This window comes from Erythranthe guttata, chromosome 11, assembly GCF_056151865.1.
Source record: "Erythranthe guttata isolate IM_541 chromosome 11, IM_541, whole genome shotgun sequence".
NCBI lineage: Eukaryota > Viridiplantae > Streptophyta > Magnoliopsida > Lamiales > Phrymaceae > Erythranthe > Erythranthe guttata.
In genome coordinates, this window is record NC_142543.1 from 6,919,927 (window position 1) to 6,992,015 (window position 72,089).

General features: G+C 32.9%; 1 protein-coding gene and 2 long non-coding RNA genes across 3 annotated transcripts; 2 read left to right on the forward strand and 1 right to left on the reverse strand.

The window, feature by feature from the left end:
• Positions 1 to 25,580: 25,580 nt before the first annotated feature.
• Positions 25,581 to 27,671, reverse strand: LOC148766891 (uncharacterized). Its single transcript, XR_016034247.1, has 2 exons — positions 26,346 to 27,671; positions 25,581 to 25,988 (listed from the first exon to the last, which is right to left on the reverse strand). It is a non-coding gene; the product is annotated as an uncharacterized LOC148766891 (long non-coding RNA).
• A 516-nt stretch (positions 27,672 to 28,187) lies between these two features.
• LOC148766892 (uncharacterized) lies at positions 28,188 to 29,794 on the forward strand. Its single transcript, XR_016034273.1, has 2 exons — positions 28,188 to 28,520; positions 29,580 to 29,794. It is a non-coding gene; the product is annotated as an uncharacterized LOC148766892 (long non-coding RNA).
• A 4,056-nt stretch (positions 29,795 to 33,850) lies between these two features.
• Positions 33,851 to 35,426, forward strand: LOC105958649 (uncharacterized). Its single transcript, XM_012982664.2, has one exon. The coding sequence runs from the start codon at positions 33,971 to 33,973 to the stop codon at positions 35,276 to 35,278; it is 1,308 nt and encodes a 435-aa protein (XP_012838118.1). The 5' UTR covers positions 33,851 to 33,970; the 3' UTR covers positions 35,279 to 35,426.
• Positions 35,427 to 72,089: the final 36,663 nt, after the last annotated feature.

Here is a 72,089-nt window from a genome sequence, read left to right on the forward strand (position 1 = left end):
TAAAATAATTTCAGAAATTAGAATTTGGATCAGTTAGGAGTTCTAGGATTTAATTTGGGAATTTTTGGAATTAGTTTGCTATTATTTCGAAATTAGGACAATTTGCATGTCATTTATTATGTTTTGTACCTATGAATGATCAGAGTTGAGACTTTATACCTTAAATGGCTGCATGGATGTGTTTATTACTGCTGGAATTTATTATTACCTAGATGTGGTAATAAGTTCATTTAATGAAAGGTGAAAAAGGGGTGCTTGCTTTGCAAGCATGGTTTAATATATATTAAATGGTGATGTTTAATGTGTTGGCTGCATGTGTGTGTGCTGAATATGTGTGAGTGTGTGTGTGCTGATTGTGCATGTGGTGTGTGCCGTGTGTGGTTGTGTGTTTATGTGTGTGAATTTGGGAATTTTTGCCCAAATTATAAATATGTGGTAAATTGTGATATTTGTGTGATTTTGTGGCACTTGATTGATATTTGTGATGTTATGTGTATAAGCATGATTTCGAAAAGTTGCATTAAATGGTTTGGAAATTGAAAGATTAATGGAATACCGGGTAATAAACAACTCGGATATAGAGGGCCGGTATCCAACTAGGATGATGTGTGTTGTGGTTTGATTCCACTTAGTGAAAACGGGCTCGTAACAGGTTTATTGCTCAGGTACAGAAATTAATCTTTCACGGATCCGATAAAACGAAAAATGTGTTTTTCATGATTTTCATAAAAAGGGCATTTTAGTCATTTTGCATAAGTACGTGATTATGTGCGAATGATGTGTGTTCGTGAGTTATGTGATTTTACCGATTGTCTCGTGTTGTTGAAATGTGGGTAAGAATGGGTATATAATATTATATATTAGGTAAAACGTATTTTCAAAGTTCGATATCTACTCGGATTTCTTACTGAGCTTTATAGCTCATATAGGTGTCTTTTAATTGCAGTTAGTAGTGTTAGTAATTCTCAACTGGGATGGGTCGAGTAGCGGATCGAGATCTTGCCCGGGTTTTTGGTTGGAAGTCGTTGTACGAGGACCTATGAACGATGCTAAAGTCTTTTGGTTATTTTCTTTTGGTGATGTAATATTGAACCTAAATACTTTCTTTCCGTACCTTTTAAACTCATTACCGCTATGAATCGTACTTAACCCCTATTATAATATCGTAAGTTTCGTAATTTTGCTATTTTCATGTCTCCATTAGTGATTTCCGAATTTTTCACCAAAATAACCTTTCCAAACTCTGATTTCTTCTCGAACCGAAAACCGATAGTGATACTGTAGCACTCGAACGAAAAACCTCCCCTTGAAACTTATTTCCAAACGGATCCTTTATTCGGCTAAAGTCCCCTAAGAAAGTTTTCGGAAAAAAAAAATGCAAAGTTTTAATAATTGCATTTTGGCCCCATTTTCAAAGTTTTAAAAATTACAAAGTGATCCTTTGATTCCGCTAGTTTAATGAATATTCCGATAAACCGGTTCGATTTATCGCCCGTCTTGAAGGGGGGTGCTAGAGTGAATTTTAATGAATATTTGAATATTTTAACAGTTAATTCTCTTTTAGTATTCTACATAAATTTTGGGATTTTAAAAGTGGATTCTTGTATTTTTCATAGGGTCATAATATTGGTTTCTAGCTCTTTATAGTTATGGGGTCATAATTCCTTGCTTCCACCAACCTGAATCCTTTGTTATGAACATTTCGTGTTTTTACTTACGCATAAGGTATTAGGTCTCGTTACAGATTTACGAGGTTCGTATCAGTTGGTAACAAATCTAATATCCAAAAGAGGAGAAATGATGTATCAAATTAGGATGTCATTGGGGAAACGCTTCGAGTCCCTATATATGGGGGTTGAGAGACTCCTGGATCAAATAAATGAACTACGCAGAGGTTGACTTATTCCTGAGTCACACGTACGACGTGCTGTTCACGGACTTCTTTTACCTAAAAGTGATAAGGAGGTATATGATGATGGAAGATATGGTGTGACAGTTTCAACCACAAGAGAAGTTAATATGCGGGGAGGGGCTCAGTTCAATCGACCAAGACGAGGTCATTTCAAGTATTACGAGCGAGAGTTGGTTTATCATCCTAGATCAACTAAGTCCTCATTTCATTCATCCCATGCTATAGAGTTAAACGAAAGGAGATCGCCAAGTTGAAAATCACGGTAGACCTCTTCATGAAGTCGAGATATGGAATCAGTACCAAGAGACACCACGTTCGTTTTGGGAATCAATCCCGTAAATGCAACGGAAAATATTTTATTATATTTATACAAACTAATTTATATAAATAAACACGTACACATCAATTACAATTAAGGGTAAATTACAAACACCCCCCTGAGGTATGGTCAAATTACAGAAAACCCCCTCTTGTTTGGATAATTACATCTACCCCCCTCAACTATGATTTTTTCTTACACATCCACCCTTATGGTGCCAAATTCAACATAATCATCTAGATTCCGTGAAATGTGCTCTAGTTTGTACTCTTTTTGTGTAAAAATACAGTTTCCGATGCACCACAAACTGATATATACAAGCTAAAAATCGCATATTATGATCATCTTGCTTCATAATGTAGAGTTTGAATGCGATAAAACGGGTACAAAAGTGATAATATTCCATATAATCTCGAAGATTCCACTAAATTTGAGGAGTTGAGGGGGTGGCTGTAATTATCCAAACAAGAGGGGTGTTTTTGTCATTTGACCATACCTCAGGAGGGTGTTTGTAATTTACCCTACAATTAATTGCGTACCTTTTCGCTTCCAATCACCGACAAACATGCTCGCATATATAATTAATTTCAATAACATAAATTAAATCATCATAGCATGCTCACAAGATTAAATCAAATAATAAACATGCTCAACGAACGATTCACTAAACACATAATCAAACATATAAATTCATGTGATTTGATAATTAATTAACATACATTAATCTCAATTAATATAAATTAATTAATTTATATTAATTAGGGAAAATGAGCTCTTACCCTTGAAGCGTGAATCGAACGAAGACTCGAGAAGATGGATAGCTGCTCTTCCCACTCCTACGGATGCAACAAAAAGCGGTGGTGCAGCGGATCAAAACAGTATTCTGATCTGAAATTTCAGACCTGCTCCATTAACTATTTACTAGATGGGTAATTTGTTTTGAGAGATTGTAGATCCATGAGTCGTGAAGCTTCAGCCAACATTTCTCATCCATCCGATCACTAGTGATTTATGGCGAATTTTCTCGCTAGACTGCGCAGAAAACCGAGAGCAGATTTTAAGGATTGCTTTCTCTCAGCACCAGCTTGTGGCGGCGCATTGAATGACCCTGGCGGCACCGATGGCGGCATAAGACTCTTCCTCATCTTAGGTTTCATATCGTATATTCAATCAACTATCCACGCAGCACTAGATACGTGATAGGCTAAGTACAGTGAAGAAAAACGAGGGGAAAAAGAAGATATCGATGCGATGGCGACTGGTGGCGGCGTGGCGGCTGGTGGCGGAGGTAGGATTTCAGCTGCAAGGTGGATAGCTTATTGAGGGAGAGAGAGGCTCCCTCTGCAAACTTCTCGTCGATACGAGTACCACTCTGCAATTTTCCAATTTCCGAAATTGGAAACCCTAATTTAGGACCTACCAAATGGGGAAACTTCCCAATTTAGAAAGCTCACTAAATTTCCGTTGAATTCTTTTCCTCTACTTATTCTCATCCGTAATTAACAATAACGAATGTTGGACTCAATCATATTGACTTCTAATTATACTAAGATTAACTAATTAATTTTACTTCCAGATTACTTCAAGATTCTCATTGAGTCCTGAAATACACATATAGGTGTTGTATATTTGTAGGTATGCCCGATTTGGAGAGTGAGGTTGGAATCGATTATGGGAATCGGGAAGAGTTCATATGGATGGGATTTGGATTGTGTTGGCTCTTAACCTAGCTATGTGGTTCTATTTGTATAATATGCTTGTAAATACTTTTGATACGGTACTAGGTATTTACTATCGATCGCTTCATCCTATCCATGGGAATATAAAGACAATATATGTAATAGTAAGATAGGATTACCGGTTTTTTAACATACTAGAAAGGTGCGCTTGCATTGCACGTGTCCTATTAACTTATTTTTATTTTATCTATTTTTGTTTATTTATTGTACTTATATTGTACTTATTAGAGTAATATTTGGTGACATTGATAATTATTTTGAATTAAATATAATAAAAAAGTATTTACTAATTAATAGTAAAATAGATAAATCATTGCATATATTTTTCCAATCTTGACCATGTTATTTTTTTATCTTTTCCTTTCTATAATTACAATTTTGAATCATCATCATTATCAAATTTTTAGATGATATTTACTTGCTTCTTAGTTATTTTTTGGCATTTGTTATATTGGAACTCACTATATTTTATCACCTTATAGCCCAGTGAATTGCGCTTTGCACCTAAAATCGACACTATTGACTTTTGCACCATATTATTTTAAAATTAGCAAGGTGCACTCACAAATTATATATATCATGACAAAATGCAACCCACATAAATTCTTGTGAGATTTTAATCAAAAAATCAATATAGCACAATATTTTATCCTTTGGAAGAAAATATCGTTCTTGTTTGTAATTTACTAGTACTTCACCCGTGCGTTGCACGGGTATTCATCATAAAAAATAAAAAAGTTCTTAGAATGGTAAGATCAATGGTTGATGTGCAATACGATGTAAAAAAACTCTAGTCCATTTAAGTAACGAATTAAGCCAAAATAGGTGAAAAAAGCTAAATACCGAAGGTTTAATTTCCGTATACAAAAGGCGAATACATCGTTACCATTACTGTTACCATTACAATTACTATCGCCATTATCGTTACCATTACCATTACCGATACCAACTGATATAAATACCGACACAAATACCGACACCAATACCAATACCAATCATTACTGTTGTCGTTATCATTACCATTACCATTACCATTACAGTTACCATTACCACTATCATTACCACTACCATTACCGTTACCATTACCATTATCATTACCGTTATCATTACAATTTCCATTCCTAATGTTGTTAATTTTAAATGTAATACTAATCATAATCATAATCCTAATCGTAATCATAATAATAATCATAATCATAATCCTAATCCAAATCCTAGTAGAAATAATCATAATACTAATAGTAATATTATACCATATGTAAACATTTATACCATACCATTTAAACATTTAAACATCACCTTTTATTTAATTTATTTAATTTTGGTGAGAACCATAAACAAATATTTTGAAGACTGTACATGGATGTTTTTACAGAGTTAAAAACTGTCAAGGGATTTAGTTCTTTAACCAGTCATGGAGGCATGCCCAAAAAAACGCCGAAAATATGGCAATAAGGTGGGCGAATCCAGACTTCGGTGTTAAACCTAATCCCTGCCTGTTTTTAATCCAAACCATACCAGACATCATTATTTTTGTCTATGGAACTCTTATTTTATTTTATTTTTAAAATATGCCATGCTATGAGATCTTAGTATCATAATATTATTCTACAAAAACTTAGCCGGCCATATAGGCGGCGATACGGGAAATAAAACTTAAAATACAAAGCAAGAATTTTAAAGAAGAGTAAGAACTTACTTAGGAGCCCACAAGTATGATACTGAAAACTTTAAAATTGCCGGAAATTTACAAAGAAAATTTATTAGAGAATTCTGAATTACTAAACTTATGCATGCTCTGAACAAGAAAAAAGCTCCCTTAAATAGAGGAGGGAGGTATAAAAAAAAATGAAAACAACAAACAAAAGAAGACAAAATTCTACATTGCTTTATAAAAGCATTTGCTTTATTAAAGTGTCGTTTTTTGAAAAAGAAGATTCCGTAAACCATTATCAAATGTGGAACTTTGAATTTGTTCCGTGATGGATTGTTTCATATTATTGAGGATATCATCAATTGAAATATCTGCTTCTTTTCCATATGGATCTTGTGATTCACCAGGATTGCAATATTCTTCATCATCATGTGAAGAGTTGGTCATGGAAATGTCAGAATGATATTCAATTCCAAAATTTCTTACCAAGTCTTTTTTGACTTCTTCCATGTCAGAAGCAATTAATTCTTTGTCAGTCATCTGTCCTTTGTGGAAATTTAATTTCCTTGAGAGATGTTGAAACGGGCTGGGGGCTTCCCTTTGTTGCTTCAACTGGATTTGTTCTTGATATTGTTGGATATGATCCTCGATCTTATCACTAGTCTCTTGTCCTTCAATGACACCATGCTCATTTTTCGTGAGCATTCTTTTCCAAAATTTGGTGTAAGTTGCCCTTTTTATACAGGGTATATTTTTTGGGGTATGACCCAACTCTGGTTCCCATTTCCAGATCCATGGAATACCAAACTCAATAAAGAAGTGTAAAAAGGGCATTCCCTCAATCCACTTATTAGTGTGTTCAGCTTCAATAAGAGTTGGTGAAATTTTCACCCATTCTGCATAAAGACCTTTATAAGGTTCTGGTAATTTTTTTACAGTCGGGCCAAAAGATAGCCACCATTGGTATAACCAATTTGGAATATCTTTCTTATAAACATTTGGACAAATTTTGAAGAACCATGTATGTTTTCTTACTGGGTTCTCATATAAAAATATTTATTAAATGCTTCGATATAATCCCAATAATTGTACTTAACCTGGATCTTTTGGTAAGGTCTGAAATATTCTTTTTCTCCTAGGGTACTTAACCCCCATTCTTCTGCAGATATTATCTGCTTAATGATTACTTTGCTGAAGCTATAAGCTTGTGTATTTTTCACTGGATAAAAGTGTGAAAATTCACAGGAGCTAGTAGCTTTTAGAATATTTTCATAATGAGTTCGCTGTTTTTATGAACCACCAGTAAATGATGCCGTATTAAGATATCTATTCATAAGGTGCCATATTTCACCTTTCCATCGAAGATCTTTATCTTCTAGGAGTAATATTACCTCCTTGCATGTATTCTGCTCATAGGGTAAATCATCAGATTCTACCTCATCCTCCAGGACAACATTAGCATAAGAAGGGTTGTTTTGACTGGTATTACTATGCTTTGCTTTGAATTCCATAAATTCTTTAAATAAAAGATCATCTCCTCCTTTTAAAGTACTACTTGAAGAGGATGATGTAATATTGACAATATTCTCGGCTATGAGCCTTTGATTCCCGTGTTGGGCAATTGTTCTACATCCTCTTCCCCTATAAGAGGAATTTCCTCGTCCGCGGTGGCTCATCCTGGAAATATAAAATGATCAAGCTATTAGCTGTTTATTAAGAAGTAATATCTGGACTATAGTCCATTTGCCAATCAAGCCTTTCGAGAATATTATCTCGCTCCCTCTAAATAGACATTCCATAAGAATGCATTTTGGTTACCCATCTTTGATCAAAGTCATTCATCATTGTAAATATTCACGGGTTTAAAAGTCAGGAAGATTATTTTCAGTTATTTTTTTATAAATTATATCAAAGTCAAAACGGGCTAATTGGGCTTGCCACCTTGTAAACATTTGTTTGGAACATCATGTTTAAAGTCTTTTTTAAACATGTATTTTGCTGCTTGACAATCAGTGTTAATTATAAATTTCTGATTATATAAATCATCTTGAAACTTTAAAACACATTTAAGAATAGCTAAAATTTCCTTAGCTATAGTAGCATAATTCTTTTGACTATTATTCCATTCACCTGAATGGAATCTAACAAGATATTCTTGTTTATCAATATTTTTTTCCCAATTTTGGTTAGCTAACATGAGGCAACGAAGATTAGTGACTTTGTTCTTAATTTTTTGAACAACATGGGTATGACTCTCAGTCCAAGGCTTTGGATTTTTCTTAAGTCTGTCATATAGGATATCAGTATCCTGAGCAAGATTTTTAATATAGGGGGATATAAAATTTAAACTTCCTAAGAATCTTTGAAGCTGAGTTTTATCTGTCAGTTGGTCAGGGAATTTAGAGGCAAATTCAATACTTCTATTAATAGGGATAATTTTCCCTTTTTCAATATTATGACCAAGAAATCTAACTTTTGTTTGAAAAAATTGCATTTTAGGTTTAGATATAAATAATCATTTTGAGTAACAATGTTTTTGAAAATATCCAAGTGTTTAAAATGGGTTTCAATATTTTTAGAAAACACTAAAATATCATCAATATAAACAATGATAAAATCACTATAAGGATTAAAAATATCATTCATAATATTTTGAAATTCTGAAGGAGCATTCTTCACACCAAAAGGCATAACTTTCCATTCATATTGACCAAATGGAACATTAAAAGCTGTTTTATATACATCTTTTTCATGAATTTGGATTTGCCAATATCCAGATTTTAAATCAAATTTCGAAAATACCAATGCATCATGAACCCTATCAAGTAAATCCTTCTTATTAGGGGTCGGATATCGAATCCATTTTAAAGCAATATTCAAAGGTTTATACTTAATAACTAACTTGGGAACACCTCTTTCTTGCTCAGCATGTTTATTAACATAGAAAGTTGTGCAAGACCATGGAGATTTAGAGGGTCTTATTAACCCTTTATTTTGCAAAGTATCAATCTCTTTTTTGCATAGCTCAAGATAATCCTTATTCATTTGACAAGGTCTGACTTTAGTCGGTATTTTTTTCTCATCAAAATTATCCTCATAAGGAAGTGAGACAATATGTTTTTTTCCTATCCCATAAAGCATTTGGATGATCATTACAGATTTGTAAAGAAAACTGATTATTAAGAAGTTTTATCTTATCCTGTAATTTAGGATTTTGAAGAGTTTCATCAATATTTAAAACACTTATCTCTTGTTTAAGAAAATTAATTTGTTTTCTTTATTCTTTATAAAAGAATCTTTTATTTGATTAAGAATTCTAGTAAATGGTTCAGTAATGAAATGAAAATTAATTGATTTGCCATCAAAGGTTCCTATAAAACCTTGTTCATCAATTCTTTTAATTGGAAAGATTTTCTTTAAAAAAGGGGTTCCAAGTATAACTTGGTTAGTGATATTTTTTACAAGTAAAAAACTAGTGGGGATGCAAACTTTATTCTTGCAAATAAATGCTTTTGGAATCTTAAAATTAATTTCCATTTTCTGACCATTTGCCGAACTTAATGAGTTGTTTTATGAAAGTATTTTGTAGGAATGATTCCTTCTTGTATGAAATTTAAATCTGCACCACTATCAACAAGTGCTATGAAATCTTTTTTATAATTATGGTCAATAAGAAGAGAGATTTTTATAAACCATTTATGAGAAGTTACCATTTCTAAAGTTCCTAAGAAACTATCATCCTCAGGAAGAGTATTTTGGTAATCAAAATTAATAGGTGGTTGTTTTCCTTTATTAAAACTTTCCAATTTAAAAACTCTTTCTTCACGGTTTTCATTAAAACTTTTCAAACTTTTGATCTCATTTTATAGATTAGAAATCTCAATTACTAAATCATTAGCATTAGTTGGGGTTTTATCAACTTGCTTTTGTTTTAACCAATGTTGTCAAAACCGGACCGGACCGGCCGGTCCGACCGGTCCGACCGCGACCCGCCATAAAACCAGTCCGGTTTGACCATCAAAACCGGAGAAATCAAAACCCGGGTTCAAATGGCCGAAACCCGGTCGAACCGGGGAAAACCCGGGACCCGGCGAACCGGCCACTGACCCCGGTTTTGCTCCAAAACGCGTTATTTTTTTTTTCTCTCTTTTCCTCAAAACGTCGTCGTTTCATTGCTAGGTTTAAGAAAAAAAAAAGAAAAAAGTCTGAAGCAGACGTCTTTTAGTCTTTTCAATTCCCTGCAACAAAACCCATGCACTAGAATTGATTGATTACGCCGCCACCTGCAATTTGCCAGCCACAAAATCAAACGATTGATTGACGTAAAGGTTAAAGGTATATGATTTCTCTTGCTTTTAACTTTTGTTTGTAAGGAATTATGATTTTTATTTCAATACTCGTGCAAGTTGGATGTTTACCAACATATATAAAATAAATAGCAAATTCAAAATAAAAACAAGTTGCACAATTGTTTTCATGAAATTGAAAGTAATACAGTTATTATTTTTTTCGCTTGAAATTGAAAGTATGACAATCAAGAAGTTAATTCAATAATCATGCAAGTTGAACAATTCGTTTATTATATTTCTTTATTCGTTTATTATATTTCTTTATTTTTTTTGATTAACTTAGAGTATTTGATATGTTGTTTAATGAGATAAATGTTTGTTTGGACGTGTATATATATATATATATATATATATATATATATATATATATATATATATATATATATATATATATATATATATATATATATATATATATATAATTAAATTAAATAAAAAATAAAAAACCGGGTCGAACCCGGTTGAACCGGTCCAACCGTGACCCGAATGTCCATCCGGTTTTATGTCCGGTCCGGTTCTGACAACATTGGTTTTAACATTATTTTTACTTCAGCCATAGTATATGGATCTGAAGATTTTTGAATAAAATCATCAGGTTTGCTTCGAGGATCTTTTTCTTCTAAAAGATCAAGGATTTTTGATCGAATTTCAGGATCTTTAACAGATCTTAAAATCTCTATGAGATTATTATTAATAAGAACATTAATTTCTTGAAATTTGTGAAATAATTTGATAAAGGTTATTACCTTCTTCTGGGTCGGAGCTATCGTCCTTTTCGCAGGTTAAACAATTTTTACAAGGCTCACAGTTTTCACTATCACAAGAGCTATTCTCATTTTCCAGGGTTTCAAGCCCTTTCATAGGCACTCCTTCTTCTTCAGAATCAGAATGGAGAAGTATCTTACTAAGAGTTTCTTTGAGATCATTATCAATATTTAAATTGTTGAGTTTTTTCTTAACCCAACATTTATTAGCATAATGCCCAAATTTTCCACATTTTCTACAAACAACAGGGGGCGCATTGGCTCTCTTTTGTTCCTTTCTAAATTCTCTTTTCTCTCATCTTTTCCTTTGTTTACTTTTAGAAAACTCATGAGATTTATCGCTTTTCTTTTGCTTCTTAGCCTTGCTATTATCTTGGCTAGTAGATGGATTTTCTATTCCAAACTGACCACAAAATTGACCTAGCTGTATCTTCTCATTAAGATTATGCTTCTTAATTTGCTGGCTTAGTTTTATCTCATTATACAAAGCCATGCCTTTCTGAATGCAAGTTCCTATTAACTTACCATAAGTATAAACATCATAATTTATATTAACCTCTCATTTTCTAAGGTTTTTTCTAACCCTTTCAGCATATAAGAGACGTAATCCATCAACAAGTTTGGATTTCCAGTGAGGAATATTAGACTCAGGGAGTTCCATAACCCTACTAAGAAAAGTGTCTTTGTACCACCTAAAAGATGTAAGGGTACGACATCGTAAATTCTGGAGTAAAGTCCTAAGATTATCACTATAATCAGACCATATTGTAAATCTGTCTTGCAGTAAAACCATCAATATTCCATTCGTAAATATTTTTACCACTATAAGACTTCTTAACAATATACTCTTGTTCTTCAAAAAGGACATCATGGGGAGTAGGCCTAGGATAATAATACATCATTTGGGTAGGCTTATCAGCATATTTTGAGAGTTTATTAATCTCTTCTCGAACAGTATTTTGATAATTATCATTATCACTCATATCGCTTTCAAATTCATTATTAAGAGTTTTAATAGAAAGATTCTTGAATTTGTCATCAAGCTTTTTTTCTTAAAAGATCTGACATTGATTTTAATTTAAAATCCTTAACATTTGGAGGAGATTGGATACTAGGAGTAGCAATGCTTTCCTGATTAAAAGTCTTATCGATATGAAATGAACTTTTGAGTTCATTTATGCTAGAAATAATTTTTTCTACCCTATCATTTAAATACACAATTTGTTCTCCAAGAACAATTAAATAAATATTACTAATTTTTTTTTTGTTTTATTAAACCATTAATATGAGCAGTAGTAATGGGTAAGACTTCACTATCAAGAAGTTTTTGGAAAGCAGTATAATACCTAGTTTCAGTGTCTTTTTCAATTTGAAACGATTGAGAAGGAGGGAAAATTGTTTTTAAAACTCTTCCATTTTGAGAATACTTATATTCTCTCTCAATAAGAGAAATATAATTTTCAGCATAGTTGGTTTTAAACCATGGGACAAAAGATATTTTAATATTTTTTCTCGAAAGATCATTATAAAATTCTTCTTGAAATATTTTTCTATCTTCTTTGTAAAATTTTCGAAAAACCATTTTTTAAATGGTTCCCATCTGGGAAGATTGAATTCTTGCTGAATAAGTTTTCTTGCCGGTGATCCCGGGCTAAAATCAATTTTTGATTTAAAATCCATTAAACAGAAAAATTCATTTCGGATGCAGTCATGTCTGCTTCAACTCTATAAACACCCCTAACAATATTGTTAGCATTAGTTCTTAATTCTTCAACTGTATCAGGAAGAGCATCATCAGAAGATTTTCCTGTTTCTCTGATTTGAGAGGTGGAGCACCTAGAAGGGGACTTAAGCTCATAATCGAGAAGAGATATATGATAATAAGAAGAACTGGATCTAGAAAGATGTGATCTAGATTTTTTCCCTACAGAATATCTAGATTTATCAAAATTGATGACAACATTTCCCTCAGGAGTTTGCACTATATTTGTAGCTTTATCTTGAGTATTAGGAAGAGCAGGAACAACTTTTTCTATGATCCAATTTTCTGGGAATGTTATTTCATTCCATTTGATAGATCTTCTAGTAGTGATTTCAGATCTACTAAAATTCGTCTCTATAAGAATGGTTTCATTTAATGGTTTATGAACCATTTGACAGTGGGGATTTAAGTATGAAGAGGTTTGTAATATATTCTATAACAAACACATATAACTTGAGATCCTGGAGCATAATTATAACCATGAGTTTTAATATTTAATGTTAAAGTATCCAAGATATTAATATCAGTTAAAGATAACTGTAAATTAGGGTAAACATTGAAATAAACTGGGCCATGGGCCAAACTGGACTGTATAATACCCATCAACGATTGTTTCCAATCTAAATTTCTACCGTCTCTTAGAGCGGCTATAAAGCTTTCTGGTAACCCTTCTAAAGTTAGAGGTTTAAAAGTAACCTGAACTAATCCAATATGGATGAATTTATACAATTTTTTATATTTATTCAGATCTCTATTAGTAAGTAGTCGAATTATCATCTCCTCCTTATTAAGGGATATTGTTTCTTCAGTGGTCTTAACCACCTGTTTTAAACCGATTCTCTCAAAGGTACCGAATTTATAAATAATTTTTGGATCGATTTTTGGAATAGTCCACTTACTAAGCAAATCAAGATTTTGAGGAATATCATACTCCTCTTCACTACTGTTTTTAACAGTATCATAATTTCTTATGATATTCATTAAAAGAAAAAAGTGTTGAATAATATCATAATTTGTTATGATATTCTAGGTGTTCCACCTCTTAAATCAGAGAAACAGAAAAATCTTATGATGATGCTCTTCCTGATACAGTTGAAGAATTAAGAATTCATCCTGACAATATTGTTAGGGGTGTTTATAGAGTTGAAGCACACATGACTGCATCCGAAATAAATTTTTCTGTTTAATGGATTTTAAATCAAAAATTGATTTTGGCCCGGGATCACCGGCAAGAAAACTTATTCAGCAAGAATTCAATCTTCCCAGATGGGAACCATTTAAAAAATGGTTTTTTGAAATTTTTACAAAAGAAGATAGAAAAATATTTCAAGAAGAATTTTATAATGATCTTTCGAGAAAAAATATTAAAATATCTTTTGTCCCATGGTTTATAACCAACTATGCTGAAAATTATATTTCTATTATTGAGTGAGAATATAAGTATTCTCAAAATGGAAGAGTTTTAAAAACAATTTTCCCTCCTTCTCAATCGTTTCAAATTGAAAAAGACACTGAAACTAGGTATTATACTGCTTTCCAAAAACTTCTTGATAGTGAAGTCTTACCCATTACTACTGCTCATATTAATGGTTTAATAAGACAAAAAAAAATTAGTAATATTTATTTAATTGTTCTCGGAGAACAAAGTGTGTCTTTACATGATAGAGTAGAAAAAATTATTTCTAGCATAAATGAACTCAAAAGTTCATTTCATATCGATCAGACTTTTAATCAGGAAAGAATTGCTACTCATAGTATCCAACCTCCTCCTGATGTTAAGGATTTTAAAATAAAATCAATGTCTGAGCTTGAAAAAATGTTTGATGAAAAATTCAAGAATCTTTCTATTAAAACTCTTAATAGTGAGTTTGAAAGCGATATGAATGATAATGATAATTATCAAAATACTGTTCGAGAAGAGATTAATAAACTCTCAAAATATGCTGATAAGCCTACCCAAAGGATGTATTATTATCCTAGGCCTACTCCCCAGGATGTTATTTTTGAAGAACAAGAGTATATTGTTAATAATTCTTATAGTGGTAAAAATATTTACGAATGGAATATTGATGGTTTTACTGAAAGACAGATTTACAATGTTGTCCATAGGATGCTCATGTATAGCACTATATGAAAGAATAATGGTAATTTTGATAAAGCTATAGCTAATATGATTATAGGAGGTTTCACCGGACAACTTAAAGGTTGGTGGGATAATTATCTTACCTTGAGTATTAAAAGTGATATCTTAAATATGGTTAAAGATGAAAATGGTAGACAGGTTGAAAATTCCGTCTATACTTTAATCATTAATATTATTGAACATTTTACTGGAAGATGGTCTGATAATAGTGATAATCTTAGGACTTTACTCCAGAATTTACGATGTCGTACCCTTACATCTTTTAGGTGGTACAAAGACACTTTTCTTAGTAGGGTTATGGAACTTCCTGAGTCTAATAGTCCTCACTGGAAATCCAAATTTATTGATGGATTACCTTCCTTATATGCTGAAAGGGTTAGAAAAAACCTTAGAAAAGGAGATGTTAATATAAATTATGATGTTTATACTTATGGTAAGTTAACAGGATCTTGCATTCAGGAAGGCTTGGCTTTGTGTAATGAGATAAAATTAAGCCAGTAAATTAAGAAGCAGAGTCTTAATGAGAAGATACAGCTAGGTCAATTTTGTGGTCAGTTTGGAATAGAAAATCCATCTACTAGCCAGGATAATAGCAAGCCTAAGAAGCAAAAGAAAAGCGATAAATCTCTTTAGTTTTCTAAAAGGAAACATAGGAAAAGACGAGAGAAAAGAGAATTTAGAAAGGAACAAAGGAGAGCCAATGCGCCCCCTATTGTTTGTAGAAAATGTGGAAAAATTGGGCATTATGTTAATAAATGTTGGGTTAAGAAAAAAATCAGCAATTTAAATATTGATAATGATCTCAAAGAAACTCTTAGTAAGATACTTCTCCATTCGGATTCTGAAGAAGAAGGAGTGCCTATGGAAGGGCTTGAAGCCCTGGAAAATGAGAATAACTCTTCTGATAGTGAAGACTGTGAGCCTTGTAAAAATGTTTTAACCTGCGAAAATGAGGATAGCTCCGACCCAGAAGAAGATAATAATCTTTATCAAATTATTTCACAATTTCAAGAAATTAATGTTCTTAATAATAATACTCTCATAGAGATTTAAGATCCGTTAAAGATCCTGAAATTCGATCAAAAATCCTTGATCTTTTAGAAGAAAAAGATCCTCCAAGCAAACCTGATGATTTTATTCAAAAATCTTCAGATCCATATTCTATGGCTGAAGTAAAAAGAATGCTAAAACAAAAGCAAGTTGATAAAACCCCAACTAATGCTAATGATTTAGTAATTGAGATTTCTAATCTAAAAAATGAGATCAAAAGTTTGAAAAGTTTTAATGAAAACCTTGAAGAAAGAGTTTTTAAATTGGAAAGTTTTAATAAAGGAAAACAACCTTTTATTAATTTTGATTACCAAAATACTCTTCCTTAGGATGATAGTTTCTTAGGAACTTTAGAAATGGGTACTTCTCAGAAATGGTTTATAAAAATCACTCTTCTTATTGATCATAATTATAAAAAAGATTTTATAGCACTTGTTGATAGTGGTGCAGATTTAAATTTCATACAGGAAGGAATCATTCCTACAAAATACTTTCATAAAACAACTCATTCTTTAAGTTCGGCTAATGGTCAGGAAATGGAATTAAATTAATTTTAAGATTCCAAAAGCGTTTATTTGCAAGAATAAAGTTTGCATCCCCACTAGTTTTTTACTAGTAAAAAATATCACTAACCAAGTTATACTTGGAACCCCTTTTTTACAGAAAATCTTTCCAATTAAAAGAATTCACGAAAAAGGTTTTATTGGAACCTTTGATGGTAAAGAAATTAATTTTCATTTCATTATGAACCATTTACTAGAATTCTTAATCAAATAAAATATTCTTTTATAAAGAATAAAGAAAACCAAATTAATTTTCTTAAACAAGAGATAAGTGTTTTAAATATTGATGAAACTCTTTAAAATCCTAAATTACACGATAAGATAAAACTTCTTAATAATCGGTTTTCTTTACAAATCTGTAATGATCATCCAAATGCTTTCTGGGATAGGAAAAAACATATTGTTTCACTTCCTTATGAGGATAACTTTGATGAGAAAAAAATACCGACTAAAGCCAGACCTTGTGAAATGAATAAGGATTATCTTGAGCTATGCAAAAAAGAGATTGAAACTTTGCAAAATAAAGGGTTAATAAGACCCTCTAAATCTCCATGGTCTTGCACAGCTTTCTATGTTAATAAACAAGCTGAGCAAGAAAGAGGTGTTCCCAGGTTAGTTATTAACTATAAACCTTTGAATACTGCTTTAAAATGGATTAGATATCCGATCCCTAATAAGAAGGATTTACTTGACAGGCTTCATGATGCATTGGTATTTTCGAAATTTGATTTAAAATCTGGATATTGGCAAATCCAAATTCATGAAAATATGTTTATAAAACAGCTTTTCATGTTCCATTTGGACAATATGAATGGAAATTTATGCCTTTTGGTCTGAAGAATGCTCCTTCAGAATTTCAAAATATTATGAATGATATTTTTAATCCTTATTGTGATTTTATCATTGTTTATATTGATGATATTTTAGTGTTTTCTAAAAATATTGAAACTCATTTTAAACACTTGGATATTTTCAAAAACATATTTACTCAAAATGGTTTAGTTATATCTAAACCTAAAATGCAACTTTTTCAAACAAAAGTTATATTTTGGTCATAATATTGAAAAAGGAAAAATTATCCCTATTAATAGAAGTATTGAATTTGCCTCTAAATTCCCTGACCAGCTGACAGATAAAACTCAGCTTCAAAGATTCTTAGGAAGTTTAAATTATATATCCCCGTATATTAAAAATCTTGCTCAGGATACTGCTATCCTATATGACAGACTTAAGAAAAATCCAAAGCCTTGGACTGAGAGTCATACCCATGTTGTTTAGAAAATTAAGAACAAAGTCACTAATCTTCCTTGCCTCATGTTAGCTAACCCAAATTAGGAAAAAATTATTGAGGTTGATGCCTCAGAAATAGGTTACAGAGGTATGCTTAAACAGGTTTCTCCAAATGATAAACAAGAATATCCTGTTAGATTCCATTCAGGTAAATGGAATAATAGTCAAAAGAATTATGCTACTATAGCTAAGGAAATTTTAGCTATTCTTAAGTGTGTTTTAAAATTTCAAGATGATTTATATAATTAGAAATTTATAATTAAGACCGATTGTCAAGCAACAAAATACATGTTTAAAAAAGACTTTAAACATGATGTTTCCAAACAAATGTTTGCAAGGTGGCAAACCCAATTAGCCCCTTTTGATTTTGATATAATTTATAAAAAAAGGAACTGAAAATAATCTTCCTGACCTTTTAACTCGTGAATATTTACAATGATGAATGACTTTGATCAAAGATGGGTAACCATAATGCATTCTTATGGAATGTCTATTTACAGGGAGCGAGATAATATTCTCGAAAGGCTTGATTGGCAAATGGACTATAGTCCAGATATTACTTCTTAATAAACAGCTAATAGCTCGATCCTTTTTTATTTCCAGGATGAGCCACCGCGGACAAAAAAATTCCTCTTATAGGGGAAGAGGAGGAAGAACAATTGCCCAACATGGGAATCAAAGGCTCCTAGCCGAGAATATTGTCAATATTACATCATCCTCTTCAAGTAATACTTTAAAAGGAGGAGATGAACTTTTATTTAAAGAATTTATGGAATTCAAAGCAAAGCATAGTAATACCAGTCAAAACAGCCTTCTTTGTCCTGGAGGATGAGGTAGAATCTGATGATTTGCCCTATGAGCACAATACATGCAAGGAGGTAATATTACTCCTAGAAGATAAAGATCTTCGATGGAAAGGTGAAATATGGCACCTTATGAATAGATATCTTAATACGGCATCATTTACTGCTGGTTCATACAAACAACGAACTCATTATGAAAATATTCTAAAAGCTACTAGCTCCTGTGAATTTTCACACTTTTATCCAGTGAAAAATACACAAGCTTATAGCTTCAGCAAAGTAATCATTAAGCAGATAATATCTGCAGAAGAATGGGGATTAAGTACCCTAGGAGAAAAAGAATATTTCAGACCTTACCAAAAGATCCAGGTTAAGTACAATTATTGGGATTATATCGAAGCATTTTATAAAGATTTTTTATATGAGAACCCAGTAAGAAAACATACTTGGTTCTTCAAAATTTGTCCTAATATTTATAAGAAGGATATTCCATATCGGTTATACCAATGGTGGCTATCTTTTGGCCCGACTGTAAAATTTTTACCACAACCTTATAAAGGTCTTTATGCAGAATGGGTGAAAAAATTTCACCAACTCTTGCTGAAGATGAACACACTAATAAGTGGATTGAGGGAGTGCCCTTTTTTACACTTTTTTATTGAGTTTGGTATTCCATGGATCTAGAAATGGAAACCAGAGTTGGGTCATACCCCACAAAATATACTCTGTATAAAAAGGGCAACTTACACCAAATTTTGGAAATGAATGCTCAGGAAAAATGAGCATGGTGTCATTGAAGGACAAGAGACTATTGGTAAGATCCAGGATTATATCCAATAATATAAAGAACAAATCCAGTTGAAGCAACAAAGGGAAGCCCCCAGCCCGTTTCAACATCTCTCAAGGAAATTAAATTTCCACAAAGGACAGATGATTGACAAAGAATTAATTGCTTCTTACATGGAGGAAGTCAAAAAAGACTTGGTAAGAAATTTTGGAATTGAATATCACTCTGACATTTCCATGGCCACCTCTTCACATGATGATGAAGAATATTGCAATCCTGGTGAATCACAAGATCCATATGGAAACGAAGCTGATATTTCAATTGATGATATCATCAATAATGTGAAACAATCCAATACGGAACAAATTCAAAGTTCCACTATTAATGCTACTCTTAATTATAATACTAATGTTAATACCAATTTTAATTCTAATGCTAATACGAAACTAATCATAATCCTAAGACTAAACAGAATCCTAATATTAATACTAATTCTAATCCTTATCATAATCTTATTCATAAAACGAATTCTAAAATGATAAGCTAATACTAATGCTAATGTGTTGTTGATGCTGATGTTGCTGCTAATGCTAATACTAATGTATGGTAATGCTATTGATAATCTTAATTCTAATACAAATGCTAATACTAATATTAATACTAATTCTAATATTAATCGTGATTTATTAATGCTAATGCTAATCGTTATATGCTAATGCTAATTTGAATGCTAATACTAATACTAATATTAATCCTTATATGATAATGCTAATCCTAATATATGAACCATAATCCTAATGGAAATGTTGATTTGTTAATGCTAATAATGCTAATCTGAATACTATCTTAATGCTAATGTTAATCATAATTATAATCATAATGAGAATATTAATATTAATCATAATCCTAATGTTAATACTAATTTTAATCTGCCATCATAACGTTAATGCGAATTCCAACCTTAATACTAATTATAATCTCAATCTGTATCTTAATCGTTATCATAATCCTAATACTAATATTAATAATAATCATAATCATAATCTTAATTTTTAACACTAATATATTCTAATGGTAAGACTAATATGCTAATGCCAATGCTAATACTAATCTTGATATACTAAACTTATATGTTAATGCTAATGTTAATCCTAATCATAATCCTACTAAAATCATAATTCTAAACTTAATCTTAATCATGATCATGATCTTGATCCTAATCCTAATGTTGATCCTAGTTAGAATCATAATCCTAATCTCAATGGTAAACCTAATCATAATTCTAATCTAATCGTAATCCTGATACTAATACTAATTATAATCCTAATGTTAACCCTATTATTAATACTAATATTAATCCTAATACTAATCTTGATCCTCATCATGATCCTAATCCTAATCCTAATACTAATACTAATGCTAATAGATTGATGGTTATTTAATGTTCATCCTTATATGCTAATTTTTATTATAACTATAATATGCTAATGCTAATACTAATACTAATATATGTTAATGCCATTGCTAATACAAATCCTAATATACTAATACTTATACTAATATGCTAGTGCTAATAGTAATATGATAATGCTAATACTAATGCTAATCATAAAATGCTAATGACAATACTAATCACAATCATAATCCTAATCCTAATCGCAATCCTAATCATAATCATGGTAACGATCCTAATCTTGATCCTGATTTTAATCATTATCACGATCTTAATCTAGATCATAATCTTAATGTTAATCCTAATACTAATACAGTAATACTAATACTAATATGATAATGGTAATTTAATGTTAAACCTAATATACTAATGTTAATTCTAATACTATTATAGTAATGGTAATACCAATATCCTAATGCCAATGTTAATACTAATCTTACTATACTAATGTTAACACTAATATGCTAATCGTAATACTGATTGACTAATGTTAATGCTAATGTTAATCCTAAAATGTAATGCAAATCCTAATATTAATCACATATACTAATTTTAATCTAAATCATGATCATGATCCTGATCCGAAGTCTTATCATGATCATTTTCTTTTCTGAACTTAATCCTAACGTTGAATGACTTTGATCCTAATCAGAATCCTAGTATGCTAATCATAATCTTAATCGTAATACTAATACTGATTTTAGTATTTATATTTATAGTAATACTAATAGTAATAGTAATATTAATAATATAAGTTCAATATGAAATTATTTAAAAACTCTTACGTTATAACAATCTAGTTCGAATGGATAACTACATTTAATTTAATATGTCCTATTATACGATTTCTGGTACCAAAAAAAATGGTTTGATACGATGATTTAAAAAAATGTAAGATGAAATTTAATATGTCCTTCATATTCTTTTAATTATTTTATTTGTATTAAGAATTTAAAAAAAAAATTGTTGATTTATTTAATGTGTTTCATAGTGCATGGAAAAATATATAATTTTAAAAACTTCTTATTTTGATTCAATTGTAATGTACGACATTATTCAAGAAATCAGGAATTTTCATAAAGTTATATAATATATTAGAAAAAATAAAATAAAAATACCTGGAACTATTATGTTATAATGGACTTCCAGTACTATTACTTGTCGAGGTGTAAGACACAGTATAGGAGAAAAAACTTTAAGTGACAAGTGTAGAGATAAGTGTCATTTGCTTTACCTTGTATTGACAAGTGTCTCTATGTAATTGGGAAAAATGCCTATAAATAACAATGTCTGCACAACAATAAAAAAACACCACTTTTTGCTAGTATTTTCTCTCTCTACACTCTCTCTCTTCTTACACGCATTCTCTCTCTTTACAAATATATTTATATTATAGGGGTTTTTGTGATAAATTCTCCAACCAAACATGTTTATTATTCTAGGTTTAGGGGCTATATATCTTTCACCAATTAGCCCATCCCTTTAATATTTATTATAAATAAAGGAAACACTCATGTATATCCCAATATTACCCTCAACCATTTATACCAAATTCTTAATTGTAACACCAATTTAATCAATTTTGTCCACAAAAATCCAATTTTGACCACAAAAATTCAATTTTGACTTTTTTTTTAGCATACTTTAATATGCTCCAATTTCATCATTTAACTTAATTTAATCTCAATTTGACCCCAAATTTCACAAATTATTCAATTTTGACCCAAAACTTTTTTTTTTTCACAAACATTTTTTTTTTCAAAAAACATTTTTTTGCCGCCGGATTCCGGCGTTGACATTTCATTTTTTTTTTTCCCAGATTTTTTCGCCGGTTTCCGGCGTTGACCGCCGGTCAACGCCGTTGACTTTTTTTTTTTTCTTTTCTTTTCTTCCGGATTTTTTCGCCGGTCTCCGGCATTGAATATTTTTAGTGTTTTTTTAAGATTTTTTTTTTTGGTTTGTTTTTTTTTTTTACGTCCGACGCTAAACGTTGACCGTAATTGTGCTGTCACTGACAATAAATTAACGTAATTATACTGTCAATGACAGTAAATTAACGTAATTGTACTGCCATTGACAATACATTTATGTAATTGTGCTGCCGGTGACAGTAAATTAATGTAATATTATTATTTTTTATTTTTTGTTGTTTTTTTTTTTTATGTTGCTTGATTTGTTGACAAGTCAACGTTATTATATTACTGTCGTTGACAGTAAAATAACTATAAACACATGGTTCGTTATAGCTATTGCTGGGAAGTGTGAGATAATTCCGAAGAGGCATTATTTCCTGCCTGGTGCACTTAGCATAAATAAACGTGATTTTGCCACCGAAAGAATTTGTTAAAACTACATCCACCGTAATGCATTGATTCTTGACGTCCACTGCCTGTAAAACCACATCATCTCTCCACAACACCCAAATATAAGGGTTTAGTGGCTACCCATGAGTGTACTTACTAAAGCCAAGACGGTGAGCAAAGCTATCCAGTTTTGATTGTTGTTGTTGTGGTCCTACAAGAACTATTCTTTTTGGTTTATGTTGTGAAATTAAATTAATTAAATACATAAGGGATTTGGTTTCCTAACACCTCAATTATTCCATAATAGCAACGACATTACGAAACTACAGGAGTGGGAGCCTCGACGACATTCTTTCTTGGGCGACTTACAGGATTGGGGCCCGCTACTTCTATCTTTTTTAGTTGACCTGGTTTGCGCTTTGTTTTGGTCGCCGATGATTTTTTAGCACGTTTGGCACTGCCCTCTGCGGCTAAATCACACGTATCCTTGTTATCTTCATTCATATACGTAATATCCTTGACTTGACGTTTCTCCATTTTGTCCTCGTCGTCAGTGTCGGAATCTTCCTTTTTATTGCCCTTCGATCGAGATCCTTTACCAACAAATTGAGGCTCCATATTAAGAAAAAGATCCGTGTCCGATCCGACAAACCTTTGCCCTTATTTATTATGGAATTAATCTTCTCCATTGTATTTGAATCCGTTGCAAGAGATTGTGTGTTTATGTTCTCGGAGGGGTGGTTACAGTAGTAATTTGGAAATCGTCACTTTCCATCACCGGTGGAGAAGAATTCTGCTTCTCATGTTCTTCCTCTTCAAGAATGTGAAAATGATTATGCCTAGGAATAGGTTACCCAGTTTTTTCCTTACTAGTCTCCTTGATCGTGTCTCTCCAGAAATAGTGGTTGAGTTCCCCTTATAGGCACTCCTATTCGCATGGCGTGAGATATCCTGCAAATTAGGGTGTTGCATTAGGGTTGTCTTCCCCGCTCTTTCAGAGGAATTTCCTTGTTCTTCCACTTTGAATATTATCCTTGGAATTTTGACGGTTTTCCTTAGGTTGCCATTCTTGACGAACTCCCCTCGAGTTCGTTCAGGGGGAGGTGGGGGTAGATTACGACATATCGTTTTTCGACAAACTTGTTGGGTGTGACCCAACAAACCACAGTGCAAGCCAAAGGCAATATTGCCTTGATACTCAATTTGTTGCCAAAATCCTTTATCTTTTGATTCACCAATCCAAATTCGTTGTGGGAGGTATTCCGAGACATCCACCTCGACACACATGCGAGCGTGGAGTAAATTCTGAAAATTGATACTCCGTTCATCGGCATTTTTAAATTATGATTCAAGTGAACAATTCAAAATATGTTTAACTGAGCATTGCATAACAGAGAACAATACCCGCAAAATATAATTCCAGATTTCCTCGAGGGCAGAACTGGCATTACTCTCCGGTTTGTAAACGACTCCATCTATCGATTGAATCCAATGGAAGGTCGTAAACCTTTTGCGTAAAAGATCCATCTTCTTAGTGAGGTGTTTGTGGGAAAAAAATGTACCAAACTTGCTTTGAATTGCTTCTTGTGCACTGAAAAGTGCTAGTGTGTTCTTCCCTTCACGTTCAAAGTTGCCGAGGGTAGATTCCAAGCACAATAACTCAATGAAATAATCATCGATCTTGTCGCTCCAATCCAACTCATAAAGGAAATCTTCTTGACGAAAGATATGTTTTTTTTAGGAGCCATGAAGAATGATTTATAAGAGATGGATGAGTTATAAAATTAGCTTAACGTAAAGGGTTTATATAACTTGAACCGTAACTTAGGATGATGTGTTGGGTGGAGAATAAGTCGTAAATCAGTGATAACAAAAAAAGTTTAAAAAATACATCATTTAATATTCTACAAGTTTTAATAACAACACAAATAGTGCAATAATCAATATATAAGAAATACTGGAAGAAAGGGCAGGTAGAAATTAAGTTTCTCTCATTTAATTGTGTGATATAATTATTCAATAGGGTAGGTTTTATTTTTAATATTTTGACTTCAAGCAAGATAGATTGATGGATATGTATGCGAATGACTATTTTGTGCAGGTGTAGTAATGAATATTTGGTGTATTAAATATGATTTGCATTAATTATCATATATTATATGCTATTTATTTAATAATGTGAGCAGTTAGAGAGGTATTTGTTGGGGTATTGGGAAGATGGATGTTTTGTTGCGTGTAAATATAATTATAATCATTGGTAAATGCTACCATAAAATTGAATGCATTGAAGGAAACAAATATGCTGAAGAATTTTTAGGATTCGGATGAATATTGGGAGAAACTTAAACATTTGAGACCTTGTTTATAAACAACTCACTAATTTGAAGGCCTTCCACGGCTGGTTTCTCTGCGATTTAATAAGTTTAATGAATCAAATTTAAATCCACTTTTATGTTTTGTATGATATATTTACATATTTAAAAGTATAATTAAGTTTTTTCTTTTTTGTAACCGAATGGTTTCCAATTGTTCAGTCGACAACATATATGTTCGCAGCGATCTCGATATAATGAAATGTGCTCATATTTGTAATAAATATACAAGGGGAAAATTTAATTCGATAACAATATATAGGTACATATGCCACAACATGTCCAAAAAATTCAATTTAAATTATAGTACAATAACATGGACAAATTTATATTATGCATTCATGATGTAATAACGTCCTAATAAGAACCACAAGTTGCCAGTATAGATTACAAAAAAAATGTAACATCGGTATACATTATAATGTCGGCAATACAAATGATAGACCATTTGAATTGTAATACACAATACAAAAAAAACGCGGAAATTAAAAGGAGTCGTTGCATCAGCATAACACCAAACATAATACCATTGCTTATGCTAGCAAAATACACCCAACACAAACACCAATAACCGAAGCAATCACGTAACCAAGAAGACCTCCGTAAGGGTTGTTAACCACAGTCTTTAGATCCAATTGTGCTTCCACTGAATCTGTTTTCTTCAACAGCCCAGGTATAATCCGCACATCTCCGGATCACCAAATAAAAAGCTTGCAACCTTTATCCTGAAATATATGAAATGCCCCAAATCAACTGTATATTAAGAAAAACGACACAATACCAAATGGATTAAACAACAACATTGCAGTAACATTTTCCACAATACAATATCTAGTATCACGTACATAAGCAAAATTTACACAATTTATTGTTATCATTAAAATTGGCCCATTCTCTTACACAAAAATGGGGACAAAAAAATAGACATATGAATACTAATCCTACAGAACACCAATTTTAAGAGAAAAAAAATTTAAGAATTTTTTTTATAAGAACACCAATTTCATACAGAACACCAATATGCATACGAATACTAATTTCATAGAGAACACAAATTTTAAGAAGAAAATGTCAAATGTTACCCATCTATGCGGACACGTTACAAATCTCCTCCCTGGATTCACTGGTGTCCAAGATGTTTTCACCTCAAGTTTTAAAACCACAGTTGCAATAATCAGGATATGATGCGTGCGAACAACACCGCCCTCCATGGGTACCGAAACTCGATCCCTGTTTAGCACTTGAAATACAAGTACTCATGGTCGATTGTGGTGAATGATTTTACAAAGATATTGTCGATGATTGAGGAAGCTCAATCACTGAACAAATGAAATTCAAACCCTCATTTTGTGTCTGCAGATATATTGGAGGAGAGGTGAGATGTGATTTTTTTTGCAATATAATAAATGGGATTATAAGGGTATTGTAGTAAACTACTAACCCAATCCTATCCGGTGTTTACATTTCGTTCAAACAAAACAATGAATTAAGTAAAAGCTTGATATATTATATTTATACATCATCCATACCAAATGATGTGATTAATGTTACTAGTAATCATATTAATCACGAGATTAATAATCATATCCCAACCTAACCATCCCAACTATAAAACCAAAAGAGCCCTTTAGTAATAGAGCTTTTAGCAAACGTACCCCTGTATTATGTCTAATTACCGAAAAAACCTCTATATCAAAATAATTAGTATTTACCCTCCCTATATTACTAAAGTAATATAGTCAAAGGCACCAGCCCCCCCTATCACCAAATCGTGTGATGCACGCGCCGTTGGTGTGGTTTGTTGTTGTTATTTTGACATGAAAAGTAAGAAATATCCCTTAAATTTAAAAAGAAAAAATATAATAAAAAGTAAAAACCCATCATCGTCTTCGGCCCTCTCTCTGCTCTCTCTCCCAGGTAACAACTCGCCGTCGGCACGTCAGTCCTCTCATCCCTTCTTTTTCCTCAAGAGGTGGCCCTCTTATCTCTCCCAGGTTTCTTAATTTGTTCCAATATCTCTGCCCATTGCGCATCTCCATCGATCCCCGCCCACACCGCATCTTCGACCTTGTCCACTGCTCCCCATCCCTTCGTCGTCCTCCGCATACAACCGAGCGACCCTCCGCCGCCTCTTCGTCGTCCCGCTTGACGAGATCTTTCTCTCCCCCGCCCTCACCGACGACATCGCCAAAATTAACGCTGATTTTTTTGAAAAAAAAAAAAAAGCAAGAACAACAAATTTGTTCCTACCTTTTCTTTTCTTTTTATTTTCTAATTTTATGGTTGAAAAGGGGACTAACAGGGATTTTACCGAAGAAGAAACGAGGAAAAAATTAGATACTCAAATTAGGATTTTTGGAATGAGAATTTTGGTTTGAGAGGTTGGGCAATTCCAGATCTGAGACGTTGCATTTTTTTATTATTATTTTTATTAAATATTATTTTTCTTTTTTTTTTTTTCTTTTTTTGATTGTTATGAAACGAAGATGGAAATAATCATAACCTAAAATAATTAGTATGAGTTAATTGCATACAACTCATATGAAATGTCTAACCGCTAGAAAAGCTGTGATGGACTTTATTTAGTCCACTGGCCCATATTCAAAAAGAGCTCGTTGACTGGTTTGAATGGACTAAACTACCCCTAAAAAATAAAGTAAAAATACGTAAACAAAAGTCAATTTGTATTATGTAAGAAAGAAAAAAAAAATTTACAAAATTATATATGGGGAAATGTGGGATAACCCTCTAGTTTTGAAAATATATATGGATAGGTCTCCTATGTATTTTTCTTATCTAGTCAAAAACCTAAATTCTAAACTTAATTTCATAGACCCCCTAGACAAATTAAAATACTCATTTTGCCCTTTAGTTATAATTTAAAACCCTAACCGCTAATCTTTTTCTCCCACTCCCTCCCCCTTTTTTTTTGTGCCGTCAATCCCCTCACCTACTCTCTCTCTTCATATCTCTTTCTCTAACTCTCTCTCTTCTCTTTCTTTCTCTCTCTTCATTTCTCTCTCTCTCTCTTCTCTTTCTTTCTCACTCTTCATCTCTCTCTCTGTGGCTGCCCACAACCCTCCGCCATCGCGGCTAGCTCCCCCACCTTACGCCGCCGCCGTTGCTACTCCCCTCACCTCCTTGCGTTGTCGCTGCTCCACCACCGCCTTGCGCCGCTGCTCCGCCGCTGCCTTGCGTCGCTGCTCCGCCACGGCCTTGTGCCGGTCGTCGTTGCTCCTCCCACCACCTTGAACTCGGTACTAAACCATTCACTTCACCTTTTTAAGTTATTTTTTTAATTTATGAATGTCCATCCATTTTTAATTTATTTTTTAAGATCTGAATTATTTTCACTATTTCACCTTATTTTATTGTTTTTTATTTATGAAAATCAACTAAATTCGAAAATTTTAAATTGTGATCCGACGATGTGTAGTCAGATCTAGAATTTCAGATCTGGAATTGGTGGTGTTCGATTTGTATATATTTACTGCATTTATAAAATAAATAAATAAAAAAACACAGATCTACTATGTTTTTGAAGATCTGTGAACAATTAATATTAAAATATTTTTCTTTGGATTAATTTGATTTTTTATTATAAATCATATGTAATTTATTTTTTGTATTTATTTGAAGATGATTCGAAATGCCTAAAGTATGAGAGCTCTGTTTGTCTGTAATGAAAATTTAACCAGTAGTGGTTACTTACATGGGTGATTTGAGTCAGGTGAATATTCAGTTATATTTAGTCATATACAGTCATATATAGTCAGTCACATGTAGTCATGTATAGTCATGACTACATGTAACTATACATGACTATATATAGGACTTGTAGTATAATATAGTCATTTGTAGTTGATTTTAGTTCAGTAAATTTATCAACAAAAACAATCATGTTTTTTTTTTTGTATTTTGCATGTAATTTGATTTTTTATTATAAATCATATGTATTTTTTTTTTTGTATTTATTTGAAGATGATTTGAAATGCCTAATGTGTGAGATATTTGTTTGTCTGTAATAGAAATTTAACCAGTAGTGGTTACTTACATGGGTGATTTGAGTCAGATGAATATACAGTTATATTTAGTCATATACAGTCATATATAGTCAGTCACATGTAGTCATGTATAGTCATGACTACATGTAACTATACATGACTGTACACAGGACTTGTAGTATAATATAGTCATTTGTAGTCGATTTTAGTTCAGTAAATTTATCAACAAAAAAATCATGTTTTTTTTGTATTTTTCATGTAATCTAACTCGCATGTTCCATTTTGCTATTAACTCGTATTTTTTTGTCGCAGGTTTTGCTTTTATTGTAGTTTTATGACATGCAGAGAATAAAATTCGATGAAGTGCCTTTGTGAAGTTGGATTCATGCTACAGTACTCCAGACTTATGCCACTTATATAACTATAAATAATTGTATATAACTATAGTCACGTGTAGTAACATATATTTATATGTATGTTATGTGTTTTTTAATGTATAGTAATGCGTGTTCATGTTTTGAAGATTATATGCATGTGATTATGTTTTTTCATTTTTTTTGGGTTAGTTGATTTATAATATGAAGATTAGATTTTGAATTTTGTTGTTGGTTTAGATTAATTTTGAGGTAAAAAGACAGTATATGATTACATATTACATGACTGTGGTATACTGTAGTCATATATAGTCAATTCAGTACAGTAAATTTATCAAAAAAAAATTAAAAAAATTAAAATATTAAAAATTAAAAAAAAATTTAAAAAAATTAAAAAAATTAAAAAAATTAAAAAAAATAAAAAATTAAAAAAATTAAAAATTTAAAAAAATACAAAATACGATATATATAAAAAATTATAATAAAATAAGAATTTATATTTTTTATTAAAATAATCTATAAAAATGATAAATGAATGCCCAAAATGCTAAATGCAGTTCAGCATTATGCTGAATGTAGGGGCAGAAATACTGAATGCAGTTGGGCGAAAATTGCACTTAAGGGCACAACAGTACTTTTGCATCTCCAGGGGTATCTCAAAGGAAGAATTTTAGGGGTGGACCTATCCCTATATATTTTCCATTCTAGGGGTGTATATCAAATGGACCCAATTATATATTTCCTCATTTTGCATTTAAAAAATAACTCTACTTAGATTATTCCAATTTGTGTATAAATTTTTATATTTGTAAATACTTATATTTATTATATTTTTCAATAAATTCTAATTTTTAGTTTGTTGGATTTTTAGGAACTTATAAATAAATTTAAAAATAAAAAAAATTCAAAATGCAATATAATCTTAAACTCCAATACTAAGGTGGTGTTTGCAAATGATTATTTAAAAGCAGAAGTTAGTGATTGTGATTTAAGTTAGTTTTAAGTGCTTATTTCTAAAAGTTGGGGGTGTTTGCAAATATTTCGGAAAATGAACTAAAATTGAAAAAGCAGGGTTAGGGGTGCTTTTAAAAAAATAGCTTAAAGCAGATTATTTTAAGAGAAGCAAAAGCAAAAATTGATTTTGCAAACACCTAAAAACAGATTATGAGCAAAAAAAACTGCATAATCACTTTCAAAAAACATTTGCAAACACCACCTAATTCTTTTATGTTATGATTATTTCCATTTTCGTTTCAAAACAATCAAAATAAAAATTATTAAAAAAAAACAAAAATTATTAAAAAAAATGCAAAGTCTCAGATCTGGAATTGCCCAACCTTTCAAACTCAAAATTCCAAAAATTATAATCTGAGTATCACATGGATAATATTACTTCTAATCTGGAATTTTTGGAATTCTAATTTGGAAAAGTCTCAGATTAGAATTAATATACATATTCGTTTCAGATTTGGGATTGCTCTTCTTCTGTAAAATCCCGTTAGTCCGGTTTTCAGCCACAAAACCAGAAAAATAGAAAGGAAAGAAAAGGTAGGAAGAAATTTGTTGTTCTTGCTTGTTTCTTTTTCGAAAAAATTTGGCCTAATTTCGGCGACGTCGTTGGTGAGGGCGGGGGAGAGAAAGAGCTTGTCAAGCGGGACGACGAAGAGGCGGCGGAGGGTCACTCGGTTGTATGCGGCGGAGGACGGAGAAGGAATAAGGGAGCCGTGGACGACGGCGAGGATGCGGTGTAGACGGGGATCGGTGGAGTTGCGCAGGCGGTAGAGATATTGGAGAAAATTAAGAAACCTGGGAGAGAAAAGAGGGCCACCGCCTAAGAAAAAGGGAGGGATGAGAGGAGCGACGTGCCGGCGGCGAGTTGTTGCCTGGAAGAGAGAGCAAAGAGAGGGTCGAAGATGATGAGGATGAAGACACGAGGGTGTGTTACTATGTTACTTTTCATAGTTTAAAAGCTCTTTTTTTCCTTTTTTTTTTTTAATTAAAGGGGTATTTCTGACTTTTCATGTCAAAATAACAACAACAAACCGCACAAACGGCGCGTGCATCACACGATTTGGTGATAGGGGGCTGGTGCCTTTGACTTAGTAATATAGAGGGTAAATGCAAATTTTTTTTACATAGAGGCTTTTTTCGACAATTAGACATAACACAGGGGTACCGCTTACTAAAAGCTCGAATTAGTATTGGAGTTTAAAATTTATTTATATTGCATTTTGGATTGTTTTATTTTTAAATTTATTTATAAGTTCCTAAAAATCCAATAAACAAAAAATTAAAATTTATTCAAAAATATAAAGTAAATATAAATATTACAAATATACAAATTGGAATAATTTAAGTAGAGTTATTTTTTATATACAAAATGAAGAGATATATATATAATTTTGTAAAATTAGTTTTTTTTTCTTTTATTACATAATGCAAATTGGCTTTTGTACGTATTTTTACTTTATTTCTTTTTAGGGGTACTTTAGTCCATTCAGTGCAGTTAATGAGCTCTTTTTGGATGGGGTTTGGTGGGCTAAATAAAGTCTATCATAGGGTGTATATGCTAATTGTTTTAATACATGGCCTTTTCCAGCAATTAGACATTTCACAGGGTTGTATGCAATTAACTCTTTCGTAATATCATTAAGGGGTTTTTCTGCATAAGTCTATAAGCAACCATCATTATTATTCTAGGTTTAGGGGTTATATCTCTTTCGTCAATAAGCTCATCCCTTTAATATTTATTATAAATAATGGAAAAATTCATGTATATGAAAAAATTACCCCCAACCCTTTACACCCAATTATTAATTGTAACCCCAATTTTATCAATTTTGACTACAAAATCCAATTTTGATTTTTTTTTTTCAAAAAATATTTTTTGCCGCCGGTTTTCGGCGTGGCGTTGACTTTTTGATATTTTTTTTGGTCTGTTTTTCCATCGCGGATTACGGCGTTGATTTTTTTTAGTGGTTTTTTTTTTAACGTTCGCAGCTAAACGTTGACCGTAATTGTGGTGTCATTAACGGTAATTATACTGTCACTCACAGTAAATTAACGTAATTATACTGTCACTGACAGTACATTAACGTAAATGTACTGCTGTTGACAATATATTTATGTAATTGTACTGCCGTTGACAGTACAATTAGAGTCAACAACAATATTATTTTTTTCAATTTTGTTTGATTTGTTGACAAGTCGACATAATTATATTACTGTCGTTGACAGTAAAATAACTGTAAACACAATACCATTACTGTCAACTACATCAATATTATTATTTTTTTGGGGTTTTTTTGGTTTTATTTGAGTTATTCACGGAGTAACGTAATAATATTGTTGTCTATTATTGTAATATTACTGTAAACACAATAATATTACTATGGTTGACGGTAATATTACTGTTGTTATAGTAATATTACTGTCACACTAAGTAATATTAATTTTTTTGGTTTTTTTATTATGTTTACATTTGTTGAACGATCAACGTATTAATATTACTCTATTACACAAGAATAATGACTTTTGTTGTGTTAATATTAGTGTGCTAGAGATTAATATAGCAATATTAATGTGTTATCCTGTAGTATAGTTAATTTTACTGTGTTTAACAGTATTATAGATAACATTACTATCAACAACAACAATATTGTTGTTTAAATGGGGCAAAAAAATATCAAAGAAAAAAAATTCAAAAAAATAAAAATCGGAAAAGTGAACGCTGGAGACCGGCGGAAAAATCAGGAAGAGGAAAAAATATAAAAAATAAAAAAATAAAAAAAGTCAACGCCGGAGACCGACGGTCAACGGCGGTGACGGACGAAATTGTCCATAAAAATGTGTTTTGGGTCAAAATTGAATAATTAGTGAAATTTGGGATCAAATTGAGGTTAGTTAAATTAAATGATGAAATTGAAGTATATTAAAATATGAGGGGTTATTTTAGTCTTTTACAAACCTTTGGACCATGTGTAAATTTTTTTATAAACATATTTATTGTCTAGACCTTTTTAGAAATAAGTACTTATTGATGGGCTTATTTGTAAAGTGCATTCATTAAATTAGTCAAATTTGGGGCTGGTTTGCATTTCATTCCTACCGCACAACATGAAGATTTGCTGAGTAAAAAAATGTGCCAAATGAATTGTTTGTGACTCCAAAGAAAAACAAAAAAAAAGAAAAAAAAAAAAAGAGTTGTTGGGCCCTGAAAAATATAGGGCACGAATTGTGCATTAAATACTGCCGGCTCCTGATTAAATACTAAACACTTAATAACCTAAGTAGGACAGACGAGGAAGAAGATCGGCCGAGCGGTAAAAGATGACTTCCTTGCTCCGATTGATATCCAGAAAAGTAACATCCAAATCACTAAATCATGGTATTTCTGGGAGAGTGGCATCAATTGGATTTCTGAACCGGTTCAGCACTAAGGCCGACCAACTCATATCTCCAAAAATATCACCACCATGGCTGATGCTACCACCATCCACGGAAAGTTATAACTTCTATAGCCTTGCGCAGAATAAAGTTGTAAGTTTGAGCAAAGTAGAAAAATCCGATTATGATGATTATTCAGTGGCCTTGGGATCCTCCCATGGCTGGCTAGTTTTGCTTAACAAACGAAACTGCGATTTGCTTCTCTCGAACCCCGTTTCTAATCGTCACATAAAGCTTCCTCCAATCCACAGCCTGCCCATTCCCAAATCAGACTTGAGACGATGTTTGGGTTGCGTCACCAAGGTCATCATCAATTGCTCTCCGGAGGATCTAAACTGCCGCGCGGTGATGATTTTCGGCCCGTCGAATAGACTGGCTTTCTGCGTGCCCGGTCACAACACCTCCGGTTGGACCCCAATCGGCGCTACTACATACAAAGACGAAGAGGGACGTAATATCGCAAGGGAATACGAGGACGTTGTTTACTCCACCACGAAACATTTGTTCTTCGGCGTCACTAAATCCGGCGATTTCGAGGCTTGGGATCTCCGTGACCCTCTCGCGCCAAAAATGACTCTCCTTAACAAGGAAGGAAACAATCGTGTGTACGAGAGGAGTTACGTGTGTAAATCGGACAAAGAGCTGCACCTCAAAATGATGTGCGAGCCGCTACAACATCTAGTCATGGCCCCCACACCGAATAACTCTGGCGGCGGCGGCGAAGAAGAACAAGTCCTCCTTGGTTTGAATCGTTATGTAATGATACAAGTAAGGCCCGACGGTTCGTATGTCGACGACCACGAACCACGTGATAACGGAATTAAATATCCCTACATGACTATTGCTTTTGACGTTCACAAATACGACGTGGACGCTGATTCGGTTACGTACATGGACGGTTCATTGGACGGTCTTTCACTATTTGTCGGTGGCAACCATTCTTTTGCCTTGCCGGCGGCCGGTGACTACCCGGAACTGAAGCCGAACTCCATTTACTTTACAGATTCACTCGGACTTCAATATTTCAATACAGATAGTAAAGAGCCATATGGTGGCCATGATATTGGCATCTACGATTATCGAGACGCGACGATCTCGCCTTGCTATTATCCTTGTGACGTCAAGTCTCTCGAAAAGATTACACCACCACCTATCTGGTTCACTCCAGCTGCTGCTAACAATATTAATTAAGTAATTAATTAATTAGCGCTAGTAACAATATTAACTAGCTTACTCCATTTCCTTTTTTATTTGCTTACTTATATAATTAGTTCCTCCTCTTAGGTTTTTTTACGTTGGTTTTATGTTTATTATATTAATATAACTACTCTTTTGTTTATTACCTGTTACTTGTATCTTTTTCTGTTGTATTATTTATTTATACTTTTGGTTTTTATCACTTGTCAAAAAGAGATCAAAGGCTTGGCACCATCTGAATAACTCGGTTGAATCGGATCTATCCGGGAATTAAACCCGAGTGGATTAGAAACTCTTGATCTCTTTCGCCTCACAAATTTTGGATATCTCACTCTTGAGGGATTCGGCTTTTACTTCTGCAAAATTAATATTGGAATTAATGACGGTTCCCTTGTTCATTGTGCTAATTTTTCATTCAATTATGTCTCTCCACTTAATCAAAGATTTTTTCCATATACAAACACATAAAAGAGTTTTTTTGAGCTTTCTACTTAATTTGTATTGCGAGTGATGAAACTTCCTCTAACTTTAATTTCCGGAGCCTAAACCGAAGTAATAAAATGAGGCATTTTCTCCGTTACCTATATCATATAGTATAAAGTTAATTATATTTAATTATTTACATAGAAAACCTTTGTTCTAGAAGTTAATATATTAATTAGGGGTTTTTTTGCAAATTCCCCAACCAAGCATCTTTATTATTCTAGGTTTTAGGGGATATATCTCTTTCACCAATAAGCCCATCCCTTTAATATTTATCTTATATATAAAAGAAAGAAACGCTAGGGCAACCCTAAGAAACCCTAATGTCATATTTGTAATTTCTTTTTCAATTTTTATCAAATTTTTATCTCCTTAATATTATTTTAAATATTATTTTCGAATTTTATTATATTTGTATCCCCTAAATATTATTTTAAATATTATTTTTTATTTTTATCAGATATTTGTTTCCTAAATATTATTTTTTATTTTTATCAAATTTTTATCTCCTAAATATTATTATAAATAATATTTTTTAATTTTATCAAATTTATATCTCCTAACTATAATTTTAAATATAATTTTCAACTTTCAGCAGATTTATATCTCCTAAAATTATTTTCGAATTTTACCAAATTTATATCTCCTAAATAATATTTTAAATATTTTTTTTCGATTTTTATCATGTTTTTATTAGTTTTTTATCTCTTAAATATTATTTTCGTTTTTTATCAGATTATTGTCTCCTAAATATTATTTTCGATTTTTATCATATTTTTATCTCCTAAATATTATTTTAAATATTATTTTTTATTTTTATCAGATATTTGTTTCCTAAATATTATTTTTTATTTTTATCAAATTTTTATCTCATTAATATTATTATAAATAATATTTTTTAATTTTATCAAATTTATATCTCCTTACTATAATTTTAAATATAATTTTCAACTTTTAGCAGATTTTTATCTCCTAAACATTATTTTCGAATTTTATCAAATTTATATCTCCTAAATAATATTTTTTCGAGTTTTATCATGTTTTTATTAGTTTTTTATCTCTTAAATATTATTTTCGTTTTTTATCAGATTATTGTCTCCTAAATATTATTTTCGTTTTTTATCAAATTTTTATCTCCTAAATATTATTTTAAATAATAATTTTGATTTTAATCATATTTTATCTCCTAAATATTATTCTAATTATTATTTTCATATTTTATCAACTTTTATCTCATTAACATTATTTGAAATATTATTTTCGATTTTTATCAAATTTTTATCTCCTAACTATTATTTTAAATTTTATTTTCAATTTTTATCAGATTTTTTTCTCCTAAATATTATTTTTTGATTTTTTTATCAAATTTTATCTCCTAAATATTATTTTAAATATTATTATCGATTTTCATCAAATTCTCCTAGATATTATTTATAATAATCTGATTTTCGATTTTTACAGAAAAGGGTAAATAAATCTGATTTTCATCCCTAGCGGATTTTGGGACATCGTTTTACAGAATGTCTGCAACATTTGAATTTCATTTCTTCCCTACCTAAGGCTTCTTCTTTTGGTAACCCGACTTTAGATTTTGTTTCTTATCTTCTTCTTCATCCTATTGAATGTGTGACAATTAGTTTACATCTTTTTCCATCATGGCTTATAGGTAATTTCATTTTGTTAAATTATGTGTTTCATTAATTTATACCAAAATTTTCAAATTTTATGTATAACAATTATTTCATTTTATATGTTATTGGACATGTTATTGAAAGGGATGATTTGAGAAAATTAACCAAAAATGGGCGGAGCCACAAGCTATTGGAAGTCGACCTTCAAGACTTATTGTTTGTATGCGATATTTAATTTATTGTTTATATTTATTTTTGTTTCTTAATTTTCCAATTGTTAATTCCAGTGGCAAAACAGTCTTAAAATGAGGCAGTGGAGAAGGGCTTAGTTCCGATGCAAGATGTATAGATGGCCTTTTACGATGGTATGTTGTCGATAGTTTAGTTTTGATTATGTTAACTTAGTTATTAAATCTAATTACTTTTAAGCTCAACATGAAAGACATAATTGATGATTTTTTTCCTGGTTCAAATTTTCAATCTACTGGTATTAGCTGATTCAATTAATTTGGAAAATTATTCAACAGTAAAGTTATGTCCTTTTTTTTTGTGTGTAGTATACTTAATAATGTTCCAGTATAATAGAATTTTGATCATACGATACATCAAACGTTTGTTTATATTCTTACATCATGTTTTTATTAGTTTTTTATCTCTTAAATATTATTTTCGTTTTTTATCAGATTATTGTCTCCTAAATATTATTTTCGATTTTTATCATATTTTTATCTCCTAAATATTATTTTAAATAATAATTTTGATTTTTATCATATTTTATCTCCTAAATATTATTATAATTATTATTTTCATATTTTATCAACTTTTATCTCATTAACATTATTTAAAATATTATTTTCGATTTTTTATCAAATTTTTATCTCCTAACTATTATTTTAAATTTTATTTTTAATTTTTATCAGATTTTTATCTCCTAAATATTATTTTTTGATTTTTTATCTAATTTTATCTCCTAAATATTATTTTAAATACTATTTTAAATATTATTATCGATTTTCATCAAATTCTCCTAGAGATTTTTATCTCCTAAATATTATTTTAAATAATAATTTTGACTTTAATCATATTGTATCTCCTAAATATTATTCTAATCATTATTTTCGTATTTTATCAACTTTTATCTCATTAACATTATTTGAAATATTATTTTCGATTTTTATCAAATTTTTATCTCCTAACTATTATTTTAAATTTTATTTTCGATTTTTATCAGATTTTTATCTCCTAAATATTATTTTTTGATTTTTTATCAAATTTTTATCTTCTAAATATTATTTTAAATATTATTATCGATTTTCATCATTTTTTTATCTCCTAGATATCTTATATATAAAAGAAAGAAACGCTAGGGCAACCCTAAGAAACCCTAATGTCATATTTGTAATTTTTTTTCAATTTTTATCAAGTTTTTATCTCCTTAATATTATTTTAAATATTATTTTCGAATTTTATCATATTTGTATCTCCTAAATATTAGTTTAAATATTATTTTTTATTTTTATCAGATATTTGTTTCCTAAATATTATTTTTTTATTTTTATCAAATTTTTATCTCATTAATATTATTATAAATAATATTTTTTAATTTTATCAAATTTATATCTCCTTACTATAATTTTAAATATAATTTTCAACTTTTAGCAGATTTTTATCTCCTAAATATTATTTTCGAATTTTATCAAATTTATATCTCCTAAATAATATTTTTTCGAGTTTTATCATGTTTTTATTAGTTTTTTATCTCTTAAATATTATTTTCGTTTTTTATCAGATTATTGTCTCCTAAATATTATTTTCGTTTTTTATCAAATTTTTATCTCCTAAATATTATTTTAAATAATAATTTTGATTTTAATCATATTTTATCTCCTAAATATTATTCTAATTATTATTTTCATATTTTATCAACTTTTATCTCATTAACATTATTTGAAATATTATTTTCGATTTTTTATCAAATTTTTATCTCCTAACTATTATTTTAAATTTTATTTTCAATTTTTATCAGATTTTTTTCTCCTAAATATTATTTTTTGATTTTTTTATCAAATTTTATCTCCTAAATATTATTTTAAATATTATTATCGATTTTCATCAAATTCTCCTAGATATTATTTATAATAATCTGATTTTCGATTTTTACAGAAAAGGGTAAATAAATCTGATTTTCATCCCTAGCGGATTTTGGGACATCGTTTTACAGAATGTCTGCAACATTTGAATTTCATTTCTTCCCTACCTAAGGCTTCTTCTGTTGGTAACCCGACTTTAGATTTTGTTTCTTATCTTCTTCTTCATCCTATTGACTGTGTGACAATTAGTTTACATCTTTTTCCATCATGGCTTATAGGTAATTTCATTTTGTTAAATTATGTGTTTCATTAATTTATACCAAAGTTTTCAAATTTTATGTATAACAATTATTTCATTTTATATGTTATTGGACATGTTATTGAAAGGGATGATTTGAGAAAATTAACCAAAAATGGGCGGAGCCACAAGCTATTGGAAGTCGACCTTCAAGACTTATTGTTTGTATGCGATATTTAATTTATTGTTTATATTTATTTTTGTTTCTTAATTTTCCAATTGTTAATTCCAGTGGCAAAACAGTCTTAAAATGAGGCAGTGGAGAAGGGCTTAGTTCCGATGCAAGATGTATAGATGGCCTTTTACGATGGTATGTTGTCGATAGTTTAGTTTTGATTATGTTAACTTAGTTATTAAATCTAATTACTTTTAAGCTCAACATGAAAGACATAATTGATGATTTTTTTCCTGGTTCAAATTTTCAATCTACTGGTATTAGCTGATTCAATTAATTTGGAAAATTATTCAACAATAAAATTATGTCCTTTTTTTTTGTGTGTAGTATACTTAATAATGTTCCAGTATAATAGAATTTTGATCATACGATACATCAAACGTTTGTTTATATTCTTACAACATCAAAACAATGCAATTTGTTGTCCCGTGCATCGCACGGGTACAATTACTAGTTATAAATAAATGAAACATTCATGTATATATGACAATATTACCCCCAACCCTTTATACTCAATTCTAATTGTAACCCCAATTTAATCAATTTTGTCAACAAAATCCAATTTTGACCACAAAAATCCAATTTTGATTTTTTTTTTCAAAAAAAAAAAAAATTTTGCCGCTGGATTCCGACGATTTTTTTTTCTTCCGGATTTTTCACCACATTGACTTCTTTTTTTCCCGCCGCCGGTCTCCGGCGTTGACTTTTTTTAGTGTTTTATTTCTTTTTTTTCCTTGTTTTGTTTGTTTTTCTTTTTAAATTTTTTTTTACGCCCGCCGCTAAACGTTGACCGTAATTGTGCTGTCACTGACAGTAAATTAACGTAATTATACTGTCAATGACTGTTAATTAACGTAATTGTACTGCCGTTGACAATACATTTATGTAATTGTTTTGCCGTCGACAGTGAATTAACGTAATATTATTATTTTAATTTTTAATTATTTTTTTCGATAAGTTTAATACGTTAAATATTATCATATTTGACTAAGCACTCATGTTCTTTCTTTATTTTACAATTTTTTACATTTTCAACTTGAAAAAGTAATTAAAAAAAACTCAATCAACACCTACACACAAAAAAAAAAAAAAAAAAAAAAAAAAAATCACAATATGAATCTTGCTAGTACACGTCAATTTGCAGCCCACAATATAGATCGAAAAAACAGATGTTTATATTCTTCAACTAAAATAATCATTAACATCAAGAAAAAAACAATAGATCTTACACTATATATAACTATGTATGAGTATGACTATATATGAGACTATATATGACTACATGAATATGAGACTACATCAAAGAATTTTGATGATGAAAAGTGCATTAGTTGTTGTCGTTGTTGCATGCCCATTAAAGTTGTTGCTGCCAGTTCTCATGAACTCCACCTTCAAAACACAAGTAACATTCACTACATTATAATCAACAGAGAGAGCATAAATCATCTAACCGGAAAAAATAAAAAATAATAATCACAACCTCAAAAAACATAAACCAATTCAATAACAAACAATAACGACTAATGAATTCACAAAGTTGATATTGCGACCTTGTGGAATATCTTGTGAATTGAAACCATTATCGTTACATATGACTATGTATGTCCAGTTCTCTAGAAAATTGAGCAGAATTACTTCCTTGCACCTTCATTCGTATAAGCCCTTTTTTTTTTTGGAAAACTCAACTTTAAGATCTTTCTAACCATATATGGCATGAAAATTAACTCCATGTCAATCAAAGAAGTTTAATTTTCAAAGGTGACCTTTCAATCAACCCGATCCAATGGTAAGCGGGTTACCAAATTACAATCCGAAACCACCCAAAAAAAATATAAAATGCCTAATTCGGGTTTAGCGGATGGCGGGTCGATGGGCGGGTTAGCGGGCGGGTTGATGGGTTAATATTCTACACTGTTTGTTTACCCTTTTTCTTATACTCACAATCTCAATTTTCCTAACCTAGTTCTCTCTACCCTTTCCCGCCGCCCCCTTTCTTCATTTCTCTTTCCTCATCTCTCGCTCCACTCTCTTTCCTTTTTCTTTTTCTCTTTTCCTCTTCTTTTTCCTTGTCTTCATTCAGACTTCACTGATAGTAGATATATCAACAAAAATATATTATATATAGTGGAACGAATTGGTTGTATCTTGGATGATTTTCTAGGAAATATATGATTTCTAGAAATGAAAACAACGACCAGGTGAGATTTATGTGGTGTTGGCATCAAGATAAATACATATACATATGATATGGCGGGTCGGGTGGGGGCGGGTTTTGGCAGTCAAACCCAAAACCCGACCCACACCAGACGGGTTTCCCAAATCACAAATTGCTACTATTATTTTCGATAGTAAAACTGGTGGGTTGCGGGCGAACCGGGTCAGGTTAGGCGGGCGGGTCAGGTTCGGCGGGTTTATGTTCACCCCTAACGACGATAATGGATCATAAATATATAACTATATTAGGTTTAATTTAGAAAAACAAAACAAAAGCAGTTGAAGTAATGGTTACCAATGTAGAGTTAATGTTATTCTATAACTAAGGAGCCCTACAACAAAAAAACTACCTTAGACCCTGTTTGGTTGGCAAGATAAGATTAGCCAAAATAAGATTAAATAATCTAATGAAACCCAACTATTTTATTGGAGCTTGAAACGTCTAATAAAAAAAACTCATTAGAAGGCAAGATAAGTAAAGATAAGACAACATAAGCTATGATTATACAATTTTGGCGGGTCGACCCGGCAATTTATTGAGGATACCAAACATCGAATTAAGTCCAATTATTTAGTTAATCGTGGCTTATCTTGGCAACCAAACGGCCCTTCATACATTGCTCCAAGCTTCTTTTAGAATATGCAGTCTTTTTATTCATGAATATGGACTAGTAAAGAACAAACACACGCTTTATTTTTTTAGAGTAATTTATTTGGTAATAGACAATACTTCTCTAAATGTCTACACGTTTTACAGTTTATGCATTAAGGTTTGCCTCTATGGATGGTGGCAATCCTTCTCCAATTGATTTGTCAGGTTGCAAATAATACATGAAAATATATCTTCTCTTGATGGAAGTTTGTTCATGATTTTTGCCATCTCTTATGTAATTAGTTTATTTACTCAAGTTGATTCACTCTTCACTTTTGGTTCATGATTTTCTCATGTGGTTGTAAAGATCTAATTACTTCGGTGAGGGTTAGAATTGATGTAGCTCTGGATTCTGCAATTGAGGGTTACCCATGCAGTACCGTTGCATTCCTCTCGACCACAAGTTTAGGATTTTTATTTTCCCTGTGATTCCCATTATGCATTCATTGGTTCATTTTACTAGTTAAAATCCACTCATCGCACATAGTGGTGCTCTTCGTCACAATATTCGAGCTAGCATTCATATTGCAAAATGATATTTTTACAATAGATTCTTGCATGAGTATAAACATCGATTTTTATCTAAATTAAAGATTGGGATACTCCGATTGTAGGGGTACTCTTTTCCTTGTGTAGGCCCATAAGGTTTTTAACGAGGCCCCCTTGTACTTTCACAAGTATTTAATGGAATAAAAACATTTTGGCCAAAAAAAAAAAAAAAAAAAAAAAAAAAAAAAAAAAAAAACTATTACGCACGCATTCTAAGTCACTAAAACCTAGGATTCATATAGATTGTGTCCAATTCCTAATAATCATTTGTCATATAATTATACAGAAATTCACATTACTTAGAGTGACCATTTCAGCATTCAAACAATCCGAGTATGTGAAAATAAAATAAATTAATGCAATGCATTGCATAAGATCAAAAACATAGTTCATTCATATCCACACTAGAATTCGATAAAAATCTTGATAAACATTTGGCTACTAATATTAACTAGGAAAGTAAATAAATATATTTTACTTTTGCTGGAAAACATCAAGAATAATAGTAAAAGCATAATAAACCAATGTATCTCCGCGTGGAATCGTTGTCACTCCGACTACGCTTCAATCCTTTGGATTTCACTCCATGTCGTATCTCCATGTCTCCTTAAAAGATTCCACGAGTTCTCTGCTCTAAACAGGGTTCTTGACGATTGTCTCTATCTATTCCTAACGCATTTCTTACGAAAATTTGACATAAAATCCGTATTTATATAAGTGCATAATATAAGTTCTATATTACGATTTATAAAATCTAGGGATTGGATGGATTAATTTGATAGACAAATCAAAGTTAATGGCCGCTTTCTTAGGGCATCTCCTGTCGAGGGGGGGCGGCTCCCCCGGGGCTCCCCCTCCCCCTCCCCCTCCCCCGACCCCAACCCATTTCTCGTCCAGCCGATAAATCTCTTTCTTCCAAATTTTTGCATCACCACTATCACCATATTATAATAATAATAATAATAATAATAATAATAATAATAATAATAATAATAATAATAATAATAATAATAATAATAATAATAATAATAATAATAATAATAATAATAATAATAATAATAATAATAATAATAATAATAATAATAATAATAATAATAATAATAATAATAATAATAATAATAATAATAATAATAATAATAATAATAACATGTACTTTTAATATAATTAATAGAATATTTACAAAATGTGTCATCTTCGACTGCCGAAGATTGTCTGATTGTGCGAAGATGAGAATGAAAAATAGTATATCTGAATTGGAAAATGGCTCCAAGAACAACAATTTCACTTATCTTCAATATTATTTCCCCAATTCAAGAAAATAGATTAATCAAGCAACGTGGTTATTGTGTGTGTGTGTGTGAATGTGGATCCTCCTGCTGGTAACGAAAAAAAAGGTTGATGTTGAAAATTGGAGAAGAAATACAGAATTTTTGTGGGTGTTGTGAATAAAGTAGATATTGGAGATCCGCCATTTAACCCATATCTCAAAGCTTAACTCTGGTTTGTTTTCTTATCCACATTAGAGAATCAGATTCTCTTGTCGACTTTGTGAACCATTTTCAATTGACCAAATCAATACTTCACATCTCTGAAAAAAAAAATCAATATTTCACATTTTATACCTAATCTGACGACATTACCCTTTCAAATTACTGAAATCCGCCGGAAATACACCTATGGTGTAAAGTGTAACAAGTTGTATATTTTTAAGGGGGGGAAAGTGCTAAGATGGCATTTTTTGAGGGGGCAAAGTGCTATTTGCCCTATGATAAGAAAAATCGGTTGGGGGCCTGAAACATCTAGGGCACTATTTATGCATTAAATGCTCCGGGTCGTCATTAAATACATAGAAAACCTAAAGTAAGAAAGACTAAAATTGGGCGAGAGGTAAAAGATGACTTCATTGCTCAATCAAGAAAAGTAACACCCAAATCTCTAAATCATGGTATTTCTGGGAGAGTGGCATCAATCGGATTTCTGAACCGGTTCAGCACTAAGGCCGACCAACTCATATCTCCAAAAATATCGCCATGGCTGATGCTACCACCATCCACGGAAAGTTATAACTTCTATAGCCTTGCAAAATTAATATTGGAATTAATGAAGGTTTCCCTTGTTCATTGTGCTAATTTTTCATTCAATTATGTCTCTCCACTTAATCAAAGATTTTTTCCATATACAAACACATAAAAGAGTTTTTTTGAGCTTTCTGCTTAATTTGTATTGCGAGTGATGAAACTTCCTCTAACTTTAATTTCCGGGGCCTTAACCGAAGTAATAAAATGAAGCATTTTCTCCGTTTCCTATATCATATAGTATAAAGTTAATTATATTTACATAGAAAACCTTTGTTCTAGAAGTTAATATATTAATTAGGGGTTTTTTTGCATAATTCCCCAACTAAGCATCTTTATTATTCTAGGTTTTTGGGGATATATCTCTTTCACCAATAAGCCCATCCCTTTAATATTTATTCTAAATAATTGAAACATTCATGTATATATGACAATATTACCCCCAACCCTTTATACTCAATTCTAATTGTAACCCCAATTTAATGAATTTTGTCCACAAAATCCAATTTTGACCACAAAATCCAATTTTGACCACAAAAATCCAATTTTGATTTTTTTTTTCAAAAAAAAAAAAAATTGCCGCTGGATTCGGGCGATTTTTTTTTCTTCCGGATTTTTTCGCCGGTTTCCGGCGTTGATTTTTTTTAGAGTTTTTTTTCTTTTTTTTTTGTTTTGTTTGTTTTTCTTTTTTATTTTCTTTATACGTCCGCCGCTAAACGTTGACTGTAATTATGCTGTCACTGACAGTAAATTAACGTAATTATACTGTCAATGACTGTTAATTAACGTAATTGTACTGCCGTTGACAATACATTTATGTAATTGTACGTTCTGCCGTCGACAGTGAATTAACGTAATATTATTATTTTAATTTTTAATTATTTTTTTCGATAAGTTTAATACGTTAAATATGATCATATTCGACTAAGCACTCATGTTCTTTCTTTATTTTGCAATTTTTTACATTTTCAACTTGAAATAGTAATTAAAAAAACTCAATAGACACCTACACACACAAAAAAAAAAAAAAAAAAAAAAAATCACAATATGAATCTTGCTAGTACACGTCAATTTACAGCCCACAATATAGATCGAAAAAACAGATGTTTATATTCTTCAACTAAAATAATCATTAACATCGAGAAAAAAAAAAAACAATAGATCTTACACTATATATCACTATATATATACCTATGTATGAGTATGACTATATATGAGACTATATATGACTACATGAATATGAGACTACATCAAAGAATTTTGATGATGAAAAGTGCATTAGTTGTTGTGGTTGTTGCATGCCCATTAAAGTTGTTGCTGCCAGTTCTCATGAACCCCACCTTCAAAACACAAGTAACATTCACTACATTATAATCAACAAAGAGAGCATAAATCATCTAACCGAAAAAAATAAAAAATAATAATCACAACCTCAAAAAACATAAACCAATTCAATAACAAGCAATAACGACTATTGAATTCACAAAGTTGATATTGCGACCTTGTGGAATATCTTGTGAATTGAAACCATTATCGTTACATATGACTATGTATGTCCAGTTCTCTAGAAAATTGAGCACAATTACTTCCTTGCACCTTCATTCGTATAAGCCCTTTTTTTTGTTTTTTGAAAACTCAACTTTAAGATCTTTCTAACCATATATGGCATGAAAATTAACTCCATGTCAATCAAAGAAGTTTAATTTTCAAAGGTGACCCTTCAACTGTATCAAATTCGTATCGAAAATGCATTTTGTAGACTCTAGAAAACTAATCATAACTTCTTTCTCAAATCTTCATTTGACCATTTTCTTGTTGGAAACTAGACTTCAAGATCTTTGTCAATTTCAATTCCAAACTTTACCCTATTGTTGCATCGAATTCGTGCGAACAATGTCACCTTCTCCGGCAACTGCCGACGGTCTTCCGTCGTCGACATTATGAGAGATCGAGAGGAAGGAGATAGGGGAATCGAGATGCAAAAAAAAAAACAAAACAAAAAAATTAGCACTTACTCCGCCACCACATCTCGATCGAGTCGCCAAATTTTCGCAAGACGAGTTCGAACCTCCAGGGAACCGTCATTCACAACAGTGACGGCGAGCGTGTGAGTCAATGGTTGTGTGTGGAAGAGAGGAGAACATACGAGATAGAAAACGTTTGTGAGTGGGATAGGGTTTGTAATGAAAGGGTAGATCGGGGATATAACAATTGCGAAGGTGAACTGAAAAAGTCCTTTTAACAAAACGCGATGCATGTTGTCTAACCATTTCGACAACGTACAGGCGCGCGTGGTGGACCAATATGTTGTTAAAAGTGACTGGATAATAACAATGTGTGATGTAAGTGGTGAACGACATTTCAACAGCATGCACCATATGTTGCGCTATAGTATTTACAACATTCGTACGCATGTTGTGGCTTGTATTACTACCACACACCTGTGCATCTTGTAATAGAATTTTAATATCATTATATGCATGTTGTAATTTTTACTTATTTTCACTCAAAAAAAGAAAAAAATATATTTGAAATACAATAATTTAAAGAATAATTATCCATAAAAAATAGAAAAAATATCATTTCATTAAAATAATTATTCACTATGATAAATTCTCCATCATTCTGAACAATAATAAACTCATCCACACCAGTGTCAAGCCTTTCACAACCGAAAAAAAAAATCAAAGAACAAGAAAACCAACGTACATTTTGTTTGATTAAGAGCACTTGTACAGAACATTAATGCCAACCTCTCTATCTAACACATGACATCAATGCCAACCTCCCTGTCACGAATAACAAAATGATGTTTTGCTAACTCGTTGAACACCCTTGTACTGCAAGAAAAAATAAAAATTAAGAATAAGAGGAATTCACAAACAAGAGAGAGAGAGAGAGCCAGAGAGAAGTTCTTATCTTGTGTTGTTACCTAGCTGCAACACTTTGACCACAAGCAATGATGTAAAAGATGGTCTCTTGTTCACACAGAATATACAATTTCAGAAATAAATGATTATAAGACCTTTAGATTGATGAGCAAAATTATGTTTGATGAAGATCAAAAGTTTATGTGCTATAATACTTACCACATTGCTAAAACCGAAGTAGTAATTTCCAAATTCGGCATTAACTCTACTGACAAAACCAGAATCTCGTAAGCCAAATACTCTAGACTGATTAAAGTACGAAACTGTCGATTATGAGAAAAAAAATCTACTCAAAGGAACATAAACACTGGTACACGCTTCATCATTCCTCATTTATACTGCGTCACAACTTCAGATTGTAAATTTACATTGGTTCCAATTTTTTATGCTGCATAATATGTAAAAATAACTGAACGAGCTAATAATTCCAGATTTCTCTATGAATTTGCATTAGCAAATAATTCAGTAGAAAAAATGCATATCAGTCATATAACAAATTTAGGCAATAGATATACTAGCATATACAACATCAAAATATATATATTCAGAAAATTGGGAAGAGTATATTTACCTCATAAAAGAGATACCAAAACCAATAAAAAAAATAGTGAATTAGTAAAAATACATTTTATGGAATATCACTAGTCTTGAACCATATATCAATTGTCCACAAAAAGAAGATATATTTAAAAGATTGATACTTACTACAATTTTAAGAACAAACAAAATTCCCCAAGTTAGGGTTCTTAGAAAAATAAAATTAACAATTGGGAGAGGGGAAGAAAAAAAAGATAAAAACTTCTGTCATAGAAAAAAGAGGGAAATTGATGAAACTTTAAAAAACCTTCCATGGAGTATCAGTAATCCTAAAACATATTTTCATACAAAAGAACGAGATTCAAGAGATTGATATTTTATTTATGTTTGAAGAAGAAAAGAAATCCCTAAGTTAGGGATTTTAGAGAAGTAAAATTAACGATTGTGAGGGCGAGAAAAGGTACCGTGTTCTTTTTCTTCTTCAATGGGGAGATTAAGCCCCTTCTGTTCGATTGAAAACCCTTCTCTAGAGAAAAGAAAAGAGGAAAACGAATGAATCATAAGACTGGCAGGGGTCGTGGTCTATTTATTTATTATTTTAAGGAATAACCCAATTGGGGGAGGGAGTTTCGAACTCTTGACCTAAGGACCCTGTCTTTTTAATATAACGAAAAAAAGAGAGGGCATAAATTTTATTATTTTTTCTACAACATGAATTTTGTCTTGTTGTGAATTGTTTTAACAAGCTGCATGAGCGGCGTGTTGTAAATTACTTTGATTTGCTATTAACAACAAGACGCCTAGCAAGAACGTTGTTAATTATCTACACTGACAACACATCTTATGCGCGTGTTGTTAAAATAATGTTGTTAAAACTTGTTTTTCTTCTAGAATAAATAAAAAAGAAATTTAAGTGTGTCAAACAGTCATTAAACTCAATGGTCGTAAGTTGATAATATTTTTCAAACTAGAAGGTATTATAAATTATGCGAAGGGGCCAAAAACAAATATAAATTTATACACTAAAAGAATAAAGAAAGTGATCCGCCCCAAAATACTTTAAAGTATTTCGGGCGCGGATCATCTTCTCTTTATTCTTTTCTCTCAAAATCTTCTTTCTTAAATTATATTTATTTGCTCAACTATCACGTAACAGAGAGGAAGATGGTACAATAGGTATGGCGAAAGACTTCAGAATGATGTCAAATATAAAGTTAACCTAACCAGTTTGAACAAAAAATAAAATATTTGTGATGAACCTCTAATTATGTAAGATATCAAGGGATTTTGTCTAATAATCAATTCATTTCAATTGATAATGCGCCTAATCATGTTAATTTTTCTTACGACGATTAGGGGTGAACATGGGTGGGTTTGGGCGGGTTTCGATAAAAAAATCAACCCGATCCAATGGGAATCGAGTTACCAAATTACAACCCGAAACCACGCAAAAAAAAAATATAAACTGCCTAATTCGGGTTTAGCGGGTGGCGGGTTGATGGGCGGGTTAGCGGGCGGGTTGATGGGTTAATATTCTACACTGTTTGTCTACCCTTTTTCTTATACTCACAATCTCAATTTTCCTAACCTAGTTCTCTCTACCCTTTCCCGCCGCCCCCTTTCTTCATTTGTCTTTCCTCATCTCTCGCTCCACTCTCTTTCCTTTTTATTTTTCTCTTTTCCTCTGCCTTTTCCTTGTCACTTCACTGATTGTACATATATCAACAAAAATATATTATATATAGTGGAACGAAATGGTTGTATCTTGGATGATTTTCTAGGAAATATATGATTTCTAGAACTGAAAACAACGACTAGGTGAGATTTATGTGGTGTTGGCATCAAGATAAATACATATACATATGATATGGCAGGTCGGGTAGTGGGCGGGTTTTGGCAGTCAAACCCGAAACCCAACCCACACCAGGCGGGTTTCCCAAATCACAAACTGCTACTATTATTTTCGATAGAAAAACTGGTGGGTTGCGGGCGAACCGGGTCGGGTTAGGCGGGAGGGTCAGCTTCGGCGGGTTTATGTTCACCCCTAATGACGATAATGGATCATAAATATATAACTATATTAGGTTTAATTTAGAAAAACAAAACAAAAGCTGTTGAAGTAATGGTTACAAATGTAGATTTAATGTTATTCTATAACTAAGGAGCCCTACAACAAAAAAATACCTTAGGCCCTGTTTGGTTGGCAAGATAAGATTAGCCAAAATAAGATTAAATAATCAAATGAAACCCAACTATTTTATTGGAGCTTGAAACGTCTAATAAAAAAAACTCATTAGAAGGCAAGACAAGCAAAGATAAGACAAGATAAGCTATGATTATATAATTTTGGCGGGTCGACCCGGCAATTTATTGAGGATACCAAACATCGAATTAAGTCCAATTATTTAGTTAATCATGGCTTATCTTGGCAACCAAATGGGGCCTTATTGTATAGTATTTGTATAATCCTTCATAAATTGCTCCAAGCTCCTTTTAGAATATGCAGTCTTTTTTTTCCATGAATATGGACTAGTAAAGAACAAACACACGCTTTATTTTTTTAGAGTAATTTATTTGGTTATAGACAATACTTCTCTAAATGTCTACACATTTTACAGTTTATGCATTAAGGTTTGCCTCTATGCATGGTGGCAATCCTTCTCCAATTGATTTGTCAGGTTGCAAATAATACATGAAAATATATCTTCTCTTGATGGAAGTTTGTTCATGATTTTTGCCATCTCTTATGTAATTAGTTTATTTACTCAAGTTGATTCACTCTTCACTTTTGGTTCATGATTTGCTCATGTGGTTGTAAAGATCTAATTACTTCGGTGAGGGTTAGAATTGATGTATCTCTGGATTATGCAATTGAGGGTTACCCATGCAGTACCGTTGCATTCCTCTCGACCACAAGTTTAGGATTTTTATTTTCCCTGTGATTCCCTTTATGCATTCATTGGTTCATTTTACTAGTTAAAATCCACTCATCGCACATAGTGGTGCTCTTCGTCACAATATTCGAGCTAGCATTCATATTGCAAAATGATGTTTTTACAATAGATTCTTGCATGAGTATAAACATCGATTTTTATCTAAATTAAAGATTGGGATACATACACGTATTAACTATTACGCACGCATTCTAAGTCACTAAAACCTAGGATTCATATAGATTGTGTCCAATTCCTAATAATCATTTGTCATATAATTATACAGAAATTCACATTACTTAGAGTGACCATTTCAGTATTCAAACAATCCGAGTATATGAAAATAAAATAAATTAATGCAATGCATTGCATAAGATCAAAAACATAGTTCATTCATATCCACACTAGAATTCGATAAAAATCTTGATAAACATTTGGCTACTAATATTAACTAGGAAAGTAAATAAATATATTTTACTTTTGCTGGAAAACATCATGAATAATAGTAAAAGCATAATAAACCAATGTATCTCCGCGTGGAATCGTTGTCACTCCGACTACGCTTCAATCCTTTGGATTTCACTCCATGTCGTATCTCCATGTCTCCTTAAAAGATTCCACGAGTTCTCTGCTCTAAACAGGGTTCTTGACGATTGTCTCTATCTATTCCTAACGCATTTCTTACGAAAATTTGACATAAAATCCGTATTTATATAAGTGCATAATATAAGTTCTATATTACGATTTATAAAATCTAGGGATTGGATGGATTAATTTGATAGACAAATCAAAGTTAATGGCCGCTTTCTTAGGGCATCTCCTGTCGAGGGGGGGCGGCTCCCCCGGGGCTCCCCCTCCCCCTCCCCCTCCCCCGACCTCAACCCATTTCTCGTCCAGCCGATAAATCTCTTTCTTCCAAATTTTTGCATCACCACTATCACCATATTATAATAATAATAATAATAATAATAATAATAATAATAATAATAATAATAATAATAATAATAATAATAATAATAATAATAATAATAATAATAATAACATGTACTTTTAATATAATTAATAGAATATTTTCAATAAAATTACTATTTTAAATTAAAAAGATCGAATTAGAGAAACAAAAAAAGAGAAAACTAAAGTAAAATAAAAAAAACTAATAATAAAATGAAAAGAAAAAAGGAAAAAAAAAAAAGAAAAATGCTGCATAACGTGAAATTCACGTGGGAGAGAGGCGAGTGAGAGCCCATGGCTTATGCCTGGGCTCAATTCACACCCCCCCCCCCCCCCCCACACCACACCGGGCATTACCATCCCACGCCATCAACGTCGTCCTCGTCGTTTGGATCGGACTTAAGACATGGTTTGCCGTCGACAAGATGCATCATCTCTTCACTCTCCACCGACGCCGCCGCTGTCGCCATCTCCTCCGCCTTCGCTGCCGATAACGTCAACGGCATCCTCTTCGATAATGGGTAGAAGGTCCGATAACGTCGAACGCATCCTATTCGATAATGGGCAGAAGGTTTGATGAGAATGGAAGAGAGAAGAAATAAAATGAAAAAAAGACACACCAAAAAAAACGTCGACCGCATCCTATTAAATAGGTCAAACTATCTATTAAATCAGTTTTCTCATAGTAAAAAAAAAAAAAAAGAGGGGTTCTTCTTACATAAATTTGTCTTGCTAATATTCCCATAACTTAAATAAAAGAAATGTGAAATAAGAAAAATGGCAAATAGCACTTTGCTCCCTAAAAAAAATGCCATTTAGCACTTTCCGCCCTAAAATTGAAAAAAAGAGACAACCCCCTTAAAAATATACAACTTGTTGCACTTTTCCCCAAAAGTGTATTTCCGATGAAATTCTCGTCATATTTGAGTAATTTGAAAGGGTAATTTTATCACATTAAGCTCTCTTTTCCTCCCCAACTTAAATCAACCAAACTATGGTTTTTCTTTTCTTCCAAATATGGATGTCAGGGCTTCAAATCATTGAAGGCCTTTTGGAGTCGTGGGGCTCCGTTTCTAGAAGGAATTCGTCCGTGAATCCTTGGACGCCTGCCGTTGTTTGAACTGCAAAGTTCTGTCAGTGAAACCTCATGCGCCACCTGATGGCTTCGAAAATGGATTGCTCCGGTGGTGGAAATGGGGTACAATGACACGAGAGATGGGTTGTAAAATGGCGACCGGTAGGGGTGAACATATACCCGCCAAACCCGACCCGCCCGCCCGACCCGATCCGCCCGTAAACCGCCGGTTTTGCTTGTTAAAATATTAGTTGCAGTTTTATATTATGAAAACCCGACTAGAGCGGGTCGGTTGTCGGGTTTACTTGTTGAAACCCGCCCCCAACCCGACCCGCCCGTATCATACATTTAAGCATATACTTTATTTATTTTTATGTTAAAATATCAAGTAAATCTAGGGTTTTCTCTCACCTCTTCTCCTTTTCCGTTTTTGTAGACCGATAATCTTGTACAAAGTTCATCAAGTAATTATCTTTTTCATTTCTCTAGAATATTCTTGCTGGTGGCTTCATAAATTTAGCATGTTTTGATGATAGCAAATTCGAACAGCTTGTAAAGTTTTCTAATAAATAAAGAAGCGTGAAGACATATAGCAGGAAAGAGTTGAGGGAGAGGAAATGAGAAATTGCAGAGAGAGTGAATGGGGAGAAGGGAGAGAGGCATAACAAGAAGATGGGAGATGAGAGAAAGTGAGGAGTAGGTGCGCGAGATGGGGGCCGAGAGTGAACAAAAAATGAGGTAGGATTTTTTGGTTTTTGGAATTTATTAAACCCGCCAACCCGCCCGTTAACCCGCCCGCCCGACAAACCCGAACCCGTGCGGTTTATAAACGTAATTTGGCAGGCGCGGGTTGGAATTTAGTAACCCGCCAACCGTTGGGTCGGGTTGAATTTTTCTATAAACCCGCCCAAACCCGCCCGTGTTCACCCCTAGCGACCGGTAAGATGAATGCAGGGTCTTGTGAGGACGAGTCGTCTTTGTGAACCCAATTTCAAAAACTAAGATTCAGGGCATATAAAATTTATCTCTGAGGGATAAAGTGTGAGGGAGAGAGAGTGATAGGTGATCATGCAATAATCATCGCCCCAAAATCTAGCAAATGTGTCATCTACGGCTGCCGAAGATTGTCTGATTGTGCGAAGATGAGAATGAAAAATAGTATATCTTAATTGGAAAATGGCTCAAAGAACAACAATTTCACTTCTCTTCAATATTATTTCCCCAATTCAAGAACATAGATTAATCAAGCTACGTGGTTATTGGGTGTGTGTGTGTGTGTGAATGTGGATCCTCCTGCTGGTAACGAAAAAAAAAGGTTGATTTTGAAAATTGGAGAAGAAATATAGGATTTTTGTGGGTGTTGTGAATAAAGTAGATATTGGAGATCCGCCATTTAACCCATATCTCAAAGCTTAACTCTGGTTTGTTTTCTTATCCACATTAGAGAATCAGATTCTCTTGTCGACTTTGTGAACCATTTTCAATTGACCAAATCAATACTTCACATGTCTGAAAAAAAAAAATCAATACTTCACATTTTATACCTAATTTGACGACATTACCCTTTCAAATTACTGAAATCTGCCGGAAATACACCTATGGTGTAAAGTGTAACAAGTTGTATATTTTGAAGGGGGACTATCTCGTTTTTTCATTTTTAGGGGGGGAAAGTGCTAAAATGGCATTTTTTTAGGGGGCAAAGTGCTATTTCCCTGAGATAAAAGAAAATCCAGTTGGGGGCCTGAAACATCTAGGGCACTATTTATGCATTAAATGCTCCGGGTCGTCATTAAATACATAGAAAACCTAAAGTAAGAAAGACTAAAATCGGGCGAGAGGTAAAAGATGACTTCATTGCTCCGATTGATATCAAGAAAAGTAACATCCGAGTCACTAAATCATGGTATTTCTGGGACATTGGCATCAATCGGATTTCTGAACCGGTTCAGCACTAAGGCCGACCAACTCATATCTAAAAAAATATCACCATGGCTGATGCTACCACCATCCACGGAAAGTTATAACTTCTATAGCCTTGCAAAATTAATATTGGAATTAATGAAGGTTTCCCTTGTTCATTGTGCTAATTTTTCATTCAATTATGTCTCTCCACTTAATCAAAGATTTTTTCTATATATACAAACACATAAAAGAGTTATTTTGAGCTTTCTACTTAATTTGTATTGCGAGTGATGAAATTTCCTCTAACTTCAATTTGCGGGGCCTAAACCGAAGTAATAAAATGAGGCATTTTCTCCGTTTCCTATATCATATAGTATAAAGTTAATTATATAGTATATCACATAGAAAACCTTTGTTCTAGAAGTTAATATATTAATTAGGGGTTTTTTTTTTCATAATTCCCCAACCAAACATCTTTATTATTCCAGGTGTTAAGGGATATATCTATGTCACCAATAAGCCCATCCCTTCAATATTTATTATAAATAAATGAAACATTCATGTATGTATGACAATATTACCCCCAACCCTTTATACTCAATTCTAATTGTAACCCCAATTTAATCAATTTTGTCCACAAAAGCTAATTTTGACCACAAAAATCCAATTTTGATTTTATTTTTTTCCAAAAAAAAAAAATTTTTGCTGCTGGATTCTGGCGATTTTTTTTTCTTCCGGTTTTTTCGCCGGTTTCTGGCGTTGACTTTTTTTTTTCCCGCCGCCGGTCTCTGGCGTTGACTTTTTTTAGTGTTTTTTTTCTTTTTTTTTGTTTTGTTTGTTTTTCTTTTTATTTTTTTTTACGTCCGCCGCTAAACGTTGACCGTAATTGTGCTGTCACTGACAGTAAATTATACTGTCAATGACGGTTAATTAACGTAATTGTACTGCCGTTGACAATACATTTATGTAATTGTTCTGCCGTCGACAGTGGATTAACGTAATATTATTATTTTAATTTTTGATTATTTTTTTCGATAAGTTTAATACGTTAAATATTATCATATTTGACTAAGCAGTCATGTTCTTTCTTTATTTTACAATTTTTTACATTTTCAACTTGTAAGAGTAATTAAAAAAAACTCAATCAGCACCTACACACAAAAAAAAAAAAACAAAAAAAAAAAAATCACAATATGAATCTTGCACCAAAAGGAGAAATCCCTAGCCCCCAGGGCCCCCATCCCTTGGCCCGACAAGGATTGATGGAGGAATGTAAATCATGGTAACTCAACGGCCCGTTAAGGTAGCGGACCCGGACCTGGTGCCCACAAGGAACCAACCCTCATTTGGAGTTGAAATTCCCACACTGCGGCTGCCAGGATTCGATCCTAGGACATTGCACCAACTTACCATCTCCGGAACCAATTGAGCTACACCCATGCGGGATCACAATATGAATCTTGCTAGTACACGTCAATTTGCAGCCCACAATATAGATCGAAAAAACAGATGTTTATATTCTTCAACTAAAATAATCATTAACATCGAGAAAAAAAACAATAGATCTTACACTATATATCACTATATATAACTATGTATGAGTACGACTATATATGAGCCTATATATGACTACATGAATATGAGACTACATCAAAGAATTTTGATGATGAAAATTGCATTAGTTGTTGTCGATGTTGCATGCCCATTAAAGTTGTCGCTGCCAGTTCTCATGAACTCTACCTTCAAAACACAAGTAACATTCACTACATTATAATCAACAAAGAGAGCATAAATCATCTAACCGAAAAAAATAAAAAATAATAATCACAACCTCAAAAAACATAAACCAATTCAATAACGACTAATGAATTCACAAAGTTGATATTGCGACCTTGTGGAATATCTTGTGAATTGAAACCATTATCGTTACATATGACTATGTATGTCCAGTTCTCCAGAAAATTGAGCACAATTACTTCCTTGCACCTTCATTCGTATAAGCCCTTTTTTTTTATTGGAAAACTCAACTTTAAGATCTTTCTAACCATATATGGCATGAAAACTAACTCCATGTCAATCAAAGAAGTTTAATTTTCAAAGCTGACCCTTCAACAGTATCAAATTCGTATCGAAAATGCAGTTGGTAGACTCTAGAAAATTAAGCATAACTTCTTCCTCAAATCTTCATGTGACCATTTTCTAGTTGGAAACTAGACTTCAAGATCTTTGTCAATTTCAATTCCGAACTTCACCCTATTGTTGCATCGAATTCGTGCGAACAATGTCACCATCTCCGGCAACTGCCGACGGTCTTCCGTCGTCGACATTATGAGAGATCGAGAGGAGGGAGAGAGGGGAATCGAGATGCAAAAAAAACAAAACGGAAAAACTAGCACTTACTCCGCCACCACATCTCGATCGAGTCGCCAGATTTTCGCAAGACGAGTTCGAACCTCCAGGGAACCGTCATTCACAACAGTGACGGCGAGCGTGTGAGTCGATGGTTGTGTGTGGAAAAGAGGAGAACATACGAGATAGAAAACGGTTGTGAGTGGGATAGGGTTTGTAATGAAAGGGTAGATCGGGGATATAATAATTGCGAAGGGGAACTGAAAAAGTCCTTTTTACAAAACGCGATGCATGTTGTCTAACCATTTCGACAACGTACAGGCGCGCGTGGTGGACCAATATGTTGTTAAAAGTGACTGGATAATAACAATGTGTGATGTAAGTGGTGAACGACATTTCAAAAGCATGCACCATATGTTGCGCTATAGTATTTACAACATTTGTACGCATGTTGTGGCTTGTATTACCACCACACACCTGTGCATCTTGTAATAGAGTTTTAATATCATTATATGCATGTTGTAATTTTTACTTATTTTCACTCAAAAAAAGAAAAAAAATATATTTGAAATACAATAATTTAAAGAATAATTATCCATAAAAAATAGAAAAAATATCATTTCATTAAAATAATTATTCATTATGATAAATTCTCCATCATTCTCAACAGTAATAAACTCATCCACACCACTGTCAAGCCTTTCACAACCAAAAAAAAAAGATCAAAGAACAAGAAAACCAACGTTCATTTTGTTTGATTAAGAGCACTTGTACAGAACATTAATGCCAACCTCTCTATCTAACACATGACATCAATGCCAACCTCCATGTCATGAATAAAAAAAATGATGTTTTGGTAACTCGTTGAACACCCTTGTACTGCAAGAAAAAATGAAAATTAATAATAAGAGGAATTCACAAATAAGAGAGAGAGAGCCAGAGAGAAGTTCTTATCTTGTGTTGTTACCTAGCTGCAACACTTTGACCATAAGCAATGATCTAAGAGATGGTCTCTTGTTCACACAGAATATACAATTTCAGAAATAAATGATTATAAGATTTTTAGATTGATGAGCAAAATTATGTTTGATGAAGATCAAAAGTTTATGTGCTATAATACTTACCACATTGCTATAACCGAAGTAGTAATTTCCGAATTCGGCATCAACTCTACTAACAAAACCAGAATCTCGTAAGCCAAATACTCTAGACTGATTAAAGTACGAAACTGTCGATTATGAGTAAAAAAATCTACTCAAAGGAACATAAACACTGGTACAGGCTTCATCATTCCTCCTTTCTACTGCGTCACAACTTCATATTGTAAATTTACATTGGTTCCACTTTTTTATACTGCATAATATGTAAAAAGAACTGAACGAGCTAATAATTCCAGATTTCTCTATGAATTTGTGTTAGCAAATAATTCAGTAGAAAAAATGTATATTAGTCGTATAACAAATTTAGGCAATAGATATACTAGCATATACAACATCAAAATATATATATTCAGAAAATTGGGAAGAGTATATTTACCTCATCAAAGAGATACCAAAACCAATAAAAAAATAGTGAATTAGTAAAAATACATTTTATGGAATATCACTAGTTTTGAACCATATATCAATTGTCCACAAAAAAAAGATATATTTAAGAGATTCATACTTACTACAATTTTAAGAACAAAAAAAATTCCCCAAGTTAGGGTTCTTAGAAAAATAAAATTAACAATTGGGAGAGGGGAAGAAAAAAAAGATAAAAACTTATGTCATAGAAAAAAGAGGGAAATTGATGAAACTTTAAAAAAAATTCCATGGAGTATCAGTAATCCTAAAACATATATCCATACAAAAGAACGAGATTCAAGAGATTGATATTTTATTTATGTTTGAAGAAGAAGAAAAATCCCCAAGTTAGGGATTTTAGAGAAGTAAAATTAACGATTGTGAGGGCGAGAAAAGGTACCGTGTTCTTTTTCTTGTTCAATGGGGAGATGAAGCCCCTTCTGTTCGATTGAAAACCCTTCTCCAGAGAAAAGAAAAGAGGAAAACGGATGAATCATAAGATTGGTAGGGGTCGTGGTCTATTTATTTATTATTTTAAGGAATAACCCAATTGGGGGAGGGAGTTTCGAACTCTTGACCTAAGGACCCTCTCTTTTTAATATAACGAAAATAAGAGAGGGCATAAATTTTATTATTTTTTCTACAACATGAATTTTGTCTTGTTGTAAATTGTTTTAACAAGCTGCATGAGCGGCGTGTTGTAAATTACTTTGATTTGCTATTAACAACAAGACGCCTAGCAAGAATGTTGTTAATTATCTACACTGACAACACATCTTATGCGCGTGTTGTTAAAATAATGTTGTTAAAACTTGTTTTTCTTCTAGAATAAATAAAAAAGAAATTTAAGTGTGTCAAACAGTCATTAAACTCAATGGTCGTAAGTTGATAATATTTTTCAAACTAGAAGGTATTATAAATTATGCGAAGGGGCCAAAAACAAATATAAATTTATACACTAAAAGAATAAAGAAAGTGATCCGCCCCAAAATATTTTAAAGTATTTCGGGCGCGGATCATCTTCTCTTTATTCTTTTCTCTCAAAATCTTATTTTTTAAATTATATTTATTTGCTGAACTATCACGTAACAGAGAGGAAGATGGTATAATAGGTATGGCAAAAGACTTCAGAATGATGTCAAATATAAAGTTAACCTAACCAGTTTGAACAAAAAATAAAATATTTGTGATGAACCTCTAATTATGTAAGATATCAAGGGATTTTGTCTAATAATCAATTCATTTCAATTGATAATGCGCCTAATCATGTTAATTTTTCTTACGACGATTAGGGGTGAACATGGGTGGGTTTGGGCGGGTTTCGATAAAAAAATCAACCCGATCCAATGATAAGCGGGTTACCAAATTACAACCCGAAACCACCCAAAAAAAATATAAACTGCCTAATCCGGGTTTAGCGGGTGGCGGGTCGATGGGCGGGCTAGCGGGCGGGTTGATGGGATAATATTCTACACTGTTTGTCTACCCTTTTTCTTATACTCATAATCTCAATTTTCCTAACCTAGTTCTCTCTACCCTTTCCCGCCGCCCCCTTTCTTCATTTCTCTTTCCTCATCTCTCGCTCCACTCTCTTTCCTTTTTATTTTTCTCTTTTCCTCTGCCTTTTCCTCGTCTTCATTGAGACTTCACTGATAGTAGATATATCAACAAAAATATATTATATATAGTGGAACGAAATGGTTGTATCTTGGATGATTTTCTAGGAAATATATGATTTCTAGAAATGAAAACAACAACCAAGTGAGATTTATGTGGTGTTGGCATCAAGATAAATACATATACATATGATATGGCGGGTCGGGTGGTGGGCGGGTTTTGGCAGTGAAACCCGAAGCCCGACCCACACCAGGCGGGTTTCCCAAATCAATAACTGCTACTATTATTTTCGATAGTAAAACTGGTGGGTTGCGGGCGAACCGGGTCGGGTTAGGCGGGCGGGTCAGGTTCTGCGGGTTTATGTTCACCCCTAACGACGATAATGGATTATAAATATATAACTATATTAGGTTTAATTTAGAAAAACAAAACAAACGCAGTTGAAGTAATAGTTACAAATGTAGAGTTAATGTTATTCTATAACAAAGGAGCCCTACAACAAAAAAAAGACCTTAGGCCCTGTTTGGTTGGCAAGATAAGATTAGCCAAAATAAGATTAAATAATCAAATGAAACCCAACTATTTTATTGGAGCTTGAAACGTCTAATAAAAAAAACTCATTAGAAGGCAAGATAAGCAAAGATAAGACAAGATAAGCTATGATTATATAATTTTGGCGGGTCGACCCGGCAATTTATTGAGGATACCAAACATCGAATTAAGTCCAATTATTTAGTTAATCATGGCTTATCTAGGCAACCAAACGGGGCCTTATGGTATAGTATTTGAATAATCCTTCATACATTGCTCCAAGCTCCTTTTAGAATATGCAGTCTTTTTTTTTCATGAATATGGACTAGTAAAGAACAAACAAGCGCTTTATTTTTTTAGAGTAATTTATTTGGTATTATTTTTCTTTGAATAGACAATACTTCTCTAAATGTCTACACGTTTTACAGTTTATGCATTAAGATTTGCCTCCATGCATGGTGGCAATCCTTCTCCAATTGATTTGTCAGGTTGCAAATAATACATGAAAATATATCTTCTCTTGATGGAAGTTTGTTCATGATTTTTGCCTTCTCTTATGTAATTAGTTTATTTACTCAAGTTGATTCACTCTTCACTTTTGGTTCATGATTTGCTCATGTGGTTGTAAAGATCTAATTACTTTGGTGAGGGTTAGAATTGATGTATCTGGATTTTGCAATTGAGGGTTACCCATGCAGTACCGTTGCATTCATCTCGACCACAAGTTTAGGATTTTTATTTTCCCTGTGATTTCCTTTTTGAATTATTCGTTGGTTCATTTTACTAGTTAAAATCCACTCATCGCACATAGTGGTGCTCTTCGTCACAATATTCGAGCTAGCATTCATATTGCAAAATGATGTTTTTACAATAGATTCTTGCATGAGTATAAACATCGTTTTTTATCTAAATTAAAGATTGGTATACATACACGTTAACTATTACGCACGCATTCTAAGTCACTAAACCTAGGATTCATATAGATTGTGTCCAATTCCTAATAATCATTTGTCATATAATTATACAGAAATTCACATTACATAGAGTGACCATTTCAGTATTCAAACAATCCGAGTATATGAAAATAAAATAAATTAATGGAATGCATTGCATAAGATCAAAAACATAGTTCATACATATCCACACTAGAATTTGATAAAAATCTTGATAAACATTTGGCTACTAGTATTAACTAGGAAAGTTAATAAATATATTTTACTTTTGCTGGAAAACATCAAGAATAATAGTAAAAACATAATAAACCAATGTATCTCCGCGTGGAATCGTTGTCACTCCGACTACGCTTCAATCCTTTGGATTTCACTCCATGTCGTATCTCCATGTCTCCTTAAAAGATTCCACGAGTTCTCTGCTCTAAACAGGGTTCTTGACGATTGTTAAGTGTATATTTTTACACTTTATCGTATCTTCTTATTTGAGCTTTTAGTGTGTTTTAACGATAATTGGTGCTTAAAAAGTTGATTTATTGTATTTTAGGTACAAATTGAAGAATTGGAAAAGTATGGGGTCAAAACTGCAAATTTGGAGAAAATATGGGCCAAAAGTGAAAAAAAACCAAAATCTGGAGATTTAAAGCTCGGACGGCCGTCCGAGTTTTAGTTCAAATTATGGGACGGCCGTCCGAGACCCCGAAGTTGCGCAGTGAAGGGATTTTAATTGCACAAGGAAACTGCCTTCTTCCCCAAGTTCTTCACCCTATATAAGACCAAGCCAAGCACACAAAATCCGGGAAATGGGACGGCCGTGCGGATTTTGCCCTTAAATTTCACACGGCCGTCCGAAAATTCAAGGGGCTACTGCCCAAAAACGCAAAAGGGCACGGCCGTGCGGATTTTACACCTAAATCTCGCACGGCCGTGCAAAACTTGAAGAGGCTACTGCCCAATTTTGAGAAAGGGCACGGCCGTGCGGATTTTTCACCTAAATTTCGCACGGCCGTGCGAAAAAAAAAAAAAAAAAAAACAATTTCCATAATTTCAAATCCTCTCTCTCCCCCACTTCGAACCCTAGCCTTCCTTGTTCGAAATTTTCCCTTTTCTTTGACAAATTTCACCGAAAATTTACCAACTACACACATATAATATGTAATCAAGGTGGTTTGTTGTTGATTTGCGCCGGTACCCGAGCTTTCGGATGATGAAGAAGATGGTGACGCTCATGCGCAAGGTGGAGTTGGTGAGCAACCCGACGATTGTCCCGACGCTTAAACAGGTGTTTTCTATCCTTAAACTCCGGGCGAATCACATTGAGGGCAATGTGAATTTTAAGTTTGGGGGTTGTTAACTATTGTTTTCTTTTATGTGCGCCCTATTTATGTTTTACTTCTTTTTTTCTCTTTGTTCGTTGCATGCTTTTGTTTTAGTTATCGTTTTATTTATTCCCGTTTTTTATTATTTGCTTTGAAAAAAGAAAAAAAAAATATATTGCTTGAGTCGAATGCATCGATGATTTATGATGATGAGAGATGATCAATGTTTGATGATGAAATTGCTTGTTTTATGTGATAAGGATTTGATGTTTGTTTAGCTTTCGATTCAACGGGACTTAGAAGCGAATTATTGCTAGGAATCACATTTTGTGCATTGCTTTTGTTGAATGTTTTGTATTTTAAATTTGGAATTAATTTGTGCTAGATCATGCTATGTTCGGTTTTAAGACTCACCTTAGGAAATTTATGATACGAAGTATTGAATAGTAAGTGATTTGGGATATGATTTGGGCCTTCTTTGAACCGTTTGAGCCTTTCAAGCCGACCTTTTTATCGAAATTCCTTAGAACCTTGATTTGAGCCTCGGAGAAAAGGTGTTCTTTCTTTTAGCCAATGTGTAAGGTAGAATAGGTGGAGATTCTTGAAAAATTACCCCTTGGAGTTCGGTCGAAAAATTTTATAAGGTCCTTCTTCTTCTTCGAAAAAAAAAGAAAAAAAAAAAGAAATAAAAAGAAGACAAATATCTATGCTTCTATATATATATATATATAAAATAAAATAAAATAAAAAAAAAAAAAAAAAAAAGAGAAAAAGAGAAGAAGAAGAGACTAGAAGGGAGAAATAAGGACTAGTTGTTGAATTATTTTTGAAAACTCGATCCATTGCCTCAAAAGCAAAAGTGGAGACTTTTGAACTTTTGAGAATCGAGTTTACTAAAGTCCGTAGAGGTGAATTTATTGTTTCAAACGCCTATCTTTCAAATTTTGGCGTAATCACCTAAATTCAAGAAGAATAGCCACATATACCCATATTTCCTACCTCGAACCAAAGAGCCTAACAATTGAAAGCCACAAAGCCCCAATGATCCCAATAGCTTAATGTTCGATATTAGTAGAGTAGAATAATTTGGTGAGTCTTTGGAGTCAAGCATATGCATGTAAGTATAAATTCTTTCTATCTTTAATTTGCAAATATTGGATGCTTGAAGCAATTGTATGAATTGTGGTTTTTGGTAATGGGGAGTGACTAAGTGTTGTTGACTTTTGAGCTTGCGAATGCCTAAGAATTGTCATTATAATTACAAGTTCTGAAAACGTGAAGTTGGTCATTGATCTATGTGGTGAGATGTTATAGTTGAGTTATTTGCTTATTGGTAAATTTTGCTTGAGGACAAGCAAAAGTTCAAGTTTGGGGGTGTGTTAAGTGTATATTTTTACACTTTATCGTATCTTCTTATTTGAGCTTTTAGTGTGTTTTAACGATAATTGGTGCTTAAAAAGTTGATTTATTGTATTTTAGGTACAAATTGAAGAATTGGAAAAGTATGGGGTCAAAACTGCAAATTTGGAGAAAATATGGGCCAAAAGTGAAAAAAACCAAAATCTGGAGATTTAAAGCTCGGACGGCCGTCCGAGTTTTAGTTCAAATTATGGGACGGCCGAGACCCCGAAGTTGTGCAGTGAAGGGATTTTAATTGCACAAGGAAACTGCCTTCTTCCCCAAGTTCTTCACCCTATATAAGACCAAGCCAAGCACACAGTTAGGGAGTATCTTTTTACGCAATTTGGAGAGCAACAAAGCAATAACGAAGACGAAGAATTCGAAGACTCTAAGCATAGATTTATCGTTTATGACTTATTTTATTTGTGTTTTTCCTTTAATCATGAGTAGCTAATTTTCTTAATTCTAGGATTTTATTTGGAACCCTATGTGGGATTTATGAACCCAATTCTATGATTTTATGCAATTTTAATTCCGGATTATTTCTTCTACTTGTTTTATTAAGTGCATGAACTTGATCAACTTATGTGCTTTTATGTTATTGTTAATCGCATGAATCGGAAGATCGGGTTAATAATTAGAACTGTGGTAGAAGAGCCTTTGTGGTATTAACATAGGAATATAGTTAATCTCTTAGGTAGCCATTATTGAGATTTGTGCTTAATGCTGTGTTCTAGAATTAATTGCATAGGAATATAGTAATTGAATCTAGAGTATTAGAATCGTAATACACGCGGAAGCGGGTTATGATTATTTTAGCATCTCAGGTTAATAATCCGGGTTAATTGCTTGCATAATTGAAGGAATTGGGGGAGTAATAATCACATAGGGGGAAGAATAAAATCCTAGGCTTGTTTACTCTGATAAATCTTCGTGTTTAATTTGCTCTCTTGCTTTGTCGTTTTAATTTGCTTTTTAATTTAATCTAGTTAATTCTCTCAAAACTCAACTGTGTAGGGTGGGCTTATAATAATTGGTAGAATTTAGCGTCTAGGATTAAGTAATTAAATATTCCCTGTGGGTTCGATATCCGGACTTAATTGTCCACTATATTACTTGTACGATACGTGCACTTGCATGTAGGTTTTCGACCAACAAGTTTTTGGCGCCGTTGCCGGGGAATATTTTAATTATTTATTTTATTCTAGCTCTAGATTTGAACAATTTTCACGATTCACCCATTTAATTTTTGTTTTATTTTATTTTTATTTTAGGTACGGTGTATGCCTAGGAGACTCGATCTTGCTAGAGAACCGTTTGATCCCGAAATCGAACGCACTTTTCGAGCCGCTAGGAGACGTCAACACGCAACCAATACAATGGAGGACGAAGAACGCATACGCGCAGAGGGTAATTTAATCAATGCCAATGGAAACCAAGTCCAAGACCCACCCCTTCAACTTCCATTACAGCCAGCAGCTAGGCCACGGGCACTTCAAGACTACATAATCCCGACTCATGACGGATTTCGCCCGAGCATCCAATATCCACCTATTGAGGCGCACAATTTTGAGATCAAGCAAGGCCTCTTGACGATGCTCCAAAATAACGGGTTATTTAGTGGATTGGCAGGTGAAGATCCCCATCTTCACATTGTCAATTTTCTAGATACCTGTAACTCCCACCGTCAAAACGGCGTTTCCCAAGAGGCGCTTCAATTAATTCTCTTCAAGCACTCGTTACAAGGAAGAGCTCGCCAGTGGTTGATGTCCCAAGCCCCCCACTCTATCTCGTCGTGGCCTCAACTCCTCAACCTTTTCATGAAAGTTTATAGCTCACCCGAGAAGGACGAGAGAATCCGACGAGAAATTCATAATTTTGTCCAAGAGCAAGGCGAGCAATTATACGAGGCATGGGAGAGATTTAAAACTCTTTTGAGGCAGTGTCCAACACATGGAGTCGAACAATGGCGGCAAATCCACATCTTCTACCAAGGGATCAACGAGAATGCACGAACCGTCTTAGATGCATCAACCGGAGGAAATTTCATGAGTCAATCGATACCGGATGCATTTATCATGTTGGATCAAATTGCACAAAATCGGTTTGCGAAGTCAAGCGAGAGGACGGTTAGTGGAGCCAAGAAAGTTCCCGGAGTGTTGGAGTTAGATGCAATTACGGCCCTTCAAGCTCAAGTGACCCAAATTGCTCAACAAAATCAACTCCTTCTGCAGCACATCAAAGCAAGTCCACCACAACAAGTTCAAGCCGTTGAGTCTCCATGTTGTGAAATTTGCGGTGGAAATCACTACACGCTCCAATGCCAACAAGATGTGGAGTCGCTCAACTACGTCAACAATGCGCCTCGCCAATTCCAAAATCAAGGGTGGAGATCACAAGGGCAATATGGAGGAAATCAACAAGGCCAAGGGTATCAAAGACCTCAAGGTCAATTTCAAAATCAAGCCCCTCCTCAACAAAGCTATCAAGGCAACAATCAACCGGCCCTAAAATCAAGCACGGAGGAGATTTTGGCCCAATTCATGACCGCTACCCAAGCCTCGCTGCGGAATTTGGAGAATCAATTCGCTCAATTCGTTGTGAATCAAGAGAAACGCCCGCCGGGAGCATTGCCATCGAATACGGAAGATCCTCGAAATCAAAAGTTCGAGACGTGCCAAGCTGTCGATTTCAAGATCGAGAAAAAGGAAGAAATTCAAGTCAAGCCGCAAGTCACTGTAGCCGAATGGGTCGAACCAATCCCATATCCACAAAGATTGCTAACGAAAAAGATCGAGGTCGAGACGTGCCAAGCAGTCACCTTGAAGAACGGCAAGAAATTGGAGGAGGCCCCACAAAAAGAGAAGAGAAACACGGTACTCGAGAAGCCGAAAGTGAATGAGGAAAAAGAATCAACTCATGAAGAGCCACCATCAACGGTGCCTTCACAAGTCCCTCCAATTCCTTATCCTCAAAAATTTATAAAGAAGAAGCTCGATGTTGAATATCAAAGATTTTTTGACAAGTTGAAGGAAATTCGAATAAATATTCCTTTCATTGAAGCACTCCAAAAGATGCCAAAGTGGGTGAAGTTCCTCAAGGACCTCGTGAAGAAAAGTAAGAAATTGCAAGGGAACGAGATGATCCAACTCACGGAGCAAATTAGTGCGATTCTTACTCGGCCTCTCCCACAAAAACTCGGCGATCCAGGTAAGTTTACTATTCCTTGTACTATAGGAGGTAAAAATTTTAGATCGCTCATTGATTTAGGCGCTAGCATTAATCTTATGCCGTATTCTACTTTTAAAAATCTTGGGTTAGGAGAAATTGAACCGACGGCTATAACTCTTCAATTAGCCGATAGATCTTTAGTTTACCCAAAAGGTATTTTAGAGAATGTGCTAGTGAAAGTTAATAAATTTATCTTCCCTGTTGATTTCGTTATACTTGATATAGATGAGGATAGGGAGATACCTCTTATCGTAGGGAGGCCGTTTTTAGCCACGTCGAAGACGCTAATTGATTGTGCTAGTGGTGATCTTACAATGACTGTGCATGACCAAACAATCAAATTCAATGATTTTAGTACTAATAAAAATCCATGTGATAATAATGATTGTTTTGCTATTGAGCTTATGGATTTTACAAATAATGAAAAGTTTGATGTTTTGATCTTGGACAATGGGAAAGAATCTTTGAGTGCAGGAGATGATGGCGGAAACAAGAATCGGAAGGAGCAAGTTTACTTCATGGACTCAATTTCAACTCCTCTGAGAGAAAGTCATACGAGTCGAGGTCTTAACGACGAGGAGAATGCAAGGAAGATGTTGCCACCCAAAGGCTCGAGCAAGTCACGAGAGAAGGATGAGTCAAGCTATTGTGGTCGTAAGGAGAAAATCAAAGAGGAATTGCACAAAGGACAATTGGTGTTATTGTGCAAATCCCGTCTTTGGTTATTTACAAGGAAGCGCAAATCAAAGTGGTCGCGGCCGTGTATTGTCCAAGAAATTCTTCCTCACGAGGTGGTTAAAATAAAGGAGCGAGATTCAAATCGTACGTTCAACGTAAAACGGAGCCGGCTCAAACCGTATTGGGAAGCGAGTGAAGATTGCCAAGTGACTTCGGTCACTTTTGCTTGAAATTAAAGAAGCAACGTCCGGCTGAAGACTTTAAACTTAGCGCTTCTCGGGAGGCAACCCGAGCTTTCGTTTTTATTTTTTTATGTTATTTTAAATTTTTAGTTTTGTTTTTATTTTATTTTTCTAACAAAAAAAAAAAAAGTTTCAGGGGCACTAATAAGAAGTTTTTATTTTGCAGGGACCTAAATGCAATTATTCACACGGCCGTGCAGGAAAAAGGGAGGAATCTCACACGGCCGTGTGAGATTTCGGGAGGCTACTGTACAAAATCCTGAAATGGGACGGCCGTGCGGATTTTGCCCTTAAATTTCACACGGCCGTCCGAAAATTCAAGGGGCTACTGCCCAAAAACGCAAAAGGGCACGGCCGTGCGGATTTTACACCTAAATCTCGCACGGCCGTGCAAAACTTGAAGAGGCTACTGCCCAATTTTGAGAAAGGGCACGGCCGTGCGGATTTTTCACCTAAATTTCGCACGGCCGTGCGAAAAAAAAAAAAAAAAACAATTTCCATAATTTCAAATCCTCTCTCTCCCCCACTTCGAACCCTAGCCTTCCTTGTTCGAAATTTTCCCTTTTCTTTGACAAATTTCACCGAAAATTTACCAACTACACACATATAATATGTAATCAAGGTGGTTTGTTGTTGATTTGCGCCGGTACCCGAGCTTTCGGATGATGAAGAAGATGGTGACGCTCATGCGCAAGGTGGAGTTGGTGAGCAACCCGACGATGGTCCCGACGCTTAAACAGGTGTTTTCTATCTTTAAACTCCGGGCGAATCACATTGAGGGCAATGTGAATTTTAAGTTTGGGGGTGGTTAACTATTGTTTTCTTTTATGTGCGCCCTATTTATGTTTTACTTCTTTTTTTCTCTTTGTTAGTTGCATGCTTTTGTTTTAGTTATCGTTTTATTTATTCCCGTTTTTTATTATTTGCTTTGAAAAAAAAAAAAAAAAAATATTGCTTGAGTCGAATGCATCGATGATTTATGATGATGAGAGATGATCAATGTTTGATGATGAAATTGCTTGTTTTATGTGATAAGGATTTGATGTTTGTTTAGCTTTCGATTCAACGGGACTTAGAAGCGAATTATTGCTAGGAATCACATTTTGTGCATTGCTTTTGTTGAATGTTTTGTATTTTAAATTTGGAATTAATTTGTGCTAGATCATGCTATGTTCGGTTTTAAGACTCACCTTAGGAAATTTATGATACGAAGTATTGAATAGTAAGTGATTTGGGATATGATTTGGGCCTTCTTTGAACCGTTTGAGCCTTTCAAGCCGACCTTTTTATCGAAATTCCTTAGAACCTTGATTTGAGCCTCGGAGAAAAGGTGTTCTTTCTTTTAGCCAATGTGTAAGGTAGAATAGGTGGAGATTCTTGAAAAATTACCCCTTGGAGTTCGGTCGAAAAATTTTATAAGGTCCTTCTTCTTCTTCGAAAAAAAAAGAAAAAAAAAAAGAAATAAAAAGAAGACAAATATCTATGCTTCTATATATATATATATATAAAATAAAATAAAATAAAAAAAAAAAAAAAAAAAAAGAGAAAAAGAGAAGAAGAAGAGACTAGAAGGGAGAAATAAGGACTAGTTGTTGAATTATTTTTGAAAACTCGATCCATTGCCTCAAAAGCAAAAGTGGAGACTTTTGAACTTTTGAGAATCGAGTTTACTAAAGTCCGTAGAGGTGAATTTATTGTTTCAAACGCCTATCTTTCAAATTTTGGCGTAATCACCTAAATTCAAGAAGAATAGCCACATATACCCATATTTCCTACCTCGAACCAAAGAGCCTAACAATTGAAAGCCACAAAGCCCCAATGATCCCAATAGCTTAATGTTCGATATTAGTAGAGTAGAATAATTTGGTGAGTATTTGGAGTCAAGCATATGCATGTAAGTATAAATTCTTTCTATCTTTAATTTGCAAATATTGGATGCTTGAAGCAATTGTATGAATTGTGGTTTTTGGTAATGGTGAGTGACTAAGTGTTGTTGAATTTTGAGCTTGCGAATGCCTAAGAATTGTCATTATAATTACAAGTTCTGAAAACGCGAAGTTGGTCATTGATCTATGTGGTGAGATGTTATAGTTGAGTTATTTGCTTATTGGTAAATTTTGCTTGAGGACAAGCAAAAGTTCAAGTTTGGGGGTGTGTTAAGTGTATATTTTTACACTTTATCGTATCTTCTTATTTGAGCTTTTAGTGTGTTTTAACGATAATTGGTGCTTAAAAAGTTGATTTATTGTATTTTAGGTACAAATTGAAGAATTGGAAAAGTATGGGGTCAAAACTGCAAATTTGGAGAAAATATGGGCCAAAAGTGAAAAAAACCAAAATCTGGAGATTTAAAGCTCGGACGACCGTCCGAGTTTTAGTTCAAATTATGGGACGGCCGTCCGAGACCCCGAAGTTGCGCAGTGAAGG

Bases quoted from the DNA above. Each gene is read 5' to 3' on its own strand.
- LOC105958649 (XM_012982664.2), top strand. From the start codon at position 33,971: ATGACTTCCTTGCTCCGATTGATATCCAGAAAAGTAACATCCAAATCA.